At 32.8% G+C, this 72,089-nt stretch overlaps 2 protein-coding genes across 2 annotated transcripts; both read left to right on the top strand.

Annotated features, from left to right (window-relative positions):
- Nucleotides 1–8,946: 8,946 nt before the first annotated feature.
- On the top strand, nt 8,947–19,395 carry LOC132310146 (trans-resveratrol di-O-methyltransferase-like). The gene is made up of 3 exons (XM_059808367.1): nt 8,947–9,613; nt 18,136–18,239; nt 19,024–19,395. Exons 1-3 carry the CDS (start codon nt 8,947–8,949, stop codon nt 19,324–19,326), a joined length of 1,074 nt encoding a protein of 357 aa, XP_059664350.1. The 3' UTR covers nt 19,327–19,395.
- Nucleotides 19,396–62,819: 43,424 nt separating this feature from the next.
- LOC132310145 (trans-resveratrol di-O-methyltransferase-like) lies at nt 62,820–64,525 on the top strand. The gene is made up of 2 exons (XM_059808366.1): nt 62,820–63,818; nt 64,223–64,525. Exons 1-2 carry the CDS (start codon nt 62,883–62,885, stop codon nt 64,523–64,525), a joined length of 1,239 nt encoding a protein of 412 aa, XP_059664349.1. The 5' UTR covers nt 62,820–62,882.
- The last annotated feature ends 7,564 nt before the right edge of the window (nt 64,526–72,089 follow it).

Genomic DNA, 72,089 nt, shown 5'->3' with positions numbered 1-72,089 from the left:
TTATGTGATAACTTGATATCATATTTATCATAGTTATTTATGGAATGTTTGATGTATTTCCTTAATTGTTACATCAATTGTTGGATTGTGTTGTTTAATGCACCGGTATGGGACGGTGGCATTTTAGGGATGGATTAACTTATCAGTTAAGTCCTACCTATTTTATATAAGGGAATGGATTAAGTAAAATATTAAGTCATACTTATATTTAAGTCAGGTCAGCTGAACAAGTTGAATGACTTATGGAGGATTAATTTATTATATAAGGGAATGGATTAACTAAAATGTTAAGTCCTACTTATAATAAAATCAGGTCAGCTGAACAAGTTGAATAACTTATGGAGGATTAATTTATACTGGATAGGATGGTTACTAGATTTTATATATATAAGTATGGTGCCATGATATGAGCTTGAGTCTCAGGATCAATGGTTAGGACGCGTATATCGCCAGGGATGTGTAGCTAGATATAGTGTAGTTATGTACCCTGGTAGGTCTAGGTACTCATGCCCACTATATGTGCGTTTTGCATGTTGCCTACTATTCGGGTTGAGACAACCATATAGTCTAGTGAGGTTCCTTTAGTGTGTATATATATATATACGGACTACTAGTTACTGTTGGATTGACTAGGATGTATACGTGTATCGGATCTCTGCTTGGACTGTAATAGAGTAGAACTTATTTGTGGGCCTGACCCACCATTATTTTTCAGGTGTTCGTCAGGAATAGAGGTTGTTCGTGCTGAGCTGGGATCAGTCTACTTCATTCCTCCGATGCTACATAGGAGTTCCATTATGATTCAGTTTCCTGATTTAGACAGTTATTGTTGTCATTTGTTTAGTTTGGATTTTCTAGGGGTCCACACAGTATGGATTCCCGAGTTGTATTTTGGAGGATCAGTTGTATCAGAAGAGTTTATTAATTAATGGAAATATATTCTGAGGTTTATTATTAGATTATCATTTTAGTTTCTTATCAGCATTTTATTTATTCTTTTTTATTCTTTTGTACTCTGTGTTCGTTTATTATCAATTTGTTTTGATATCCTCGGGTATTCAGGCGTAGGCTTGGCCAATCCGCATTCGGAAATTCGGGGGTATCACAATTGGATCATTTGTGAGTCTGTGACAACACCTGTGATGATAAATCAACCTAATCGTTTAGAGAGACGAATGTATATGAATGGAAGTTAGCTAAATAAGGTAATTGATGAGTGGGTAGATGGGTTAAGTGCACATTTCTTTTTCTATCATCTTTGTGAATGGATTTGATCATTTGTGAGTCTGTGACAACACCTGTGATGGTAAATCAACCTAATCGTTTAGAGAGACGAATGTATATGAATGGAAGTTAGCTAAATAACCTAATTGATGAGTGGGTAGATGGATTGAGTGCACATTTCTTGTTCCATCATCTTTGTGAATGGATTGGATCATTTGTGAGTCTGTGACAACACCTGTGATAATAAATCAACCTAATCGTTTAAAGAGAGGAATGTATATGAATGGAAGTTAGCTAAATAACGTAACTGATGAATGGGTAGATGGGTTGAGTGCACATTTCTTGTTCAACCGTATTTGTGAATGGATTGGATCATTTGTGAGTATGTGACAACAAAAGCTAGTTTTGGTTGCTTCCTCATTTTGAAAGTTCTTGCTAAGAGAATAAGATGCTTTTTTTTTTTTTTTTTTTTTTTGTTAAGAAGGTGGGAGGAAAAATCTAAAAGAAGATGTTCTTTGATTTTTAATTCTTTTTTTCTATATTGAAATTCTTATTCTACACTTGATGGTCTGAGTTTATCATCAATATGTGATTGTGAATTTTTGTAATTCAAAATTAAAATTCAGGAATTATCTCACATGGTACACACGAGTTATCAAGTCAATTTGTTTCTCTTGTACTAATGTTCATTGGAATCAGTATAATTTCCTTGTTCAACGAGACAAGATAAAGTTCGGTCTTCTGAGAGAATAGGTCTTTTGTTGTATAACTAGAAAATGGACAATAGGTAGCACATATACTTCTTTTATCTATAGGTTTTAACATTTGTTATTGTAAAATTCACATAAATAACATGCACCTAACCCAGTTCAAAATATTAGAGACAGGGTCTGAGACATGATGGAGATGACTATAGATAAAAGTGGGTTTTTGGGACATCAAGAGTGATCAAAGTGACCTGTAAATGACCAAAATGGGTTTTTGACATGAAAATGGTTTTTGGTGTCGAAAACGACAAAAATGACTACTTATTTAAATTTTTTTTTTTTTTTTTTAAAAAAAAAAAAAAACCCGTAAATGACCTAAATGTCTGTTTTAACAAACCCAATAGCCCATTTGAATAGCGTGTATATCTCTCTCAAGAACTCCCCACGCTGTTGTGTCTTTTGCCCAATGGATGCACATTCCTCTAAAGCACAGCGTCCACAAATCCACACTCATACCTTGGACCTGAGAATCCCTAATATCTTGCCAAACGTTGAAAATAAACAAGAAAATTGGAGTCGGAGTTCACAGTAGGCAACAAAATGAATGCACAGCTAGTTTTGGATGCTTCCTCAATTTGGATGTTCTTGCTTAACAGAATAAGATGCTCTTCATTTGATTTTTTTTTTTTTTTTTTTTTATATTTTTTTCTAAGAACATATTCTCTTTGATTTTTAAATATATATATTTTTATATCGAAATTTCTATTAGTTTGAAGTTTTTTTTATTATGAAATAAATAAATAAATTAAAAAAATTAAATTAAGGAAGGGTGGGTTATTAGATTAAATGGACATTTTATTTTGTTGAAATTGAAAAACAATTTTTATTGTGAAAAGAAAAGTGTTCTCAAATTTCAAGTGAAGAGAATACTTCAAACGTGGGATAAAGCTTGCCAAACATTTCACATGATGACACTAAGAGTTGGCCCATCTTATGAATGACTTGTAACTAAACAAGTGAGATGACTTTAGTGGAGTTTGAAGCTTTTACTATTATTTTTTGTCTTTCTTATTTTGATGAAAATTATTATATTTTAATACAATCATTTTTTTTATTGTAACTGCAAATTACAAAATCTACAACTGCAAATTACAAAATTTACAAGGAACAGAAGTTCAAAACTTATATATTTCAGTTTATCGATCTATCTATCTACAATAATCAAAGTATTGAAGTATTTTGTAACAAAACATAATTGTTCAAGAAATATTATATACAAAATATATATAAAGGGAATTATTTGTAAATTTGTTTTGCACTTTACTTAAAATTTAATAAAAAGTGAGGTTGGTGGTGTAGTCCAAACTTGCAAGTGGACCCTTGACAGCAAACATGATAAGATTTTAACGGTGACATGAATTTAAGTAGACAAATATTAGAGTCGTGTTCAAAACAAATTAAGTCAATTTGCCAATTTATTGTCAAGTCAAGGGACCAATGGTTCAATTGACTCCACTACTTGATTCTTCTTTGTTGCTTTATCCTTTATGCCCTCTTTCTATCATAAGAACCACTGGGGCTAGCACTCGTCCTCTTTCTCTCTCAACTCTCTCCATCTCTTGTTGGAATTTGTAAAATAAATAAAAATTATTTTGTAAACTCATGTATACGAATAAGATTGTAAGAACATTTTTAACGGCTGTGCGCGCTCGCAGACACACACACACAAACACACACACACAAACACACACACATATATATATATTTATTTATTAATATTTAATGTATATATATTTATTTATTTATTTATATTTAATGTGCCATGATATATTTACACAAAATTTGAATATTTATTTTTAGCTTCCGTCATTATTTTATAACTTTTGTAAAAAAATGTATCTGTCAATAACAACCAACCACGTGTTATACCAAGATCTCACATAATTTTTACAAACTTACTTAATATAGTATTGATTCTTTAATTGGATGAGAAAGATGGAGGAGAAATGAAATATGATAATGTAGCTGTGTAAAAAAGTTATATAAAATACACCACAACTTTACACGTTGGTGATGTGATAGTGTATCTTAACATATTGCTGAAAATAAAAATAATAATAATTACACATTATATGTGGCAATGTATATTTTACACAAAAGACATTTTAACAAACTCTAATGTGATTATCAATACTTGTAGTTTCTATTATAATTCAATATATAAGGGTGTTAGGATTTGTATTTTTCACTGGGAATACAAAAAACAGAGATAAAGTGAGAGAGACAAATGATCTACTGGTCCATATTTAGAGACTTGTAATTTTTTTTTTGTCATTCTTTGTCAATCTTCACGGTGAATCGTAGACTATAAGCCAAATCATGTTAAATTTTTGTATTTGTATGACAGTGAAATTTTTTATTTTCTCCTAATTAAAGGCCATTTTGTGGTGTGAAAGACATGAATATGTATAATATAATATATGATGTGAATTGTAATGTACAATACTAAAGTCCAAATTAAATGGAAGAAATATAAAGACATAACAGTAATGTTCATGATTTTCTACCTAATTAAATAAGAATTCAATTAGAAAGACCAGTCACATTGAATTGTAATCCCAAAGTATCAAACCAAGCTTTTAAAGACCATCTTGTCACTTTCCTTGAAAAATACGTCTCTAGATAATATATAGTATCAACCCATGCTTTGTCCTTCTCTCATATCAGTACTATACGGTATAGAGAGTGAGTCATCTAGAGATCCACTAATGTATTTTTCAAGGAAAGTGTACTGATATGAGAAAAGGACAAAGTATGGGTTGATATTATATGGTATACACAGTGAGTCATCTAGAGATCCACTAATGTATTTTTCAAGGATAGTGACAAGATAGTCTTTAATTAAAGACCATCTTGTCACTTTATCAACCCATACTTTGTCCTTCTCTCATATCAGTACTATATAATATACAGAGTGAGTCATCTAGAGATCTACTAATGTATTTTTCAAGAAAAGTGACAAGATGACTCACTCTGTATACTACATAGTACTGATATGAGAGAAGGACAAAGCATGGGTTGAAGTTATCAACCCCTAAATGTTGTCTGTTAAATTTTGTATTATTTTGTAAACAAATTAACTGTCAATGGCCAAAATTTTTTGGCTAATTGAATTAATTGGTTTTGACTTTTCCCAATTAAAGATGAAGTATCACTCGAATTAAGCAACTCGTCTTACTAATTTGATGTATGTATTAAAAACAGCATTTATGAATTGCTCATATAGTACATTTTTGAATCTTTTTGCCAGCAAGTACTTTTGGCAATAAAAATAGTACATTATTGATGACATGATGTAGATTTGCAATTATTTTAAGGACATGTCACAATATTTGTTTATTAAAATCTAATTATATGACCGGACATGTATCAATCACAATTTATGTAACATGAACACGAATATGTTGAGTTGTGATATTTTTAAAAAGTAAGATATGGGTATGACTTGGATACGAGACGCCTGGAGCTTCACGTTGATCGGTTTGTGCGAACCGGTCGACACTTGTTGATTTTACGTCGACCGGTTTGCGTGAACTGGTCACGCCCAGGGAAAAATCGTCGACCGATTTAGGCCTCAGAGCAAGTTTTTGGATTGTTCGATTAGGGCACGTTTGGGGTTATTTTAGAAATTATAGTGTGTTTAAATTAGCCCATTAAAATACTGTAATGCATAATATATACTCAATAATATGCTAGGTATGGAATCTAATTAACTTGAAGGTTAATTTAAGGATGAATATTTGCATTAAACTGATTTAGTCAATTAATTGGATTTAAATAGTTTAATCATGTAAATGAGGTTTAAACAATCTATTTGAGACGCATGTTAATTTCTTATAATGCAAATTAAATGCATGCTATTTAGAGTTGTTATTGTTGCTTATATATATGATTTTTATCATGTTATTTTGGATTAATTGATGTACTGCTTTATCCGTTACATCATATGTTGGATTGTGTGAATTAATGCACCAGTATGTGATGGTGGCATTCTAAGGACGGATTAATCAAAGAAGTTAAGTTCTACCTATTTGTATTGTAAGGGAATGGATTAACTATAATGTTAAGTCCTACTTATTCATGTCAGGTCAACTGAATCAGTTAGATGACATAACAGATATTTTATTTTATGCTTTAGGATGGATTATATATATATATAAATATATATATATATATATATATATATATATATTGTTATAATTCATGATATGAGTTTGAGTCTCAAGATCTATGGTTAGGGTGCGTATATTGGTAGGGATGTGTAGCTAGATATAGTGTAATTGTGTGTCCTGGTAGGTCTAGGTACTCATGCTCACTACAATTTTACAGTTGTTATGAACGCATTTTTATTCTATTGAAAAACTTGTAGAAGTATTGGATTTGGGTTTTTTAAATCAGGTTCAATGGTTCTTTTTCTTTAATTATTTTTTAATTTATTAACTTTTGTTATTATAGATATGTGTATATATATATTTGTATATTTTGTATTTGATTTGTGGTTAATTTTATTTATATTATTAAAAAAGGGGTAAAGTGCCCTCAACTATGTCTAAATTTGCAAATAACCCCCTTGAACTTTGTTTTGTGCATAAAACCCCATAAACTATCACATTTAGTTTCCAAATGCCCTATTGTCTTACCTATTTTTCATTAAATGACCATAATACTTTTTCTTATTGAATTACACTTGATATATCTTTCTTGGTAAAATAAATTATGAAAAAAATTCATCCTAATTTGATGAAATATTCTCCATTAATTTTACATAAGCTTGCCTTTAATTTTTAAATTAATTATTTAAATAAAAATCCTAAATAGAAAATTTTGAAACAATTTAAATAATTTCTTAAATATATTGCATTAAAAAGATGATATTTTTTATTTATGTAATTTATTAATTTTTCATGAATATTGTTTAAAAAAGAAGATATTTTTTAATACTAAATTTTTTTAAAGTCAGTATAATAAGTTTTATTATAATAAGTTAATCATTTTAGAAAATGATAGCTACAAATTTTTTTTTTTTCCATTTTTATAATCAATTGATACTAATTATAAAATTAAGGTAAATGATATAATTAATATTTAAATAAGAGAAAATATAATAAAAAAATAATTTAATAAGAAATGACAAATTTAATAATAAAAGGTAAAATAGTTGTTTGTGATGGATTTGTCCTTAGTTGTAGTAAATTAATAGTTTAGGGGGACAATCTTTAGTTCAGGGAGATTAGTTACAAAAAGTTAATAATTCAGAGAAATTTTTTGCACTTTACTTTTTTAAAAGACTTTTTATTTATCGTCTAAGATTTCAAATTAGATTGAGCCCTCCGTGATCATTTTATGGTGTGTTTATATATATACACGTATGTGTGTTTGTTTGTGTGTCAAATCTGTCAATACCATTATTGGTGCATATGTTTCAAAAAATGGGGTTTGGTGAGCAAAATACAGTTCTTAGAATAGGAAGAAGCATAAGAGAAAACCTAATAATCTTTCACCGTTAGATCGGTAAGTGGACTCACTGGCGGATCTAAGGGGGCTTCCTTGGACATATTTTATATGACATGTGCCTTTAGTGCTGTTACACCACAACAACCAGTGCAGATCATGTGGTAGTCAAATTCAATATGTAGTACTTCATATCCACTTCATGTACTTCAATGTGATTTTTATTGAATTGCATAAGAGAATAAAACATGCCAGATTTAACCCAAAAGCTTCTGATATTGTTTGTCCACGTGACCAAAATTTAGTTTCCTAAACCAAATATAAAAAAAATATTTTTCTTTTTTAGATAATTTATTTATTTATTTATTTTTAATATTTGACAAAAATTTACGTCAAAATTGAGGTCGAATCTATCGAGCTTGTTAAAAATTAATGAATAAGTTATTTTTTTTAAATTTAAAAGTGTTTTTTCTTCGTAAATATTTTACGACAACCAAACACCAAAAAATAAAAAAATATTTTTTAAAAAATATTTTATATTCAAACAAATGGAGCCTTAAAGTTTAATATAAAACATGAATCTCAGATTAAAAAATATTTTATATTCAAACAAATGGGGCCTTAAAGTTTAATATAAAACATGAATCTCAGATTGCTATATCAAAGTGAGTATATGAAATCCATCAATACACAAATCAATTTATGGGTGCGTTTCTTCTATGTGGGTGTGTGTATATATAATAGTTTATTTTTTTTTTACAGCCATACAAAATATACTATCGGGAATAAGACCCGCGTGCAGATTAAATAAAAAAATTCACTTTTTACCACTGGGTTCACCTGTGGTAAAATATAATTTCTACTATGGTTTTCCATTCACCATGGCAGAAGAATAACCGTTATCTTATTCTATTACGGTTCACATGGAACTCTCATAAAAAATGCGTGGTAAAAAATTATTTTTCTTGTAGTTTGCATGTCTTAGATTGCTAAATTTTAACTGAAAAAAAAAAAAAAAAATTGTATTTGAGAAAAATATAGAATTAGAATTGCACAAAGAAATAAAAATAGTTAACGTTTTTTATCGTATTTTTAAAACAAATCCAACTACGATCTAAATGTATCAAAATATTTAAAATTGTTTCAATTGAGTTCATGGTAAAATTGAAGTATTTTTAGAACCTGAACCTCAACAAAAATATTTCCTGACAAATATAATTCGCATATCAGTGGCCAATTTCGATTTCGCAACTAGGTGGGGTAGGAATTTAAGACAATTAGTGAAATTTACATGAGCATGCATTGATTGATTCAAATGTTATAAACGTCGTGCATAAAGTCCAGGCTCGTGATCCACAACATGCAATCCCAAAATGATGCTCATATAAAAAATAAATGACTTTTGTTCTAATCATGCTTGCTGGTACTTGTGACACCTCTCTATATATATTGATCAATGTTTTAAGAGTTTCACACAAAACATTAGACAAGCTTAGTTTATAAGATGGATATGACCAATGATGAGCTTAATAAAGAGATTCTCCATTCTCAAGCTCACATATGGAACCACATGCTCAACTTCATAAACTCTATGTCTCTAAAATGTGCAATTCAACTAGGCATACCAGACATCATCCACAAGCATGGACAACCCATGACTCTCTCCGAGCTTGTTGCAGTGCTCAACATCAACCAGGCCAAAACATTCTGTGTCTATCGCCTCATGCGTATTCTAGTTCACTCCGGCTTCTTTGTCAAGCAAAAAGTATCTGAAAACGAAGAAGAAGATGGTTATTTGCTCACACCGGCTTCTCGCCTCCTCCTCAAGGAGGAGCCATTGAGTGTGAGACCATTTTTGCTAGCCGTTCTGGATCCTATTTTGACAAAGCCATGGCATCATGTGAGCCAGTGGTTCCAAAATGGTGATCCCACGCCGTTTGACACGGCTCATGGGAGGACATTTTGGGACTACGCGGGCCATGAACCAAAGCTGAACCATTTCTTCAATGATGCAATGGCTAGTGATGCAAAGTTGGTCACTAGTGTGGTTGTTAAAGATTGTAAGGGTTTTTTTGAGGGGTTGAAATCAATCGTTGATGTTGGGGGTGGCACCGGGACTGCGGCGAAAGCCATCGCGGATGGGTTCCCACACTTGCAGTGCACTGTGCTTGATCTACTGTTGGGAAACGTACAAGTTTTAAAAACTTTTCGAGGGATTTTGATTCATAGATCTTGATTCATCACATAGAGACAAGTTTTATGCAAAAATAAAAATATGATGTATCATTCAATTAATGGATTGAATACTTACATCAAAGGTCTGAGTAAACCTTTAAAACTTTCCTCTAAAGTGAATGTTCTCACTTATTGTAGATCCCTTAGCAAGATGCCTTCTCCTTGGATCTCCATCTTCTTGGTAATTATTTTGCCTTTAGAAATCACTCATAAGCCTCCATGAATTACCTTGGAAAACTAGGCTTGTGGGAGCCTCCATTAGATGAGAACATAAACCCTAATTTTCTAGAGAGAGAAAATTTATTCCTTATTCCTTCTCATAAAAATCACCCCCTAAAATATACATAGACCATGTATATTTATAGGCAACATAAAAATAAAGAAAAGGAAACAACAAATCCTTCTCCATCTCTAATTCATATGTCTCAAATCTAATATGATTCCAATATCAAGTTGGGCTATGAGTGAGAATCCATTGGGCCTATTATTTTATTGGCTACAATGAATTAATAATTGGCCCGGTCCATGGACCCAATTCAATTAATTCATAAATTAATTTCTACTCCACTAAAAGAAATTAATTGAACTCCAATTAAATAATAAATAACCTCTAAGTCAATATTGCACTTTGACCCCTCTATGCATAATTAGTTATCAGATAAATATAGCCATCAATCCGACTACTTAATTAATATATTTATTTTGGTACCTTTGATTATTTCTGGTTCGATCACAATAAAACATTTGTTTGACAAAAATAATAATTTAAATAAATAAATATATAATAAATCATTTTGTCTAAAAACACACGAAAGCCTTCGAATTTACTTTGTGATCAACCATAATCAATACAAAATAAATACAAGTAGCAATGATGCAAATATTGAAAATATAACCATCTAACTATTAATTACATAACTACCCAAAGTGTCGGTCTAAGGATCCCGAAGAATCCGCCGAACAAATCAAAGTAATTATTAATTAATAAAAGAGTCTATACTTTTCTCATGCTTAAGAGTCAAATGCCATGACGGTGATAGGGAGTAATTGTATACGACGGCTCTCGCAATATATCTCAACCTAACGCGGATCCAGTTCAAGTCTTAATTAATTATGAGTCCATCCATAATTACCGACTATGAACAATTTATAATTACTATTTATATATCATGCATTGATTGTCATCACATACATATATATAAATATTTCTTGTAATTAACTGGACACTATCAATTTCATAGTGAATTGAAATATAATACATTGAATTCACCAATTATATAAATCATAAATATTTCAGATATATCAGGAACATATGTCAATACAATCCAGATAGGAATTTGCTATGCCAGGGCATATAAATCCCAACAGCTCCCACTTGTCCTCATAGCCAATTCAAATTGCACCTAACTCCAATGTTATCCAGATGATGATCAAAATTATTGATCAATGACACCTTTGATAATGGATCAACAAAGTTGTGTTCCAATGCAATGTTTTAACTACAAGTGCATTTTCTTGCCGGACAATATCATGTCGAACATGATACTTCCTCTCAGTGTATCTTGTTCCTCTATGGAACCTTGGGTCATTGGTTTGGACTACTTCTGCACTATTGTCACAATATAGCTCGATAGGCAGGCTAGTATGCTCCACAACCTCTAAATCAGTGAGATCAAACCAATAGGCTTATATTGCCACCTTTAAGGCTGCAATATGTTCCACCTGCAGGTTTGAGTCAACAGTTGAAATCTGCTTGACAATCTACCAACTGATTTCCCTTCCATTAAGTGAACATACACTAAGTCATGAACCTCATAGTATCTACTTCTGATTGAAAATCAGAACTAGCATACCTGACTAGGACCATATCATCACATCCATAAATGAGTATGATATCATTGATTCTCCTTAGGTACTTAATGATATTTTTCACAATAGACCAGTTGTCAAGTCCAGTATTGGACTGATCTCTACTGACTATCCCTACCATGTAGCGGATGTCCTGTTTGGTATAGACTATGGCATATATGAGACTCTCATATGCCGAAACATATTGTTCCAGTCTCATTTGCTCAATCTCCTCTGCTAGTCTTGAAAAACTACTTACTAGAGAGAGCGATCCATATCAATAAAGCAAGAACTCATTCTTTGAGTTATGCATACCAAACCTGGTCAAAACTTTATCAATGTAGGATTATTAAGATAAGCCTATTTTCCTTTTAACCTGATCTTGCAAAAGCTTGATCCTAGGAATATAGCTTACATCTTGAAAATCCTTCATTTAAAAGTAATTGAACAACTACCTTATAATTGATGACAAAACTTCCACGTCATTATAAATGAGTAGGATATCATCAATATATAGAATTAAGAAAAATAATGACATTCCCTTGTACACTCATGATTTATTCACTAAGAAATCTTCTGGTATCTTTTTGTAGATTAACTTGCCTTCCATAGGAATCACCCTACTAGAAAGTTCTACAAGATCCCAGAATTTATTAGAATACATAGATTCCAACTCTGATTTCATAGTAACTCACCAAAACGATCTGTATCCACATCGGTTCACGCTTCCGTGTAGCTTACTGGGTCCAACTCATGTTTAACAGGGATGTCCATAATGGTCTCACCTAAAAACATGATTCTGTCGAATTGGATGATAATCCTCCCACTACATCAATGTACCGATGCAAGAATCTGTGTAGTAGATGATGCTAACGCATCAATAGGGAATTCATATATTATTCTCAATCTCTATAATAAGTGTGTTCACATGTGGTACATCTGGTACTCATACCAAATTCTCTAACATTATGCTACTAGGTATGTGATTCATAATATGATTCTCCTATAGATAAACAGTGAGTGAAAACAATCAACTTTTATCTATGAGATCATAAAATAATCCATCCTAGTGACATTTAGAGTAGCTATCAAATCTAGCATGCCTATGATCTGATTCCAACTTACTTGTCCATATCAAACGCACGTGTGCAAGACTACCCCATATGTGCATATGATTCAAACTAATATTTAGTCAAAAACACAGCTCAACGGTATCCTTGAGACAGACTAAGATGGAATGCAGTTCATAATGCGCATCGATGTCATTAACGCTAAACTCTTAAATGAAAGAGATAATGTGGCATTACTGATCATAGATTTAACCATGTTAAGTGGAATTCTGTTATTCCTATTTGACACCTAAATTAATTTAGCGTCAATTACGGAAAACTGGTACACAACACCCTCATTGACCATATAGTCTTTGCACTATCCCAAGAAATACTCAAACACTCGATCAGATCGAAGTGTCTTGATAAGTTTACCTAATCTGAGCTCCACATCAGTCTTGACCCTCTCGGAATATACCAAAAGTATAAGACTTGTGTCGCAACAGGTAAATTTATCCAAAACGTGAGTAATCTTGATTGGATGTTCATAAGACTACACGTGTACGTGTGTACCGACTCCAATTGTTCTTTATGTCTATTTCATTTGGCTGATTAAGCCCTTAGAGTTATCTATCCTTCAAAACAAGATTCACAAGTTTGGTTTAGGCTCCTCTGCCTCACTAGGTAATAAACCTTCTTTAACCAATCTTTAAATCTCATTTTGATTGATTACAACCCAAAAATAGACACCAAAAATACAATGAGTCAGGAATAACAAATTTTCTCTTAACATTCAATCTAGAAGATGCAACATTAGTTTTTACATCCTGCAAATCTTAAGAGCTTGTGATTATAGTATATTAACCATCTTTCAATACACCAGAAGTAATCGCATATCTATTCAATTTTATAAAACCAGTTTTACAAAATAACAACACAGTTTTTATAAACCACAAGTGAAACAAGAATAAGATAGCGTCTAACTTCTGTGCATAAAAATAGTTCTCTAATACTAATATCCTCATACTCTCTATTTTCAGATGTAATACTCCCACTGACTTAGCTACAACCTTGACATCAGGTTAAGAGATAAATATATTTCCATATCATTAAGGCTTCTGGATTCCTGAAATCCTTACAATAAATTGCAAACATGTTTAGTGGCTCCAGAATCTATCCATCAGGAATTAATAGACGCAACCACATAACATGGCTCAATGATTAAATATATATTTTCCTATGCCATGTCATTGCTTAAACAGTTCGTCCTTTAGTGTTTTAGTTAGCGACAAAAGAAACAGTTTCATTCGCCCTCAACATACACTGCCTTATTCCCTTTAACCTTTTAGATACCTATGTTTTGTGCTAGCCTAGTCCTATTATCATCCTTCTTCTTTACTTTGCCCGTCTACTTGGGCCTAGAAGAAGATGGTATAGACTAGGTTAGATTGATAGGAACGCCCAAACTTTTGATTATCCCTTCATCTGTTACCAATTCTATAAGAATATCAGCGAGTGTGAACTCAAACTGATTCCTTATTTAGTTCACTCTAACCGAACAAGTTTGGTAACAAGGCAATAATCATGTCAACTTGAAACTTAGCACCCAAGTCAGCCCTATTGATCTCTAGCTAATTTTAAATAATAAACAATCATTTTCCAAAATTCGATTTCATACTGGAGTTCCTTAGGCTATCTTGATGCTATTCAAGTCTGATATAGTACTTTAGCATACTCTCTATCTAATCTCACCAAAACATCTTATTGACATTTAACATGATACTTGAAGAAAATAAAATAATGTAAATGTTAGCTTTGGAGCGTATTCGAGGTAAACTCTAGAATATTGCACCAATTCATCTCATTTGTCTTATTTCACTTATTCAAAGCGTTAATGTTCTCTTGGGTATCTTAAAGTAAAAATATTAGGTTTTAGGAGTAGTAAATACATTTGTACCACCACGTTGTGAATAAAATATCTAAGTTCCTTTCTCAGTCAATATTAATGAGATCCAGTTACATTGAATATGTAAGCAAGCAGATAAACTGGATTAGACATAATTAATTTGAATATAAATGCATTCATACAATATGCAAGGTGAATTATTAATAATGTCATGCATATGTAAAATTAAAATGAGCTTGTTAACCACATAATACAATAAATCTCAATCGAACAAGAGATCATTATCATTATTGGTGAACAATCCCTTTTAATTAATGCGGGTCCCTCAACTCTGTAGCATAATAAATCAACCAATCAATATGTCAATAACTTATCCTGTTGGAGGAGTTCATTATTACTATTGTTGAGATTCATTTACTATTAGGCGAGCACTTCCATTAAAATAGTATGTGGGTCCCTTAACCACTGCATGAAAAATCGAATAACCAATACGCCAATAACTTATTCGGTTGGCGAAGTTCATTATTGCTATTGGCGGGCAAATCCCATTATTTCCATATCTCTTAAGACAATTCCTTGTCTATCTATATGAAATGATTCCCGATTATGTTTAGCCTTTCTAAAATCACCTAGTATAGACCACTCCGTTGGGGAACTAACACTATTGATTTTAGATTGAGTGTATAACGTTATTAATGCTCTAATGAAAAATAAAACATTAAATATGTTGTCATTATAATCTAGACTCTTTAAATCATGCGTAGGGCCTTATTTTTAAAGATCTAATTACAATGAACATTTAATATTTTTATTTTCATGAGACAACCATTCTTGTAATATTAAGACTCTTCAAATCATGCGTGGGGCCTTATTTTTAAAGATCTAATTACAATGGTTTTAATAACGAAGGCCATGGGGCAATGTATAAAAATTCCCGCTCCCACTCAATTTTTAATCATTCATAATTAGGGTTTTCATTTTATTCATTTACATGATATAATGCATGCAAAACGTTTTGATTTTAATCCAATTAAATTTAGAAAATATTTGGACTTTAAACGATTCACTAATATTTAACTTGAGGCACACTTCAAAAATAATTTATAAAAATAATTTTTTGTTTCCCAATAAGTGCCCTCTAATTAATTAGTAATCAAATCCAATTAATTTTCATAATTTAACTAATATAAATCAAGCCATTTAAATAAATATCATGGATCCAATGCATGAATAATAATTAATTAACAATTATATATTCCATGCATTTCATACATCGCATAAATAAATAAATAACAGACAAAGTAAATAAAATGGCCAATGGAATCAGCATTTAACATTTAACTACTCTCTGAGTATTGCGGGAAGATCATCCATCGGCTTGCAAACACCCACATCAGGCTGGTTCGCACCGGGAGAAGCAAAACACCGCTTGGAACGCGCCTGGAGGGCCCCACACGAGCTCACACGTGCCTGGGGCATGCTGCAGGTGAAGACACACGCCCCCACGCGCTGGCACGCGCGTGGAGCGCGTGGTCTCACCTCCACGCGCCTGCACGCGCGTGGAGGGAAGGTGGATTTGGCTGGTGCATGAGACCCACGCGCCAGCATGTCATCTACGCCTCCAGCTCCTGGCGCGTGCTTTTCACGCGCCAGGCTCACCACCATAGACCTGCACTTGATTCTAGCCTCCTCCGACGTCTCTTCTCGCCGCCGGTGATGCTCCGGCCACCGGAAAAATGCCGGAAAATCCAGAAAAATTAATAAAAATTTTCAGAAATTAAATTAGGCCTTAAAAAATTTCCGAAAAATTCGGAAAAATTTCAGAAAATTTCTGAAGCCTAATTTAACCCTCTTGGACCTTCTTGAAACTTCATAGCATCCTTTGATGAATATTACATGGCTTTAAAAATATTTACAACTTGAAATACAATGGGAAAAATAAATTACATCATTGAACTTTCAAACGGCTAAATCAAGGCCTTAACTACATTCATCCAAAAATAAAATTACATGTAATATTCCTATAAGCTTCATCCATGGCCCAACCATACATAATCATTCATTCACAATTATTCATACATCATCATGTATCAATATATATCAACATATTAAATCATACATCAACATACATCAATAAAAATATATATGAATATAATTTTGGATCCATGAATGATGATTTTCATAAAATCATGATCTCTAATAATGAATCAAACCATGTGCTCTGATACCACTGTTGGGAAACGTACAAGTTTTAAAAACTTTTCGAGGGATTTTGATTCATAGATCTTGATTCATCACATAGAGACAAGTTTTATGCAAAAATAAAAATATGATGTATCATTCAATTAATGGATTGAATACTTACATCAAAGGTCTGAGTAAACCTTTAAAACTTTCCTCTAAAGTGAATGTTCTCACTTATTGTAGATCCCTTAGCAAGATGCCTTCTCCTTGGATCTCCATCTTCTTGGTAATTATTTTGCCTTTAGAAATCACTCATAAGCCTCCATGAATTACCTTGGAAAACTAGGCTTGTGGGAGCCTCCATTAGATGAGAACATAAACCCTAATTTTCTAGAGAGAGAAAATTTATTCCTTATTCCTTCTCATAAAAATCACCCCCTAAAATATACATAGACCATGTATATTTATAGGCAACATAAAAATAAAGAAAAGGAAACAACAAATCCTTCTCCATCTCTAATTCATATGTCTCAAATCTAATATGATTCCAATATCAAGTTGGGCTATGAGTGAGAATCCATTGGGCCTATTATTTTATTGGCTACAATGAATTAATAATTGGCCCGGTCCATGGACCCAATTCAATTAATTCATAAATTAATTTCTACTCCACTAAAAGAAATTAATTGAACTCCAATTAAATAATAAATAACCTCTAAGTCAATATTGCACTTTGACCCCTTTATGCATAATTAGTTATCGGATAAATATAGCCATCAATCCGACTACTTAATTAATATATTTATTTTGGTACCTTTGATTATTTCTGGTTCGATCACAATAAAACATTTGTTTGACAAAAATAATAATTTAAATAAATAAATATATAATAAATCATTTTGTCTAAAAACACACGAAGGCCTTCGAATTTACTTTGTGATCAACCATAATCAATACAAAATAAATACAAGTAGCAATGATGCAAATATTGAAAATATAACCATCTAACTATTAATTACATAACTACCCAAAGTGTCGGTCTAAGGATCCCGAAGAATCCGCCGAACAAATCAAAGTAATTATTAATTAATAAAAGAGTCTATACTTTTCTCATGCTTAAGAGTCAAATGCCATGACGGTGATAGGGAGTAATTGTATACGACGGCTCTCGCAATATATCTCAACCTAACGCGGATCCAGTTCAAGTCTTAATTAATTATGAGTCCATCCATAATTACCGACTATGAACAATTTATAATTACTATTTATATATCATGCATTGATTGTCATCACATACATATATATAAATATTTCTTGTAATTAACTGGACACTATCAATTTCATAGTGAATTGAAACATAATACATTGAATTCACCAATTATATAAATCATAAATATTTCAGATATGTCAGGAACATATGTCAATACAATCCAGATAGGAATTTGCTATGCCAGGGCATATAAATCCCAACATCTACCTCATGTGGTTGTTGGCTTGCAAGGGACTAAGAACTTGAACTATTTTGGTGGTGACATGTTTGAGGCAATTCCTCCTGCTGATGCTGTTCTCTTAAAGGTATGTATGGAGCGAGATATTTCTGTTTTTTTTTTTTTTTTTTTTTTTTTTTTTTCATAATTGGGGTGTCTGGAGTATGTCTTGACTAATCCAGAGGACCATGCAAGGCGCCGCCCCACACAGATAAGGTAAAGATCTACCGGTGTGAGTCCTAAAAAATTGTTTGCATCTAAAAAGAATCCATCCTAAAACTCTAATAGTGGAAGGAGCACCAATTCTTTTCTAACTAACTATGCCAATCCCTTGAAATTTATATATGGAGTTTTCTTTGTGATTTACTCTAGTTTTGTGAAGGAAGAGAGAAGTAAAGAGCCACCCTTCTGGTATCTATATCTATATATATATATATATGATCTATAATATGTCTAGTGGCACTTCACTTTTAACTGTGCTTTTTCGATCATAATTTAATTGTCATAAATATAAAAATTGACATGCATTACTAATTACTGAAATATATATAGAATCATATTTGTTATTCTGAAAATCAAAACCTTTATCAAATATTAAAAATATAAAACACGTTTTTGTTTTGTTTTTTTTTTTTTTTTTTTTTTTTTTTTTTCAGCAAAAAATACGTACACATACTCAATCTCATATTTGTTGTGCTGCTTTATGGGACATAACGCTCACCTATCACTTTGGTAAAATAGCTTTACCAAGGTCACGTTATTGTGCCTAGGTAAAATAGCTTTACCAAAAGTCACATAGTTGTGCACAATTATTTAAGTCATGATTTTGAAAAGTTTATGCTACTGATAATATGAGTGCAAATGACAAGCAGTCGATATTGCATGATTGGAGCGACGAAGAGAGTGTGAAGATTCTGAAAAGATGCAAAGAAGCAATTCCGAGCAGGGACAAGGGAGGAAAGGTGATTATCATAGACATGATGGTGGAAAATGAGAAAGGAGATGATGAATCTATAGAAATTCAGCTCTTCTCCGACATGCTGATGATGGTTCTTGTCACCGGTAGAGAGAGAAACGAGAAAGAATGGCCAAAGCTATTCTTTGATGCTGGTTTCAGTGACTATAAGATCACCCCCATACTGGGATTAAGGTCTCTCATTGAGGTTTATCCTTGATGATGAAGAAATATTTTATCAGTACTGTTTGGTTTTGTATTTAACATTTGCATGGTTAAGCATGTTATATGTTTATTATATTGGACTTGTGTAAATGTCCATAATTAAGAATAAGGTATGAAATATCACACACACACACACACACACACATATATATATATAAAAGAGGAAGGTGTACGTAGTTTAACTGCTTGATTGTATTTGGTTCAAGGCCTAGCTGCTGAGGTACTCCTAACAGAAGCACGTGTCTTGATGATTTTATTTTAGGGCTAAGTGCAGACATCCACCCTATATTATAGGTTTTGTGCACACTGACCTCTTACTTTTAAAAAGTGAGCAATGTCCGTCTTTATTGTTGGTCCCAACTTGTTATTCAGGGTTTGCGCTTTCAATGTCGACAAAGGTGTACTCACAGGCCCATTTTTGCTATATACTTGAATTCTGGTCTGCGTTGGTCACTACACGTTGCTTGAAGGGCAGTGTTGTAATTTTCTACATATGTGAGGTCCTTTGAAATTCATTTGAGAAGGTACATTGTATCTTAGACTTTCAAAAGAGGCTGAAAATGTAAAATTTTCTGGTATACAAGGGCATCTATCCCCTTAAGGGCATTTCGGTAATCTTCTCTGATATTCACAAGGGTAATATGGTCGTTCAAGTATGCTGAGATCATTTGAAATTCTCTAAGAAAGGTACATTGTGTCACACGTGTGAGATCATTTTACAGTTGTTGAGGATACTACATTGCACTACAGAGCTCAAAAATTAAATTGGTTAGCATGTACATAGGATGCATCACATGTTTTTATAATATTGAGACAAGTGTCCTCTAGAAGGATATTTTGGTCATAGTGTATGTAGTGTATTTGGTTGACACATGCTCAGTGGTCCGAGAGTGAGGACGTCTATTCATTTCTTTGGCTCCAAACTTGGTGTATATATCAGATATATGTATTATTGTGAGCTGTTAATATTGATGGCGCACTAAAGGACAAAAACCTCAAACCTGGCAAGGGCATTGTGGTCTTTTCACTTAGGGAATGTCAGAATATTCCCTCACCAATGGTTGGTGGAAAGTGCCACGTTTCTTTCTTCATTAGGGTAGGATTACAATTCAGTGTACTAGTACATATACATTGTTATAACATCAGCAGTAATTTAGAGCCTCTAGTGTGTGTATTTTGAAACCCTTGTAAGCTGCAATGTGAGTTCTAAACTCGAGTGACCAAATGATTCAATGAACAATGTTTTCTGAGTTTTGATCTAAGAATTGAGCTGCAAATTCATCTCAAAATTCTGTTTGTAAGAGAGCATTTCACTAAAGTGATGATGGAGGCCTTATGAATCAATTTTATGGTGCAAAACCATAGATTAAGAGGTCCAAATTGATCTGAGCTATTTCTGGTGTGTGTGAAGGTTGAGGAAAGTTTATTTTATCATTTTATATATGCAGAAACTGTGTTCATGTTCACATTATTGCTGTAGTAGAGTTTCATGTCTCATATCTTAGCTTTGTTGAGTTTTCTGGTGCAAATCCCTCTGATCTGAGCTTGTATTGTTGTCATCATGTTGTGAATATCTTGTTTATCATCTGAGCATGTTTATATAGTTGATTTATGGCTGCGCAAAGTGATTTTTCGGTCAAAGAAATGGCCAATGCATATTTTGATAGTGTGAACCTAACCATTTCCTGAATTTAGTTGAAATTAACCTTGAATTGAGTTGAGAGTGTTATGCCTTGCTATATTCTTTTTGTTTACTATTTGAATAAGAGTATTTTGATGATATAAGTAGGGGCGACTAGAGCCTTAGGCGAGTTAGGCGGTTGCCTAAGGTCCCATCCAATAAGAAGGCCCCATAATTTTTTATTTTTTTATATATTATAACTTTCCTAAAATAATTATAGTATTTACTTTAATTATTAAACTTTAAGATATAGAAAAATTTGACAGTAAACCTAAAAGATTTACATTCTTTATATTTTTTTTAGGAGCCCCCAATTTTTTTTTCTTTATATATTATAACTTACCTAAATATTTTATTTTCTTATATTATTAAACCTCAACAAATACAAAGTGTGCCCAAAATATTTCTATCCTTGTATTATTATAATTTTTTCTTTTTTTTTTTTGCTCTCTCTCACCCTCATTACTTCAGAATATATACACACACTAAATATTAAATATATATTTAAGTGAAAATTGGTAAAACTTTCTATATTTTTCTAAGACTTCTATTAACTTTTATTTTCTCTTTTTTTCTTACTCCTTACATATTTTTTCTCCTCTCTCATTATTATTATTATTATTATTTTTATCTTCTCCACTGTTACAATTTACAACCTTACAATCTCACTCTGTAATAAGATTTTGAATACACTTATATTCTATTAAAGAATTTATTGGAGTATTATACCAAATTGTTCGAAATCAGTTTCTATTATTGTATAACTTAAATTAGTTTATAGTTTTATTAAATTTTGTTATCATAAAATTATATATTTTGTTTATAATTTTTATTTATATTGTTAAATGTGACTATTAGAAAGCACATGGCCAATTAATTAACATGGAACTAGAGTTTGGAAAAAAATTTAGTGATAGGTTTAAAAATCACAAAATAAATAATTAGCATAATACTGATATAAATATATAGGTAGATTTAATTAAAAGACCACTTTATTTTTTTTCGCCTAAGGCCTCAAATAACAATGAGCCGCCCTTGGATATAAGGCTATACAAATCAAATTCAAGTCCTGATTGAAGCTAAAATTGATTTTGACACATCAAACCTCTCTTCTAAGATACATTCATGTTGTCAAGTTCTGTGCTATGTTTTTAGTTACTGTTCTATAGTTAAATTGCTTATACCACTGAAGAATATGTTTTGAGCAAGTAAAATATGACCTATTGAGATTATGTGTCCTAAGAACTAAGCTGTGCTCAGACTGCTTCTGGGTTTGAATCCTTAAATCTAACTAATCAATGTTGGTTGAGAAAATGGCATTCTCTATGTACTGAAGCTGTTATACCTTGTTGTGTTCATTGTGTTTGTCATATGTGAAAGTGTATTTAGTTGAGTAAAGGTTGTGGAAGTCAAAGTTAGGTTTATGGTGAAACTGCATTGTGAATTGACATCTCAAACCTCAAATTCTACAGAAGATGAACTAGGGTTTTAACTGTGTTCATCTTTAAGCAGTGATCTCACTTTTATTAGTTTTAAGAGTCATTTTATAATGTTGTTATATATGTTTTCATGTATTTAAGGACTTGTGTGAGCTTAGGTGGTCCATGTAGGGGTGCTTAGGACGAGGGGAATGTTGTATACACTATGGTGAGCTAGGGTGTGTTTACTAGAGTATGAGACAACTTAGTGTATATCAACTTGATGTGAGATATATATTTTGTAATTGGCTAATTTCGATGTCAAAACAAGTCTGATCAAGTTGTATTTTCAAGTTTCAAATTCAAGATAAAGATCGGCTACGGAATTGAAGAGTTGTTCATGTTTGATAAACTGAGTTTGAATCCGTATTTATTTCTGAACACTCTGAACCGGTTCCAGAAGTGGCTACCAGTTCAGAATGCTTCTGCAGATTAGGTATTAGTTTCCTGTTTTGTCTAAACTTCCTATTTGGTATGGATTTCTTTCCAAAAGACCTATACACGATATTTAACTCTTTCTTATGCATATTTAGGTCTTTGAAAATCTATATAAACCTTGATTTACATCGAGGTTGATATGGCTTTTACATTAAACCTTCTAATTCTTTAAAAGCCTCCTTGAGAGATATTTTGTAGAAAATCAAATCTGATTTTTCTGTTTTTATTTCATTAAAGCACATATAAACACAAGAGTGATTTTAGGGTGTTGTTCAATTCCTGACTGTGTTCAAAGTTTATTAAATATTATATCTACAACGATCAGAGAATCAGATCTATTTCTTCTACAACAAATTCAGATCTTGAAGAAAAGGGTTGAAACGATCACACTTTGTAAGGGTCAAAGCATTCGAGGAGTGTTGTTTAATCTACCAGCAATTCTTCTGCAGAGATCAAGAGTAAGCCTGGAGTCAAGAGCTGTTGAACGAATGTCACAAAGCTAGATGATTGTCAACAATTGATTTTTGTTAGAACGATAGGGTGTGAGCTTGAGTCAAAGTCCATTGTACTTTGTTTCAAACATAGTGGATCGTTTTGCTCTAGACTGCGCAGTTCACAAGTTTTTTCTCACAAAAATTGGTCCATTCTATCAATTGGGGTTTCCTTACTAAAAATCCTAGTGTCATCTCTCAAAATCTATTTACTTTACTTGCTTTTATTTTGCATGTGATTGATTAATTATCTAATAAATTAAGTATAGGTAATTAAAATAGAAAGACACAGATTTGAATATTTTCTATAAAAACTTAAACTCCATAATATCTTCCGCTGCACAAACTCACACTTGCAACACAACTAGTGGATTTATATTGGGTGAGCCCAATAACCAAGGTTTTTATCCCTGTTAAGAGGGGTTTTCCTTGTAAAATCTTGTGTCTTAGTGATTGCCATTGTGGTTCCAAATACATGTAACAAACTGTGATCACAACACTTCAAGTAAACCAGAAAATTGACTAAGTGTTAAAATAAGTATTTAAAATAAGTGGAAGAACCAATTTCCCCCCTCTACCAATTTCCCCCCTCTACCTCTTGGTTCATCACTTATTTATTTATTTATTTATAAATGTGCAAATACACTCGCTATGACCATTTTTAACAAAAATTGACATAAAGTAAAGTTGATATCCTAATTTTTCCCTTTTCCCTTTCCATATTGCCCTTCTCAAATTATATATATTAAAAACATTAAGAAATAGTAGACAGCTAAAAAAAATCACTATGCAACAAATTACTACAGATTTTTTCTACGGGTCTTTAAGTTTCATGAAAGTTTTTGGTTAAAAATTCATTTTAGCCTGGTAGTGCTATTCTATTCTATTGACATGGGAAATGTAGTCAAATATTCGTGTAATACCCCATAAATAAATTATATATATATATATATTTATCGATGCATATTATTATTATTTAGGCATTATCCTTAATTAATATTTAGATAAGTGATAGCATAGTTATCATTTAGTTTATTTGAAAATTTAAAAGAGTTCTTATTGAACTCATCGACTAGATATATATATGTATATATCTAGACTTAGTCGTATTTAGTTTTTTTTTTTACCTACGTTGTTATCTCGAGGATTTTTACACATTTTGTGAAGCGAAGAAATACTCAAGCTGTGATTGCAATTGCAAGCAAGTTAATTCTTGCTTGTAATTCTGTATTTATTTATATTTTAATTGCTAGATTATTATGTATGATTTAATTGTAAACTCATGATAATTATTTTTAATTAGAGATATTGGGTTTTGATTTGTGGGATTCGTAAATCCTTATTTTAGTGGATTATTGGCCAAAATTCTTTGGGTGGCTATGCACTTGGATGATGTTGTTTGTTTGTTAAGTGAATTGGAAAGAAAGAAATAAGGGGAAATAGTAATGATGATGTGAGGTCCATTAGAAGATTATTATGTCAAAAGATTTAGCTTTATCTAATGATGTACGGGAAAGAGAGGAATTGTGCCGGTTGAGTCTTCTTTAAATAAAGGGTGTCTCGGGTCTATGTTGAGCAACCATTGAGAAAAAGAAAAATATAGAAGTACAGAGAGGGAGGAGAGTAGGTTGATGGGTAATGGGCAGTTATAGTTCATTGATATCCTTGGTATTGGGGAAGGTGAGTACAGTTAATGGCAAAAAAATTGAATAATTTTGAGGTTGAAATTTAAAGTATAAGTTTGTAACTTATTATAATTAGGACTACGAATTGGGACTGGTACATTGGTATTTATTTATTAATTAATTAATTATTAATTAAGGTGTTTGCTAAACTCATGATATTATGAGTAAGAATTATTTAAATGTATAAAGTATTTAATTGAAGTGATTAAACTAATCGGATCGGTAGTCTGGAACTTACCCAATGATGTATTTATGCATCAATTTGATTAAAATGCATTTGTTGGAAATAATTAAATTTTATATGAGCGAGAGAACTATTATGTTTAGTACTGTAATAATGGTTTTTATTTATTTATTTTTCTGCCTATAGTTATGTTGAATTATGCATTTGGAATTAATATCGGGATTCATAGTTTGTAGCATATTGTACCATAACAAAAACGGATTGGAAGACGTACGAGTATAATTTGATTATTATTATTATTATAATTTATTTTTCGGCTAAAAAAATAAAAATATAAAAATGCAAATACGAATACGTAAATGTATAATACTTTGTATGGATTAAAAATTCGGGATAAAAAATTCAACTACACACACACACACACACATATATATATATATATATATATATATATATATATATTATATTATGGATTAAAAATTACGGATAAAAAATTCGACTACACACACACACACACACATATATATATATATTATATCTTTGAATATATAGGCATTATAAGAAAATGTAACAAATAATAAATTTTATTTATTTATTTTTTTATGCAAATTGACTATCACAATAAGTATGGAAGAAATTGTGAGTTGTACGCGGCAGAATATTTAGAAAGTTTTGTATTTTTAGAAACATATCTGTGTCTTTCTAATCTTTACTTGTTTTAGCAATTAAATAATTAATCACATATAAGATAAAATAAAGTAAAGTAAGAGTTAGAGATGACACCAGGATTTTTAGCGAGGAAACCCCAGTTGATAAAATAGTTAACTGTTTGCACGGGAAAATCCTCGTGGATTGTACAGTCCAAAATAAACCGATCTACTATGTATAAAAAAAGTACACTGAACTTTGACTCTGTCTCACACCCTATCATTCTACTAAATACCAATAGCTGACAATCCTCTGGCTTTGCGAAGTCCCGTCCAACAGCAACTTAACCTCAGCTTATGCTTGATCTTTGTAGAAGAGTAACAGGTAGATCAAATAACACTCCTCGAATGCTTTGACCCTTTCAAAGTTGGATCGCTTTTCTTTCTGTTCTTCAATATCTGAATTCAATGTACAAGTAGATCTGTTTTTCTCTGATTGTTGTAGATGTAAGACTTTGATCACGATCAGGATTTGAACAACGCTCTAAACTCACTCTTGTGTTTATGTGTATGTTCTAGAAAGACTAATAGAGAAATCAACTTGGATTTTCTGCAAAAATAATTTTCCTAAGGCATTTATGAATAATGAAGTTGTAGTGCAAAAGCCATTATAAACCTAGATGACTATCAAGGTTTATATAGAATTTTCAAAGATCTATTCCTTCAAAAAATATAGGAAATTTCGTGCATAGGACTTGGTACAATTCTAAACCAACTAGGAAGGAAAATCAAAACAGGAAACAGAAGTTACCAAAACCTGTCTGAAACCTTGAACTGGTTTAAGGAAAGCTGAACCGGTCCAAGAAGGTCAGTGGATTTTCAAAGCAAGCTTTGAATGCCTTGAATCGGTTCCAAACATCTTGAACCGGTTCAAGATGACCAGTCTTGAATCTTGAAGGCTGAAACTTGGAAAACATTGTTTTGGTAAGTTCTGAAAATATACCAAGTGTTCTAACCTTCTTAGATCTCTTCCTAAAATGTTATTCTTTCCTTTCTTGATGATCTCAGTTATGACATCTTTGAACAACCTTTGAATTCCGCAGTCGATGTCGATCCTGATATGGTAACTTGTAATTAAAACTCGACTAGGACTTGTTTTGTTATCGAAAATTGTCAATTACAAAATTTATATCTCACAATCTTCTCATTTGGCAATTTTGTGACAAAATCCTAAAAACATTTAACTAATCTAACCGAGCAGTAAAGTAAATTACAATTTTGTTCAAAGGAAAAAAAAAAGAGGGAATTTTTGGAATTTCTTCTATGTTCTATTCTCTTCTTGGATAAACGAATTGACCCGATTTCCTGCACAATAGCAAGCAAAACTATCAGTGAAGTTTAATAAATAAAATTTATAAAACTCCCCCTTAAGTAAATATCTAATTATCTTAATTTTATCCCAAAGTAAGGATATAATCCCAAGCACAAATTGAAGCTTCAAACAAACCAAGAATCTCATTACTTAACCAATCCTCGAAGTGTTTCAATCCCAAACTCCAAATTCACATTCAAACCCAATTTCAAACTTTCAATCTTCAAGTTTCCAATCTTTGTTTATCAATCCCAAATGATGAACAAGATGTGAAACACACACACACACACACACACACACACACACACACATATATATATATATATATATGATGTCTATGTATATGAGCCTGTGTGAGGAGTTGAGAGTTGAGAGTTGTGAGGGAGAAGGGCAAAAAAAAAAAAAAAATTCGCACCAAGAGAGAGCAAAGTGCCAAACAAAGAAGCAACAAGCATTTTTAAAAAGCCTTATCCCGCAGCCTTGAACTAGTTCAGCCAAATTGGAACCGGTTCAAGACTAGCAGTCCACTTTGGTTGAACCAATGGACTTCTTGAACCGATTCACACTTTCTTGAACCGGTGCAAGACTCACAGTCTTGAAACCTTAGCGCCCTTTTTGAAAGAAAAAAAAACTTCTTTTCTTTTTCCATAATTTTTTTTAAACACTCAGTGATTAAAATAAATATCAAAAAAATCTAAAAAACTAAAAATCAAAAATCTTTTTGAATTTCTTCAAAATTTTTAATTTATATATTTATTTTAAATTCAACAAATCACTGATCATTAAAATCATCCCGTCAACACATGTTTCAAAACTTTTTCAGAGAGTTTTAAAAAGTATATAAGAGTACAAATTTTTGACTTCATAGATTTTTAAAATAATTTTAAATGTCAGAAAGTAATCACAACATGAAATCCAGCTTGGAAATTTTACTGAAAAATTTAGAAATTAATCTAGTAAGTTCATGTATGGGTGTGAAGTCTAATCTAATCCATTTTCACTCAAATTTTAACAGATCATTGTCTAAACCATATTGATCTAATAGCATCAGGATAAAATTACTTTTGAAATTAGCTCCTCTTCAAAGTCTAATGTGGCTTTCACTCTAAAGAGCAGACAACAATTCCTCAGTTCAACTTGTCTCCACCTTTCTTTTTACTCAATTAGCTCTTCTTTAAAGTCTAATGGGAACTTTCGATCAAATCTCAATAGGTAACCTTTTCCATAACAAATAATTTAGCAATTTTCAAAATTTTTCTTTTCTTTTTATGCTAAATATTTTTCATTTAATTTTTTTTTTTCAAACAATAAACTGTTGTCCAAAATATGGTCTAAGTATACTATATACTATAGTACTATTTATTTAAATATTATGTAAAAATATAATGTTTTTATATATATATAATTATTATAAAATAATAATTTATAATAATTTATATATATAATTACTTATAATATATAGTTTAATATAATAAAATAAAAAGACTATAAATAAATGAACTTGATTAAAAGTCGAGGCTAGAATTTGATTCTATGTCCTTAAGACAGATTCGCCCCGCTATGGTGCTAACGGACTCAGTGGCGTCTATCTCCCAAGATATAACGACTTGTCTTCCTTCGGTAGTAGCATTGCAAACCAAAGGAATAGGCGAACCGGCTCAGTGTAGTACTCTCTTACTCGAACTCGGACTCGGACTCACAGATAAGACTCGAACCCACAGACTAAGGCTCGAACCCACAGACTAAGGCTCGAACCCACAAGAAGAGAGAAGGAAGAAGAGAATTCAGAAATGAGAAGAAGTATTCTAAATTGGTGTGATAGCAAATGACCCCAAAGGGGGGTATTTATAGGAAACAAAGTGCCTTTTCGGGTATGGGTGCAACCATGGGTCATGTGGGTTCATAATAAGTTGCAACCCTTTAGAAACAGATGCAACTCTTTGGAAAATAGATGCACCCTTTTGGAAATAGATGCGACCCTTTAAAAAAAAAAATTAACTTTAATTTAAATTCAAAAACCAACCACCCATTTAAATAAGCCCAGACCAAAAATAAAAGCCCAATCCAAAATTCCATTTAGTAAAAAGAATAATCGGACTTTACAATTAGGCCTAAGCCCAAGCCCAGATCCCAAATTTGGCTTATTTAAATTTCAATTGGTTTCAACATTTTTTCCATGTAGGACAAACACTTCCCACATTTTGCATACCCATTTAGGCTTATCAAAACACCACACTTTGGAACTAATTTCTCATTCACCCAGAAACGGATTTGAGAAAGTAAATATACCACGTTTATCTCCTTGCGGAGAGAAACGCGCTCGTCTAGAGATCCGCAAAAAATTCTTCACAGAATCTATTCCAAATCTCATCCAAAGTTTATGTTTTTAATGCCCCCATTTATAACAATCCCCCACATGAATGGAAATTTGCATAAAATGCAAATGAAGAAGATACAGACACTAGAGAGAGTACTGTTGGAAAGTTACTGCATCGGGATTGGTAGCTTTTGGCCTTGAACCTTCCCCAGTGTATTACTATCAGATTTATTGGCTAACCAGTGCACATGATGTCTTGAACTGTTCAGCCGTTGATGTAAATGAAGACAATAGCAAACACATAATTCTTTCCCGCACAAAGTCAGTTCTCACGGTTGTGTTCATATGGCACTGAACAACTCCTGGTATTTCATGAGCGCTCTAGAAAACTTAGCCTTAGAAGTTCTCATAGAAGCGGCCCCACTTCACACTTATATAGGTGACTTCTTTTTAAGAGTATCCTACTATACCCCACTTGAATTTTCAAGGTATAAAAGTCATTAAAAGCATAGCTTATCCTACTCATTGCTGTAGATAGCACTGTCTCATCATAGAAATGGCTAGAAGATTAAATCTTCCAGTGCTTCTGGTGAGCCATTTAGAATTCTGTTGTCCTTTTGAACCTAGATCTTGGGATCTCCAGTCAACTAGGTTGGGTTTCTATTAAGATGACTTGTTAGCTTTCGGCTTTAATTCCATTCCCCTCGATGAACTATACACTTTCTCTCTTATCAAACCTTTTGTAAACAGATCCGCTAAATTATCTTTTGACCTTATATAATCTATTGAGATTATCCCACTTGAGAGCAATTGTCTAATGATATTATGTCGTCGACGTATATGTCGAGACTTACCGTTATACATATTATTTTGTGCCATTTCAATTGCTGATTGACTATCGCAATGTATACATATAACGGGCACTGGTTCAGACCAATTTGGAATATCTTCTAAGAAATTACGAAGCCACTCAGCTTCTTCCCCAGCTTTATTCAAAGTAATAAATTCAGATTCCATAGTGGATCTGGCAATACAAGTTTGTTTTGAAGATTTCCAAGATATGGCACCTCCTCTAATAGTAAAGACATAGCCACTTGTGGATTTAGAATCTTTCGTATCTGATATCCAATTAGCATTACTGTATCCTTCAAGTATTGATGGATATCTAGAATAATGTAATCCATAAATTGCAGTCCAATGGCTCTTTCCTGGATTTCTTTTATATCTACTCAATTTATTAACTGAGTATGCTATGTCTGGTCGTGTGCAATTCATCAAATACATTAAGCTTCCTATACTACGAGAATACTCAAGTTATGATATGCTGGGACCAATATTTTTCGGCAAATGAAGATTTACATCAATAGGAGTCTTTACATGACTACTATCTTCCTTATTAAACTTTTCTAATATTTTCTCAATATAGTGAGATTGAGATAATACTAGACCATCTAATGTTCTAGAAATCTTGATCCCTAGTATGACATCAGCTATGCCTAAATCTTTCATATCGAAATTTTTGGTCAACATATTTTTAGTAGTTTGGGTTATAACATTATTACTACCCATTATTAGCATATCATCCACATATAGGCACACAATAACATATCCATTTTGAGTGTTTTTCATATAAACACATTTCTCACACTCATTAATTTTAAAACCATTTGATAACATCACTTTGTCAAATTTTTCATGCCATTACTTAGTTGTTTGTTTCAATCCATATAAGGATTTTGCAAGTTTGCACACCTTCTTTTCTTTTCCTGGAACTATAAAACCTTTAGGTTGTTCTATATAGATTTCCTCCTCTAATTCACCATTCAAGAAAGCAATCTTAACATCCATTTGATGTATTTCTAAATTTTACAATGCTGCAATAACTAGTAACAATCTAATGGATGTTATTTTTATGACTGGTGAATGTGTATCAAAATAATCCAAGCCTTCCTTTTGTCTGTATCCCTTAGTAACAAGCCGGGATTTATATTTATCAATTGAACCATCAGGCTTCATCTTCCTCTTGAAAATCCACTTACACCCTAAAGGTTTAGTACCATGAGGAAGATCCACCAGCTCCTAAGTATGATTTTGCATGATTGATTCAATTTCACTATTTATGACTTCTTTCCATAAAGGAGCTTCAGGAGAAGACATAACTTTCTTATAGCTTTGTGGCTCATTCTCCAATATATATGTAAAAAAATTAGGACCAAATGACTTAGACATTCTAGCTCTTTTACTTTGTTTAGGTTCTTCCTTATTTTCATCATCTATAAACTTTTAGTCTATATTCTTTTGTATATTGCTATTATCAATATCATGATTTCTTTTAAGAGGATTTTTACATGGAAATATATCCTCAAAGAAATAAGCATTCCTTGACTCAATAATTGTATTGACATGGATATCAGGAATGTCTGATTTATGCACAAGGAAACGATATGCACTACTATTCTGTGCATAGCCTATGAAAATACCATTAAAGGTTTTTAGTCCTATCTTAAATTTATTAGGAATAGGAACCGCAACCTTAGCTAGACATCCCCACACTTTTAAGAATTTATAGGAAGGTTTTTGACCTTTCCATAATTTATAAGGTGTCACATTTGTTTTCTTTTGAGGTATTTTGTTGAGAACATAATTAGCAGAAAACAAAGCTTTCCCCCACAAATTCTGGATTAAACCAGAACTTATCAACATAGCATTCATCATTTCCTTTAAGGTACGGTTTTTACGTTTAGCAACACCATTCTGTTGAGGTGAATAAGGAACGGTAGTTTGGTGAATAATACCATGTTCTGAGCAAATGTTAGCGAATGGTGCTTCGTATTCACCACCTCTATCACTTTTAAACACATTTATCTTTTTGCCAAGTTGATTCTTAACCTCATTTTGTAATGTTTAAACATTTCCAAGGCTTCATCTTTGCTTTTTAACAAGTATACATAACAGTTTCTTGTGCAATCATCAATAAAAATAATAAAATACTTTTTCCCACCTCTGGTTGGCATAGATTTAAAGTCACAGATAGCACTGTGAATTAATGCTAGAGGTTTAGTACTTCGCTCTATAAAGTGAAATGAGGTTTTAGTCAATTTTACTTCTACACATGTTTGATATTTTTGATTTAAATCAATACTAAATTTAGGTATAAACTCCATGTTAATTAATCTACGAATAATATCATAATTAACATGTCCTAACCTACCATGCCACACATCAGATGATTCAATCATATAAGCAGAAGAAGCATTAGCTTTATTATTATTATTAATAGCTTTGGGAATAACAATCATTACATTTAACTTGAAAAGTCCATTACTTAGATACCCTTTGCCCATATACACCCCATTCTTAGTCAGTAAAAACTTGTCAGATACAAAGACCAGCTTGAACCCATTCTTGCTTAGGAGTGACCCAGAGACCAAGTTCTTCCTGATGTCTGGTACATGCAGTACATTATTAAGAGTGAGCTTTTTCCCTAAAGTCATTAGTAACTTAATCTTTCCTTGTCCTTTAACCTTTGCAGTAGAAGAGTTCCTCATGTAGAATTGTTCTTCATTATCTAAAGCTTCATAGGTAGTGAACATCCTCTTTTTAGAGCAAACATGACGAATAGCTCCTGTGTCTATCCACCATTCTCTATTGTTGCTCACAATGTTGATTCCAGAAACCACAGCTGAAAGATTTAGCTCTGACACATCAGTTATCAACTTATTTTCCTCAGCAATGTGCACCTCTGTGGACTTTTTCTTGGGGTTATGTTGTGCTTTGCGGCTACGACAGTCTTTAGCTCAGTGTCCTAGCTTGCCGCATATGAAGCACTTTGTAGTTTTCTTAGCTTGGACCTTCGCCAGAGTAGTTCCTCTTCTTATTCTTTTGTCCAGCTTCCATTACATTTTCCTTTGACACCATTAGAGAATTCTCAGCTTTCTTTTCAGATGTACGGTTATCTTCTTCAATTCTTAGCCTGACAATCAGATCTTCGATCCCCATTTCCTTGCGTTTATGCTTTAAGTAGTTTTTGAAATCTTTCTAAGTAAGTGGCAGCTTTTCAATGATTGAAGCTACTTGAAAGGATTCACTTAATGTAATCTTCTCAGCATGTATCTCATGTAGGATCAGCTGGAGCTCCTGCACTTGGCTCATGATTGTCTTAGAGTCTATCATTTTGAAGTCCAAAAATCATCTGACCATAAACTTCTTCAAGCCAGCATCCTTTCTTTTATACTTCTTGTCTAATGACTCCCAGAGCTCTTTAGCAGTATTCATTGGACTGTACACATTATATAAAATGTTGTCCAATCCATTGAGGATGTAGTTCTTGCATAGGAAGTCTCTATGCTTCCATACATCAACAGTTCCTAACTTTATAACTTCATTTTCACCCTCTTCTAGTACTATGGTAGTCTCAGTTAGGTACTTGCTTAGATTCAGAGTTGTAAGGTAGAACATCATTTTCTATTGCCACCTTTTAAACTCAGCCCCATTAAATTTTTCGGGCTTCTCCCCATGACTGATAGGAACATTAGGCATAGTAGTACTTATACTTGCCATTCATTTGATTATATTAAATATACAGACCACGAGTCAAATTACAGTAATTATAACAACAACAATAATAATTAAATACTTAATACTATAGTAAAGCCGATTCTGTCTTAAAATTGTTGTTCAAAATATGGTCTAAGTATATCATATACTATATTACTATTTATTTAAATATTATGTAAAAATATAATGTTTATATATATATATATATAATTATTATAAAATAATAATAATATATATAATTACTTATAATATATAGTTTAATATAATAAAATAAAATGACTATAAATAAAGGACCTGATTAAAAGTTGAGACTAGAATTTGATTCTATTTTCTTAAGACAGATTCGTCCCGCTATGGTGCTAACGGACTCACTGGCGTCTATCTCCCAGGATACAACGACTTGTCTTCATTTGGTAGTAGCACTGCAAACCAAAGGAATAGACGAACCGGCTCGGTGTAGTACTCTCTGACTCAAACTCGGACTCAGACTCACAGATAAGACTCGAACCCACAGACTAAGGCTCGAACCCACAAGAAGAGAGAAGGAAGAAGAGAATTCAGAAATGAGAAGAAGTATTCTGAATTGATGTGATAGCAAATGACCCCAAAGGGGGGGGGGGGTATTTATAGAAAGCAAAGTGCCTTTTCGGGTATGGGTGCAACCATGGGTCATGTTAGTTCATCACAAGTTGCAACCCTTTAGAAATAGATGCAACCCTTTGGAAATAGTTGCAACCCTTTAAAAAAAAAAAAAAAAAAAAAAAAAAAAAAAAAAAAAAAAAAAAAAAAAAAAAACTTTTAATTCAAATTCAAAAACCAACCACCCATTAAAATAAGCCCAGCCCAAAAATAAAGGCCCAATCTAAAATTCCATTTAGTAATAATCGGACTTTACAATTAGGCCCAAGTCCAAGCCCAAGCCCAAATCCCAAATTTGGCTTATTTAAATTTCAATTAGTTTAAACATTTTTTCCATGTGGGATAAACACTTCCCACATTTTGCATACCCATTTAGGCTTATCAAAACACCACATTTTGAAGCTAATTTCTCATTCACCCGGAAACGGATTTGAGAAAGTAAATATACCACGTTCATCTCCTTGTGAAGAGAAATGCTCTCGTCTAGAGATCCGCAAAAAATTCTTAGCATAATCTATTCCAAATCTCATCAAAAGTTTTTGTTTTTAATGCTCCCGTTTCTAACATAAACTTTATAACTTTTGTAATCAATAAACCCTAGTCAACAATTCAAAGTTTTTCAATCAAAATTTTCAGAGATGGACTAGTATGCAGAAACTATAAACTTAAGAGATTTAATATAAAAAATCTCCTAATCAATGCAAATTATCTTTCATTATATAAATTACAACCCAAGAATCTATTTTTATCAAATCACCATATGTCTTAATTTGCATTCAAAGATAGATCATAAATTCAATGAAAGAATTTTCACATATATATCATAAAGACTATGATCAAAACTCAACACCCTAACCAAACCCTAACAAGTGATCTAATGGCAACAAATTCTTCAATTAAGCACAAACCATGATCATTGATTATCCTAGGACTCAGTTTGAAGGTAAAGTCCTTTTAGAAATTAGTTCCACGGACTCAACAGGCACATAATTGATTAGATCTTTTCTTTCTTTCTTTCTTTTTTTTTTTTTTTTATTTTTATTTTATTTTATTTTTTTTATTTTTTAAATCCACATAGTTTTCACACTCACTTCCTGAAATTCTCTTTCATATTTTACTTCTTTCTTAGGCAAATTTTCAACTTTAGAAATCTTAGGTGTCACAAAATTCTTTTTCTTCTTAAAATGCACCTTTTTCTTAGCATGAACATTATGAGAATGAATTTTAGAAAAATCTTTCTTTTTCTTGTGAAAACATGAGTGATATTTATGTTCATTTTTACCACAAAAAGTGCAATGCAACAGTTTAGGCACATATGTCATATCAGAATGCAATGTATCATTCAAACTTGGATTAGGCATAGATTTATCAGTAAGTTTAACAAAAACTGTTTTACCTTGACTACTAGAAAAGCCTTTAACAAATTCTAACCCAGTTTTATAATTCACATCTTTACACATGTTGATCAATTTATTCAAGCAATCTTGACCCATTATAAACCCTTTCAATCTATCTTGTGTAGATTGCAATTCAAGTTCAAGAGATTCAATTTTCAGACCAAGATATTCCTCTAAGGAGTGAGCATTATTTACCTTATCTTTAAGAATGATTATCTTCTATTAAGCTCAGTGATGATAAAATTGCTTTCAAAAGCTTTTCTTTTTTCTTCATAAATCTGTTTTCTTAGATCTTCATTCTCCCCTTTTGCTTGGATAAACTCCTTTGGTAACTTATTGATAGCCTGTTTTACTTCAATGGTTTCTCGGACCATTTTCTTCAATCTTTTATTATCATTTTCTTCCTCTTACACCTGTTCATCATGAACTTCATTGTCTTCATTATCTGAAATATCAGAGTTAGATAAAGTAATAACATGAGGACCTTTTTTCAAGAAAAGCGACATATGAAAAATCATTTCAATCATCATGAGGAGAATCATTATCACTGGAAACAGAATTTTCATAAATTAAAACTTTTATTGCTTTTCCTTTATTCCTATCTTTTGATCTTTCCTAGGACTAGGACAAATATTGGATGCGTGACCTTTGCTACTACAATTCTAGTAAGTGAATTTAGTTTCTTTTGATTCTTCTACTTTCTTTTCATTAAACCTAAATTTCGATGCCTTGTCAAAATTTTGAGGATTGGCCATATTGCCATTCCTTCTCCTCTGTTGTCTTTACAATATCTGATTGAATTGCATTGATAGAAAATCAAAATCATCATCAGAGTTATCATCAACAGAATTCTCAACTTGCATGTGTTGATTTTAAAGCAAGATTCTTCTCCTTTTGATTTGAATCAAAATTCTGCATCTCAAAAATTTTCATTGAACTTACAACTTAATCAATTTTAGATGTAGACAAATCCTAATGTTCAGTGATAGTTTCTACCCTTATTTGAAATCTTTTGGGTAAAGACCTTAAGATTTTCTCACATATTTTCTTATCACTAACTCTTTTGCCTAAGTGACACAGTTCAGAAATAATTTCAAGAAGGCTAGAATAAATATCAAAAAACGATTCATCTTCTTTTATCACGATGTTCCCAAAGTTATGAGAAAGCATCTGAATTTTGGATAACTTCACTTTTGAAGTTTCTTTATGAGTAACCTGCAAAATATCCCAAACATCTTTAGCAGTCTTATAATCAGAAATTCTAGCATATTCAGATGGAACAACAAAATTTATAATTGCAAATAAAGCTTTTCCATTAGCATCATTACGCTCAGTTTTAATAGCATTAAAAACAAAAGCATCTTTTAAAACTTTTTCTATTTTACCATCCATCATTTTATCTTCTATAGGTGGGGTATAGCCAGATTCAACAATAGCGTAAGTTTTACTTCATGAGTTTTGCAAATAAGCTCTCATATTTGATTTCCAAAAATTATAATTGTTTCCTTCAAATAAAGGACCACGTTGATTAGAATCACATTCTTTTAATGCATAAGACATGATGAAAACAAAATTTTGAAATCAATCAAAACTTTCCACAATAATTAACTCAATGTGTAGAGATTGGTTCTGATAGCAATTTGTGAGTTGTAAGAAAGTTTCATATTTTTAGAAATAGATCTGTGTCTTTCTAATCTTTACTCATTTTAGCAATTAAATAATTAATCACATGCAAGATAAAATAAGGCAAATTAAGAGTTAGAGATGACACTAGGATTTTTTGCGAGGAAACCCTAGTTGATAAAATAGATCAACTGTTTGCGCGAAAAAATCCTTGTGGACTGTGTAGTCCAAAGTAAACTGATCCACTATGTATGAAACAAATTAAACTTAACTTTGACTCTGACTTACACCCTATCGTTCTACCAAATACCAATAGCAGATAATTCTCTGGTTTTGCGACGACCCGTCCAATAGTAACTTGACCTCAAGATTATGCTTGATCTTTGTAGAAGGATAGCAGGTAAATCAAACAACACTCCTCGAATGCTTTGAACCTTTCAAAGTGTGATCGCTTTTACTTCTGTTTTTCAATATTTGAATTCGATGTAGAAGTAGATCTGTATTTCTCTGATCGTTGTAGATGCAAGACTTTGATTATGATCATGATTTGAACAACACTCTAAACTCACTCTTGTATTCAGGCACAGACCTAATATAGGTTCAGTAGAGGCATCACCCCCAATGGATTTTTTATATTTTCATTTTATACTTCAAATTTTTTAGAATTTTTGAAGATGCCCCACCTAAAATTATAATTCACCCCCACTAGATTATTTTTTTTTTTGCATTTTATACTTCAAATTTTTGAGAATTTTTGAAGATGCCCCCACTAATATTACAATTTGCCCCCACTGATTTTTTTTTTTTTTTTTTTTTGCTTTTACTTTAAATTTTTAAAAAATTATGAAGAAAACTCTATTGAAATTACAAAAATGGACCCACTATATAAATTTATCCCTATAAATTAAAAGACTGCCCCCCTCATAAATTTTTCTGGATCCGTCACTACTTGTGTTTATGTGTATGTTCTAGAAAGAGTAATAGAGAAATCAACTTAGATTTTCTGCATAAATAATCTTCTTAAGGCTTTTATGAATAATGAAGCTGTAGTGCAAAAGCCATTATAAACCTAGATGATTATATATTAGGGTTTATATAGAATTTTCAAAGACCTAATCCTTTAGAAAATATAAGAAATTTTGTGCATAGGACTTTATACAATTCTAAACCAATTAGGTAGGAAAATCATAACAGGAAACAAAAGTTACCAAAACATGTCTGAAGCCTTGAATTGGTTCAAGGAAGGCTGAACCGTTTCAAGATGGTTAATGGAGTTTTGAAGCAAGCTTTGAATGCCTTGAACTGGTTCTAAAGATCTTGAACCGGTTCAAGATGACCAATCTTGTATCCTGAAGGCTGAAACTTGAAAAACACTGTTTTGGTAAGTTCTGAAAATATACCAAGTGTCCTAACATTCTTAGATCTCTTTCTAAAGTGTTGTTCTTTTCTTTCTTGATTATCTCAGTTATGGCATCTTTGAACAACCTTCCAATTCCGTAGTCGATGTTGATCTTGATATGGTAACTTGTAATTACAACTCAACTAGGATTTGTTTTGTTACCAAAAATTACCAATTACAAAATTTATATCTCACATAAATAAACTAATTAACTATAATTAATCAATAAGTATGACACCATACATTCATCACAATTAAAATTTATACAAAAATTCTAATTCAAATAAGCAACTTTATTAATCTAAAAATAAATAAAAATTTGCCCTTTTTTTTTTTTCCATATTTTCTTGATAACCTTAACCTATATATATATTTAAATTGTGTGTATATATATGTTCCACAGAGTGTGTTATAGCTTCAAAGGGCAACTCTGTAATGTCGCTTCATTTCAGGCTTACACTTGGTTCCCACAGCTTTGTATCATCAAAATAAACTTACTAAAATGTAGAGAACAATTTAGATAACAAGTTACAGCAATACACACACACAAATAGGCTTAACCTCAATACACCCTAGCTTTCTAGCTTCAAAGGGTAAAACTGTAAACTAGCTTTAGAACCAGCTCAAACTTCACTCCCCCAGTCTTTCAACAGCCCAAATACACTTGCTCAAATAATTGTTTTCAATAGAACAGCAAGATACAACAATAAATGCTCACCACAACCACTTTAAGGTTAAAAACCTGATATTCAGTTCTTGCCAAACACTGCCTTAAAAAGCTTCATATCCTCAACCACCAAGTTCTCCCTCAGCTTGAAAATGATAAATTAAACTTGTTCTATAGCTGGGATCATTTATACACCCAAGGACACAACATTTCAGCTCAAAAATCAGCAAGCAAATGTTTCATAGGAGATGCAATTTGCTACACCTGTTACTTTCTAGTTTGGGGGGGTAAAATAATCAAAATGTCGTTTGTCAAAGGTTCCCCTAGCTTGGCATTGATGAAATATACTTGTACTGAAGCTTACTGAAGCTTGGATATAATTTAACAACAATGAATCAACAATTTATAGCTCAAAATGGTAGCAAACAATAGCTTGTAGCAGGTGAATTTGTTGCACTTGTTATCTTTAGGTTTTAGAGGGAAAATCAGTAATTTCGTCGATGGTACTTCTTGAATCTAGCTCCTACAGCTGTATTTCATCAAATAACATGATAAGTGCTCAAATGTAACACATTTTAGCATCTAAGTTATGGTATTTTAGTCCATTCATTTATCTTAATTTCATATCTTAAGTACTTATTTATGTTATTTCCTATTTTAGGTTAATAAAGTTCAAACAAGCTAACAAGAGCTATCTAGCCCAATTTTGGAGCTAAGAAGCAAAGTTGGAAAGAAGCCAAGAAAATTGTACCAGAGGGACTTCGATCGATCGAAGGGAATCCAAATCGATCGAAATTTTGTTACAATCGATCGAAATGAGGCGGTGCCAGCTCAGTAAAGTGGATAAGGCCCAGAAGATATTTTGATGCCACGTCACTTTCGATCGATCGAAGATAAGTGTTGAATCCATCGAAAATCTTCGATCGATCGAATTATCTGTTAGCAGTGTGCTATCCAATTCCCGCGCGTCCAAACTCCACCTACCACATAGCTGTGAGATTAGATATTTTAAGGGCTTATTTTCTGACTTGTTTACTACTCCATGGACCTTTTATAAAGGAGGGATTGAACCATTTTGTAATAGATTTTTTGTCTTCAATTTTATTTCATTGTAATTTTTATTCTCTCTCTGAAAAAGTTAGAGATTAGGGTTAGAAGAAAAGAGAAGAGTGGAGGCACCATGAACACATCTCAAAATCTACACACTCTCTCTTTAGAATTCAACAAAGAAGAAAAAAAAAAAGATGGAGCCATGTTTGGGGATTGCTCTTGAGGGTTCCAAGATCACACCCACATCCTTCATGATTGGCTAGACTTCTCCTTGGGGCTTGGATGAGCCCCAAGTTTGTAATCTAAACCTTTATCTCTTTCATACTTTTTGGGGAATAATATCTTGTGATTAGTGTTTTAGCCGTGTGAATTTAATTAATTTTGGGTTCTCCTTTGATTTTTATGGATTAATTCTTTCTATTGATTTTTTTTTATTTTAATTACATGTTTTCTTATGTGTGATTATTTGGGAATTGATCTCTACACTAGTTTTTCTATATTAATTGCATGTCTATGTGTAGTTGATTGAGAATCTAGTGATGGCTGGACATGGTTTTCATTAGATGGGTTTGCCAATTAATTTGATGGATTATGCTTATGTTTGATGGGTTGTTCTATAATTTAATTCGTGCTTATAGGTAGGTAGACAATCTTTACTTGATTTGATATTCCATAGCTTATTATTGCAAATTTCACGATTCTTTAGATTGATGTGTGCTATTATTATTACTAATTTGATGAATCATGCTTAGAATTGATGGGTTGTGCTACACTTAGTTTATTTGTCGGTTAGGTAGACAATGAATTCTTTAATTTGATGTTCCATGCTTAATATTGCAATTGGTAGTTGCATTTTATTCACAAGAAGGTTTTCCCCAAATTAATTGAAAGTGTGTGGTTTGGTAAACGAGCTTGGTGGTGATTCTAATGCTCCCTAAGACCTCACTTCTCATTCTTAAATGCCTAACTCAACTTAGTTTACTTTAATTGCATTTTAATTTCCTTGCATCTTAGTTTAATCAAATAATTGGTATATTAGAGCTGAAATTAAATTCCAACACGTACAATCTCTTGGGACGATCCCTTCTCACTCATACTACATAATATAGGTGTTAAGTGATTTATAAATTTAAAGTATGATGCCCACTTGACACTAATTTCCAAACTCAAAGTGTTGTATATTATTTTGTATGCACGCTCGGGTTGCATCATAACACTTGCTCACATCATTGCTTCTCAGGTTATAGCAAGGTGTTATCAATTTGAAGTCCAAAATCAGCATATACACCAGATTTTTGCTGCAGCACTGTTATGAGGGTATTTTTGGTTTTTCAACTCTACCAACCTTTGGATTTTGGTTCTCTCAAGTGTAAATCAATTGTATGAACATGCTCAGCAAAGTAATACACCAGATACAACAATATATTGCAATGTGAACACCTAAAACAGCTTTATAAACAAGTGTAAATTCTAGTTGATAAGGTTCACAACACAAAAATCTGAACAGGTCATTTCTTAGGCTAAATTTGAACTTAGACAGCCTCAAATCAACAAACTAAAATGCTCAGATTGTGTAAACTTATTTCATAGAAGTATAACCACATTCACAATTCATATAACAGATTGTATTGCAGCAAAATAATTAAACATAGCAGGTTTGAAAAACTGAAACCAACTCTAACCAAATGTAACCCCTCAACCCTTGATTTTGCGCTAAAAAAACAACAGCAAACAACCTTTCTCTTCATCTTCAAATTGTATACACAAGTTAGTACGACTCTCAGGTTAAACTTAGCTCTCTTAACAGATTAAGCACTCAGTGGAATGGTTTCATTTTGGTTTCTCGAGTGGTACTCATTTTAGCTCATTTTTAGCTCATTTGCTTTCTGGAAGAGGTAGCCTCTGAAGAATGCTATAATAGCCTCTATATAGTGACCTCCTTGAAACCGTAGTGCGGATAACACCTTCTTACTACAGCCAATGAATAAAAAGACACCTTTCTCTCTGCAAGACCACAAGGCCACGTGGCAATATGTAGTTTATGCAACATATTTTGTGCACAAAGTCTCACAATTACCCCTTTAGCTATCACATGTTTTACACCAGAAAATACTAAGCTTTATCACATAAATGAAGACCATTTGACATAATGCACCTTCTGTGGAGTGCTTCATATTGTCACAAAAATATAGACTGACCAATATACCCTTGAGGCTATTAACCAAATTACGGAAATACCCTTTAATGACAACATAAGAGAACTTTATTGCAGCTTGTATATCAATTTGTAACTCATGAAAATAAGATAAATAAGACCTGTGATATAATGTACCATTCCCAGCAAGTGTAAGAAGGTTGCACACACATGTAGAAAGACTAGAATTGTGACGACTATGGATTTTTCAACCCAGTGTGTCCTGTGATGACCCGAAACGGATCCAAAATGCGGAAGCAAAACAAAACCAAGTCCTTAGAGATGTACATCATCCCTAAGGCACAAGAATGGCCCTTTGAGAAATTTTGAGACTCAGTGGAAGCAAAACGAAGACAATGATATCAAAACCCTACAAAAGAAGGACCAAGGGTAAAATGGTCATTTTACCCCAAAAGGAAGGAATTTGACTTTTAACAAGTCAAATGAGATAAAAAAAAATGTCCAAAAATATCCTTTGGTAACTTCAGCTGACGTCCCAAGTCCAAAGGAACTGAAATCCCAGATGAACCCTATCCCGGTTCGAACTAAATCCGACACCCTCTCACTAAAATGAGGATATCTTGAGATAGGAGAAGAATCCGAATCTGAAATTGGTACCATTAAAAAGCTTATTTCGACATGGTCAATTTAGACTCAAGAATAGACCAATTCGAAGTTAAAACGAAGAAGTTACAATAGTTTGAAGTTGGAAGGTCAACGCTGAACCTACAACAGTAACTGCAAGACTTGAACCAGTTCAGCCTCCTTGAACCGGTTCCACATGGGTAGTACACCCATACTGGACCAAGAGACACATCTTGAACTGGTTCAACCTTCTTGAACCGGTTCAACTTAACCAGAGTTGAACTTAAACAGCAGAAACAGTAGAATAATAGAAAATTGAGTTTGGAGCGCGGTTTTTAGATCAAGATGACATTTTTCAGAAAAATGTCATGAAGAAACTCCCCCCAAAATCACATTTTCTATGTGACAAAGTCAAGAATGGAATTTATTTCCCAAAGGAAATCCCTAAAAAGCCCTTAAGCAATATTTTTCAACAAAAGTGAGAAATAAATCCATAAGAGGCTCATTTCGCCAACGAAAGAGTTTTTCCCGAAAATGACCATGCACGCAGACGTAACTTACCTATTAGGACGCGCTGCAATGATCCACGGTTTAAAAATACCGCCGATGCAAAATACGACCCCCTCCCAACAGCCAAAATGACAAAAATGAAGCTTGGAATTAAAACTTGAAACTCAAAATTATTAAATGGTAACAAAACACCATTTGGCCCTTGGCCACACTTCATGCATGATTAGTAAGACCCTATGAAAGAATGACAATGGAATTCCTATACCCGATGCAAACATAGTGAAATAATAACTTGGCATTATTCAATATTCTCATACATTTCATGAAGTCATAAATTACATAGGATACAAAATACGTCAGTGGCCTCCGGTCTCATCTCATACATATCGATTACATTGAAAAGAGTGTACTCATGTACACATTACATATTTAGAATAAAAAATACACATTTTACACATAAGGCTACAAGTGGTATTTCTAGCCAACCTTTACGAGTGGAACTTTCAAATCCACAAATCATCCAAGCATAACGAGAAACTCAACCTTGATTCCTGTACCTGAAAAATGTCCCCACTACGTGGGTGACTAACATAAAGCTACTCGTAGAAAATGAGCATGCATCAACTTAGCATTTTACAATTTTATCACCTTAAGGTGAAACATGTTAAAGGGGCTCATGCCACCGAATGTCTATGTCAAGATGAGACTCAGGGAACATCCTAAACTACCCTAGATCATTTCTAGCACAAATCACATCATCCATGCAATTCAAACCACATAGGAGCATGTTATACAAAGCAACAAGGTATAGATTATCAAAGTTATCAATTTCAAATCTAAAATGCGAAAACAACCAAAGTGGGTCATGCCACCTAACGTCTATGTTCCAAATGAATCTATAGGATCATTCCTAAGCTACATTTGAGCAATATAGCACAATTCACCATATCTTTGCAATTTAACCAACATAGATGCATGCTATACAAAGCAACAAGACATAGATTCTCAAAGTTATCAACTTGAAATCTAAAATACAAAGATGACAAAAGTGGGTCATGCCACTTAACGTCTATGTTCCAAATGAATTTATAGGATCATTCCTAAGCTACATTTGAACAATACAACATAATGTGCTTAACAACATCAAAGCTTACATTGATTTATCAAAAATCATAAAAACATGAATGTACTTAACAACATTAAAAGCATGCTATGATTCATTCAAAACCATAATGCGTAAATGTACTTAGCAATATTAAATCGCCAATAACCAAAACCACAAGTCACAATTAAACATTGGTTGTCAACTTGGAATTGAATGCGAAAACAAATAGTAGAAGACTTGGATATCACGTGTCGGACTAAACCAAGAACAAAATGGTTATTTCGGGCATTAACCCGCTGGGAAGACCACCGTAGTGCGCACTATCTCAATGGGGAGAACTCATACCTCCCGCACTAGAGCCAAACTCTAGCCATATCACAGTAACAATGTCCCAAGACTCCAAAATAAATAAGTTAACAACTTATATACGAAATATATATATTAGCACGAAACTACATTCCATGCACAAGTAAGTTGAAACTACACAATACATGCCCTAAATCCACAACGACTATAGGATGACAATGTCGAATCTTCAGAGCGCGATTCGTTACGCGCTATTATAACATCACATGTAGAATTTTCAGTGTCCGATTCGTTACACATTATAACAATATAATTCAATATTGAAACATAATCGCATAAGTTCATTACAAGTCTGAAATCATGCTTCAAATATAATATCAATGTTAAACACATGATTTAATCAATAATGCAATAGAAATGGAAATTAATCAAATAACTAATTAATTTCCCTAGGTTTCAAATCTCAATCAAATGGCCCGCAATTCATACATGTTAAACAACATAGCATGGTATTCACACACATTCACTAAATTTCAAGTATGCCAATGGTACAACAAGGTAGAATTTAATTATATCATAATAATTAAACTTATAAATTTCAAAGCAACTTCAAATGGTCCCTATTTAATAGATACTAGTATACAAGTCCTAGTCACCATGATTATCAAGTTAAAAACTTAATTAGGCCAAGGGAACCATTAAATAGATTTTAATTAGTCATTTAATTTAAAATCTCTAGATTTTCATACTTGTCCAAATGCTTTCAAATTAAAGTATGTTAATAAACATGCCAAGACTTAATTTAAAAGTATGTCACAACTTAATTTCATGTAAGGTACGGCCATGTGAATTAATCTTTCACAAAGAAAAATATTAAATAAAAAGTGCGATTCTTATTCAATAAATCCCAATTTAATATATGTTAACAAATATATTAAAACTAAACTTTCTAGCATACCACAATTTAAATCTAAGTTATACATCATCATGTGAATTAAATTTTTCTACAAAGAAATAATCATTACTAACTTTCTAGATTTAATACAAGGCAAACATATAAGTTGTATAATCATGGAAAACACTCAATACAATACATAGATAGTCCTAAAACATCCCCTACCTCTATTTGAGATGAAATCTCAAATCCCCACCGAAATGAAACGGCTTCGAATCCGACGAAACTTCTAGGTTTTATCGGGGACAACACGGTGAACAAGAACCCCAAGGAAGACGCATGAAAATCACAACTTGACTTCAAACCCGAACTCAAGAAATGACCAAAATGAGATTCCAATCGGTGGAATCAAACGCCTCGCCAAGACGAACATAAAACACTAAGGCACAATGACTTTTCATTGAAGGGAAAAATCTCAAAAGAAGAGAGAGAAGATAGTAGTCATGGCTGCCATGAGATCCAACGAAGAGAGAGGAGAGAGAGAAAAATCTGATTTTTCTTTCTAAGGCCCCCTATTTATAGAAAATCTCAAAAAGTGCCCCGAACGGGCCCCACTAGGTCCGAAAAAGTGAAATTTGAGCAGACGTGCTCAAACGGTAAAACTCCATGAACAAAAAAGAACCAAAATGAAAAAAAATGAACAACAGAAGAAACGGCGTCAAAAACCAAATCCCGAGCAGAGAGATATGCCCAGAGCAAGTTCGGCGGTAACTCGGGCCAAAAACCTTAAAACTGGAGAAAAACGACCAGAACGAAATTCTAAGAGTATGCAACTCGATGAAAAGTGAAAATGAATCCCGTATGAGGATCCAGACTCAAAACGATATATTTAGCAATAACTTTCATTAATTGCACAATGGCCCCTCCAAAAAGTGAAAACTACACAACTAGCCCAAAATGAAAATATCTTCTAAAAATATTTTCTTAGAAACCCCTGAAATAAAATATCTTCAAAAGATATTTATGAAAAACACCCCAAGAAAAGAAAAAGATTCTGAAAAACTGTGCATCCATGCCCCTACGGACACCGGGAGCAATCAGAGTACTTTTCTGCAAAAGTAAAGATACGTATTTCGTGAAAATCACTTAGAATGAAGATATATGAAGTCAAAAACCAACTCCGAACACAAGAAGTGTGGTTATGCCAACAAAGTGACAAACGGGGAAAAGACGAAATAAGGAAAATGACAAAAGTGAATAGTGTCTGAAAAACGAAAATGTGGAAATTACGCGGTCCTCAAAGGAAGTTGTCAATCCAAAGAAAAGAGTTTCAGAAATCATTCCAGAGCACTCGAGATGACACTAAGTGACAAGAAACTGAACTCAAAAAAGAAAGGATCAACAAAAAAAAAATATCTGAGAAAATCTAAGAAAAAAGAAAGGAAGGAAAATGACCGGGTCATTACAACCTATCCTCCTTAAAGAGATTTCGTACCCAAAATCAGGAACAGACAAAAGAGAACCGAACAAGATCGAAGCAAGATCAACCCAAAGGACACACCATAAGGTGCTAAAGGACAACTCCAAAAGCCTGAAGATTATCCGAAGGAACGCGAAAACCAAAGACTGAGTGACACCTCCCAACGAATCGGTATATTAACCCAAATTTCAATCACCGAGAGAATCCCAAGACAACGACAAGTCGAATCAAGACTGATGGCTAAGAATGACATGGTAGTACGAACAATGACTAGAACCCACCCACACTTACTCGTTAGTAAGGTAGCATGACAGTATAAAGTACATGCCACAGAAAGAAACTTTTCAATACAAATGACATCAATGTCGGAAATGATTATTACAAAAAGCACTACGGAAGCCAGGCATCCGCGAGAGTTGGGGTAGCTAATCCCAAAACTCTAACAACAATGTTAGTGGCACTGTTACGCTTAAGGCTTTAGATCCCTAATGCTGGAGTACTAACGAACCCCACATATGAGAATGCGATAACAACAACACCAGTCCCAAATCCACAGCCTGACAAGTTTGAGCCAATGGATTGGACCCACAAAACCGAAACCCTAAGCACAAATCTGAAGTAAGCCTCCCGTAAGGCTACATACAGAAGACAAAACGCTGGGTCAAAATCCCTATACTGGATAACTAAAACCTCAAGACACAAGTCTACTACGTAGCTCACATATCTCAATCCCGACAACCAAGGTCACGAAACCCAAACATGAGTGCAGGAAAGATGAAATAGTATAAACCAAATACTCACATAGTGCATGCTCATAAAATTAAATGACATAAATTAAATAATATCATAGTAATAAATACACAGTACACATAAAGTAAACCAAATAAATCACCTATCACATAGAGGTTAAATAAATAGCGACACGCTATACACCACCAACGGCACTAACATGGTAAACAGATACTGTATAGGCAAACGTATCATATACATTCTCATACAACTACTACATACTCACATATCCTAAACATGTTTCTAAGACATGCCCGAAAATAATAGGGCTCATAAACATGTAAAAGTGATCATACAAATGGTAAGTTTGCAAAATTAAGAGAAATGAATGGCACACCTCTTACAAGATATCACGCAGAAAACGTAACACAAAACCTGGACGAATCTAATCCCCTACTATGAGGAAAGGAATCATCCCCCCAATGACCACTAAGTCCTCGAGACATAGGGTCAGCAAGTCTTTCCCAAGACCAGCTCATACTCCGATAGAATCCCAACACTACACGAAACAAGACAACAACGAAATTGATAGCTTTAATGTTAACCGTTACGAGACATCAACAAGAGAACCCGCAATCCAAAATGCCAATGAGTTCGATAGGAACTCCACAGGATTCTACCAGAACCCGAACACAACGCCCCAAGTTTCCAAAGACAAGAAAGAGTAATCAATTGCACTAGCACAATTAATTATACGAGACCGCTCACATCCCAACTATAGATCGTAAGAGCTGTTTAAGGCAACACAAGAAGGATTTTAGGTTAACACACCTATCCAAATCCTGAAACTATCATCCTAAGAAAACAAGACACGAGAACCTCGCCCTGAGGCTCACAAAGTAACTCCCGACTCCTCAAGGAAGGATTCGAGTTAGCCCTAACTCATCATCCCATGATGCTAGAAACAAATATCTCAATGACATCAATGATGTCAAGACCACCATGAAGTCCTAAAAGATGACACCGATACCTCTAACACCACCATGACTACATCATGAAAAGACAAAAGAAAATGAGACGAAATGATGTCTCCGTGGCCTACGTCTCATCTCGCCAGACGAATACTACAACACTACGCTCACCTGAGCCCTAACTAGAAAACTCTCCGTGAGTCAAGACTGTGACGCTATATGCGTAAAAAGGAAACGAGATCAATAATAACACGAGTTATTATGATCGAATGCAACTCGCTCAATGAATGCATCAAATAATTAGCACATCAATGTATGCAATGTAATACCCATAATTTTAAAAGGATAGTCTCGGTATTTATTTATTTGTTTTAATTGTATTTTTAATTATTTAATTGATTATTTGACTAATTGCTTATGTATTTAATTGAATTAGGTATTACTTGATTATTTAATTATGTGTCTATGTATTATTTGTATTTGTCTATATGTTAATTGTTTAATTAGATTATGTACTTAAATGGTGTTTTGATTAATTGTAAATTAAATATTTTCTTTTCTTTTATTATTTTATTTTATTTTTCTTTTATGGTTATGGTTAGTAGTAATGGGCCAACCAATTGGGTCCCATGGACTACTTGGATAGAAGGTGGATAGTTGTGTATGTATATATATAGATATATATTATATACATATATAAAAAGGAAAGTAATTTATTAATTACTTTTATGGTAACTTGGGTAGTAATATTTAATCTGATATATATGTTTTATATTTAAATAATAAAAATATACATAGATTTGATACGTGTTATGTTTTAAGTTACTTTATAATGTTATGATAACTAATTGCTTATGTGTTTAATTGAATTAAGTATTACTTGACTATTTGATTATGTGTCTATGTATTATTTGTATTTGTCTATGTGTTAATTGCTTAATTAGATTATGTACTTAAATGGTGTTTTGATTAATTGTAAATTAAATGTTTTCTTTTCTTTTATTATTTTATTTTATTTTTCTTTTATGGTTATGGTTAGTAGTAATGAGCTAACCAATTGGGTCCCATGGACTACTTGGATATGAGGTGGATAGTTGTGTATATATATATATAGATATATATTATATACATATATAAAAAGGAAAGTAATTTATTAATTACTTTTATAGTAACTTGGGTAGTAATATCTAATCTGATGTATATGTTTTATATTTAAATAATAAAAATATACATAGATTTGATATGTGTTATGTTTTAAGTTACTTTATAATGTTATGGTAACTTAAATATTATTGGATAATCCATTAATAAATAATGGAATGTGTATAATTTATTTATTTAATAAACATATACATAAATTATATACGTAACATATTTTACTTACCTTTTTAATATATATAAAAGGAAAAGTAATTTATTAATTACTTTTATAGTAACTTGGGTAGTAATATATAATCTGATGTATATGTTTTATATTTAAATAATAAAAATATACATAGATTTGATACGTGTTATGTTTTAAGTTACTTTATAATATTATAATAATTTAAGTATTATTGGATAATCCAATAATAAATAATGGGATGTGGATAATTTATTTATTTAATAAAGATATACATAAATTATATACGTAACATATTTTACTTACCTTTTTAATATTTTTATATACATATATATATATATATATATATATATATATATATATATATTTTAAGTTGACTTGGATTGGGAAAAGGGTTAGGATTATTTTATTTAACCTATAAATATATAGCTATAGATTGTAAAAAGGAGCTAGAAATATTCACGTGATATATTTTAGAGAGTGAGAGTTAGAGAGGGAAGGAGGAAAATGAAGGAAGGAGAAAAAAAAAAAACCTTGTAGAGAGAAGATCAAGGAAGAAGAAGTTTAACTTTCGATCCGAAAGTTTAAGGCAAGTTCTTCTTCTATCTCTTTCCCTTTGATTCGTGTTTCTATGCATGCCTAGGAAATTTCAGGATTTATTAAACACAAAAAATTAAATAATTATGCATGTTTAATTAGATTAGAATATAGGTTTTATAAAATTGGTTCATATCTGTTCTTGTGGTATGAATTGATAAATGCATGATTTTGATTTGATTTTCGGTGTGAATTTTTATATGTTTACATTATGTATTTTTCATATCTGTGGAATGATGGAATATAGAAACATACCTAGGATTCCTGAACATTAAATAGGAACTAGGTTTGGGTTTAAATAAATTTAAATAGACTCAATCATAATAATGCTTGCTATTTGAATGTTTTAAATAAACGAATGGATTTAATCTTTAATATGTTTTAGCAATTGAGATTAAATGTGTAGGATGAATTGGATATGGAGAATTCTTATTTGATAGTATAATAAAATATCATTATATGTATAAGATTCAGTTTGTGTAGGACATATGATATAGGAAGCTTAAATAAATAATAAGTCATTCCTATTTTGTGATAACTTGATATCATATGATCATAGTTATTTCTGGATTGTTTGATGTATTTCCTTAATTGTTACATCAATTGTTGGATTGTGTGATTTAATGCACCGATATAGGACGGTGGCATTTTAGGGACGGATTAACTTATCAGTTAAGTCCTACCTATTTTATATAAGGGAATGGATTAACTAAAATGTTAAATCCTACTTATATTCAAGTCAGGTCAGTTGAACAAGTTGAATGACTTACGAAGGATTAATTTATTATATAAGGGAATGAATTAACTAAAATGTTAAGTCCTACTTATATTTAAGTCAGGTCAGCTGAACAAGTTGAATGACTTATGGAGGATTAATTTATACTAGATAGGATGGTTACTAGATTATATATAGGGTTAATTACACCCACACCCCCTGAGATTTGCCTTATTGACAGCAAGATGAAAGTTGACCCCTTTTTGAACAATGACTACCCCTAAGGTTTGAAAAAGTTTACAAAGACACTCTTGCCATATCTGACACATGATAAAATGACCTAAATAACTTTTGAATTGTCAACAATCACATTTGAATCATTAAATGACTTAAATACCCTTTGTAACTATAATTTTAATCATATATTACTATATTAACATTATCACAACAATATATATATATATATATATATATATATATATATATATATATATATATATATAGTCTTCAAGGATCACGATACTCAGCAATTATAACTGATTCCATATTCAGAAAATAAATTCCATAGATCTCATGTATCCAATCACATGATTTCCATAGTCAACACCCCTCTTCTCTCCCCATCATGTTGTTGCCAGAGTCATTGCCTCTTCCACCATGCTGTCTTCTTCTAATTATATATATATATATATATATATATATATATATATATATATATATATATATATTGCCTTCTTCGATTTAATTAATGCATACACTTTTTACAAATCATATTACATATAAACACATATAAAAGTTTTTTTTTGCGAATTGAAGATCAAAGAATAAGATATACTCACACACACATGCATTTATATATATATATTATCAAATTTGAACAAAACAAAGGAAAATACATAAATCCATATAGACCCATATATAAACTATTTGAAGTTTCATTGGTTTGAATTAGAGCTTTGATTTAAAAACCCAGATGAAATTAATCGTAAAAAATTGGGAAGAATGGCTTTTAGAGGAGCAAACCCATAAACGAAGTTTTTTTTTGTGAATTGAAGATCAAAGAATAAGATATACTCACACACACGCGCATATATATATATATTATCAAATTTGAACAAAACAAAGGAAAATACATAAATCCATATATATAGACCCATATATAAACTATTTGAAGTTTCATTGGTTTGAATTAGAGCTCTGATTTAAAAACCCAGATGAAATTAATCGTGAAAAATTGGGAAGAATGGCTTTTAGAGGAGCAAACCCATAAACGGCCCGGTGAGGTGCGGAGCCGAACACGAGCTGCCAGAACCAAAAAGGAGCAAACCAAGAAAATTAACGCCGGCGAGGTGGGGATCCTAACATGAGCCATTGGAGCCGAAGAGAAGCAAATCCAGAAAACGTTGACAGAGGCTATAGGGGTCCAGTGTAGTATATTTATATGTGTTTTTTGTGTGTATACCCGTGATAGTGGTGGTGGTAGGAGGTTGAGAGGTGGGCGGTAGTGGTGGCTGTCTGTGGGGACCGGTGGCAGTAGGTGAGGATGATAGGAGCACCAAACACGTAGTTAATAATCTGAGGGGTATTTTGGTGATATAAATATTTTGATATTTTAGTTTAAGAATTATTATTTTATTGAAGGGCAATAGTGTCTTTTTTCACATTTTTAGGGGTTGTTTGGTTACCCTTTCTAACAGGGGGTGTGAGTGTTCAAAAAGAGGCTAACTATCATTTGGTTGTCAATTAGACAAATCTCAGGGGGTGTGAGTGTAATTAACCCTTATATATATATAAGTATGGTGCCATGATATGAGCTTGAGTCTCAGGATCAGTGGCTAGGGCGCGTATATCGCTAGGGATGTGTAGCTAGATATAGTGTAGTTGTGTACCCTAATAGGTCTAGGTACTCATGCCCACTATATGTGCATTTTGCATGTTGCCTACTATTCAGGTTGAGACAGCCCTACAGTCTAGTGATGTTCCTTTAGTGTGTATTTATATATATACGGACTACTAGTTATTGTTGGATTGACTAGGATGTAGACGTATATCGAATCTCTGCTTGGACTGTAGTAGAGTAGAACTTGTTTGTGAGCCTGACCCATCATTATTTTTCAGGTGTTCATCAGGAGTAGAGGTTGTTCGTGCTGAGCAGGGATTAGTCTACTTCACTCTTCCGAATTTTCTACATAGGAGTTTCTTTTACGTTTCAGTTTTTTGATATAGACAGTTATTGCTGTCACTTGTTTAGATGGGATTATCTAGGGGTCCACATGGTATGGATTCCCGAGTTGTATATTTTTTTTGAGGATCAGTTGTATCAGAAGAGTTGATTAATTAATAGAAATTTATTCTGAAGTTTTATTATTGAATTATCATTTAGTTTCTTTTCAGTATTTTATTTATTCTTCTTTATTCTTTTGTAATCCGTGTTCGTTTATTATCAATTTGTTTTTGATATCCTCGAGTATTCGGGCGTGGGCCTGGCCAACCTGCATTCGGAAATTCGGGGGTATCACATGCAACATACAGTTATGCATAAGCAGATAAGCATATACAACATGCTAAATAAAAAATGAAAACTCCTAGGTACTTAGACACATAAACATGTATCAAACTATGATGCTTTTAAACGCATAAGCATATGAATGTAGAAAATATGTCATCACACCGAGCATGTTATCAAAAGGCACGTAAAAATGTTATCAAAAAGCATGTGAACATATCAAAGTACATCAAAAAAAGCACGATATACACCCAAAGCCCGTCGTCCAAGGTATTCAAACCCGGACGCTCTGATACCACCTGTGACGATCCTGGATTTTTTAACCCAGTGTATCCTGTGATGACCCGAAACGGATCCAAAATGCAGAAGTAAAACAAAACCAAGTCCTTAGAGATGTATATCATCCCTAAGGCACAAGAATGACCCTTCGAAAAATTTTGAGACCCAGTGGAAGCAAAACGAAGACAATGATATCAAAACCCAACAAAAGAAGGACCAAGGGTAAAATGGTCATTTTACCCCAAAAGGAAGGAATTTGACTTTCAATAAGTCGAATGAGATAAAAAATGTCCAAAAACATCCTTTGGTAACTTCACTTGAAGTCCCAAGTCCAAAGGAACTGAAATCCCAGATGAACCCTATCCCGGTTCGAACTAAATCCGACACCCTCTCACTAAAACGAGGATATCTTAAGATAGGAGAAGAATCCAAATATGAAATTGGTACTATTAGAAAGCCTATTTCGACATGGCCAATTTAGACTCAAGAATGGAACAATTCGGAATTAAAACGAAGAAGTTACAATAGTTTGAAGTTGGAAGGTCAAAGTTGAACCTGCAACAGTAACTGCAAGACTTGAACCGGTTCAGCCTCCTTGAACTGGTTCAACATGGGTAGTATGCCCATGCTGGAGCAAGAAACACATCTTGAACCGGTTCAAGAAGCTTGAACCGGTTTAACTTGACCAGAGTTGAACTTAAACAGCAGAAACAGTAAAATAGCAGAAAACTGAGTTTGGAGCGCAGTTTTCGAGATCAAGATGACATTTTTCGGAAAAATGTCGTGAAGAAACTCCCCTTAAAATCACATTTTCTATGTGACAAAGTTCATAATGGAATTTATTTCCCAAAGGAAATCCCCAAAAAGCTCTTAAGCAAGATTTTTCAACAAAAGTGTGAAATGAATCCATAAGAGGCTCATTTCGCCAACGAAAGAGTTTTTCCCGAAAACGACCATGCATGCAGACGTAACTTACCTATTAGGATGTGCTACAATGATCCATGGTTTAAAAATACCGCCGATGCAAAATACGACCCCCCCAACGGCCAAAATGACAAAAATGAAGCTTGGAATGAAAACTTGAAACTCAAAATTATGAAATGGTTACAAAACACCATTTGGCCTTTGGCCACACTTCATGCATGATTAGTAAGACCCTATGAAAGAATGAAAATGGAATTCCCACACCCGATGTAAACATAGTGAAATAATAACTTGGTATTATTCAATATTCTCATATATTTCATGAAGTCATAAATTACATAGGATACAAAATACATGTCATTGGCCTCCGGCCTCATCTCATACATGTCGATTACATTGAAAAGAGTGTACTCGTGTACACATTACATATTTAGAATTAAAAATACACAATTTACACATAAGGCTACAAGTGGTATTTCTAGCCAACCTTTACGAGAATGGAACCTTCAAGTCCACAAATTATCCAAGCATAATGAGAAATTTAACCTTGATTCCTGTACCTGAAAAATGTCCCCAGTACGTGGGTGAGTAATATAAAGCTACTTATAGGAAATGAGCATGCATCGACCTAGCATTTTACAATTTTATCACCTTAAGGTGAAACATGTTAAAAAGGCTCAGGCCACCTAACGTCTATGTCAAGATGAGACTCAGGGAGCATCATAAGCTACCCTAGATCATTTCTAGCACAAATCACGTCATCCATGCAATTCAAACCACATAGAAGCATGTTATATAAAGTAACAAGGTATAGATTCTCAAAGTTATTAACTTGAAATCTAAAATGCGAAAACAACCAAAGTGGGTCATGCCACCTAACGTCTATGTTCCAAATGAATCTATAGGATCATTTCTAAGCTACATTTGAATAATAAAGCACAATTCACCATATCTTTGCAATTTAACCAACATAGATGCATGCTATACAAAGCAACAAGACATAGATTCTCAAAGTTATCAACTTGAAATCTAAAATACAAAGATGACGAAAGTGGGTCATGCCACCAAACGTCTACGTTCCAAATGAATTTATAGGATCATTCCTAAGGTACATTTGAATAATACAACATAATATGCTTAACAACATCAAGGTTTACATTGATTTATCAAAAATCATAAAAACATGAATGTACTTAACAACATTAAAAGCATACTATGATTCATTCAAAACTATAATGCGTAAATGTACTTAACAACATTAAATCACCAATAACCAAAACCACAAGTCACAATTAAACATTGGTTGTCAACTTGGAATTGAATGCGAAAACAAATAGTGGAAGACTTGGACATCACGTCTCGGACTAAACCAAGAACAAAATGGTTATTGCGAGCATTAACCCGCTAGGAAGATCACCCTAGTGCGCACTATCTCAATAGGGAGAACTCATACCTCCCGCACTAGAGCCAAACTCTAGCCATATCACAGTAACAATGTCTCAAGACTCCAAAATAAATAAGTTAACAACTTATATACGATATATATATATATCAGCACGAAACTACATTCCATGCACAAGTAGGTTGAAACTACACAATACATGCCCTATATCTACAACTACTATAGGATGACAATGTCGAATCTTTAAAGCGCGATTCGTTACGCGCTATTATAACATCACATGTCGAATCTTCAGTGTGCGATTCGTTACATTTTATAACAATATAATTCAATATTGAAACATAATCGCATAAGTCCCTTACAAGTCTAAAATCATGCTTCAAACATAATATCAATGTTAAACACATGATTTAATCAATAATGCAATAGAAACGAAAATTAATAAAATAACTAATTAATTTCCCTAGGTTTCAAATCTCAATCAAATGGCCTGCTATTCATACATGTTAAACAACATAGCATGGTATCCACACACATTCACTAAAATCTCAAGTAGGCCAATGGTATAACAAGGTAGAATTTAATTGTATCATGATAATTAAACTTCTAAATTTCAAAGCAACTTCAAATGGTCCCTATTTAATATATACTAGTACACAAGTCCTAGTCATCATGATTATCAAGTTAAAAACTTAATTAGGCTAAGGGAACCATTAAATAGATTTTAATTAGTCATTTAATTTAAAATCTCTAAATTTTCATACTTGTCCAAATGCTCTCAAATTAACGTATGTTAACAAACATGCCAAGACTTAATTTAAAAGCATGTCACAACTTAATTTCATGCAAGGTACGGACATGGGAATTAATCTTTCACAAAGAAAAATAATAAATAAAAAGTGCGATTCTTATTCAATAAATCCCAATTTAATATATGTTAACAAACATATTAAAACTAAACTTTTTAGCATGCCACAATTTAAATCTAAGTTATACATCATCATGTGAATTAAATTTTTATACAAAGAAATAATCATTACTAACTTTCTAAATTTAATACAAGGTAAACATATAAGTTGTATAATCATGAGAAACACTCAATACAACACATAGATAGTCCTAAAACATCCCCTACCTCCATTTGAGATGAAATCTCAAATCCCCACCGAAATGAAACGGCTCCGAATCCGACGAAATTTCTAGGTTTTGTCGGAGACAACACGGTGAACAAGAACCCCAAGGAAGCCCCATGAAAATCATAACTTGACTTGAAACCCGAACTCAAGAAATGACCAAAACGAGATTCCAATCGATGGAATCAAAGGCCTCGCCAAGACGAACATAAAACACTAAGGCACAATGACTTTTCATTGAAGGGAAGAAACTCAAAAGAAGAGAGAGAAGATAACAGCCATGGCTGCCATGAGATCCAGCCAAGAGAGAGGGGAGAGAGAGAAAAATCTAATTTTTCTTTCTAAGGCCCCCTATTTATAGAAAATCTCAAAAAGTGCCCCGAACGGGCCCCGTCGGGTCCGAAAAAGTGAAATTTGAGCAAACGAGCTCAAACGGAAAACTCCATAAATGAAAAAGAACCGTAATGAGAAAGAGATGAACAACGGAAGAAATGGCGTAAAAAATCGAGTCCCGAGCAGAGAGATATCCCCGAACAAGTTCGGCGGCAACTAGGGCCAGAAACCTTAAAACTGGAGAAAAATGACCAGAATGAAATTCTAAGAGTACGCGACTCGATGAAAAGTGAAAATGAATCCCGTACGAGGATCCAGGCTCAAAATGAGACATTGAGCAATAACTTTCATTAATTGTACAATGGCACCTCCAAAAAGTAAAAACTGCACAACTAGCCCAAAATGAAAATTTCTTCCTAAAATATTTTCTTAGAAACCCCTGAAATAAAATATCTTCAAAAGATATTTATGAAAAATACCCCAAGAAAAGAAAAAGATTTTGAAAAACTGTGCATCCATGCCCCTATGGACACCGGGAGCAACCAGAGTACTTTTCTGCAAAAGTAAAGATACGTATTTCGTGAAAACCACTTAGAATGAAGTTACATGAAGTCAAAAACCAACTCCGAACATAAGAAGTGTGGTTATGCCAACAAAGTGATAAACGGGGAAAAGACGAAATAGGGAAAATGACGAAAAGTGAATAGTGTCCGAAAAATGAAAATGTGGAAATGACGCGATCCTCAAAGGAAGTTGTCAATCCAAAGAAAAGAGTCTCGGAAATCATTCAAGAGCACTCGAGACGACACTAAGTGACAAGAAACTGAACTCAGAAAAGAAAAGATTAACGGAAAAAAAATATCCGTGAAAATTTGAGAAAAAGGAAAGGAAGGAAAATGACCGGGTCATTACAAGAATACCCCAGTGACTGTAAGGAACAAAACCATGAGTGATGAACCTACAATTACCCTTGGCAGCCCATTGAACCTAAAAATGTAGTATACTCTTGACATTGAAAGTGCAAAACCCTTGATTAAACATAGGATAAACACATTCATGCTACTTAATGTAAAAAACTACTCCCTCTATCCCAAAATAAATGTCTCTTTTGTGAGTCACAGTTCCCCAAAAGAGACATTCTTTTAGGACAAGGGAGTATTTAATAGTGGGTAACCTAGGGAAGGTGATCTTGGTGACGATCAATCTTACAATGTCGTTGGCAAGGGTGAAGTGCACCTTAAGCTGAATGGGTCTGTATAGAGGTTGAAGAATGTTAGGCACATTCCTGACTTGAGTAAGAATCTGGCTTTGATGGAATAATTATTAGATGAAGGTTATTAATTCACAATCTTCAACGGAGGCTCGTGGAAGATTTCCAGAGGTGCTATGATCGTTACACTTGGTAAGAAGACTGATAACTCTCTACAAGACTACTAGGGCTTGTGGGTTGATAGCAGCTGCATATAGCAAAAATGATCACAACATTTGGCAGTAAAGGCTAGGTCACATGAGTGAAATGGGGTTTTGCTCAAGGGGAAACTACCAAGCCTAAAGCCAATTGGTATTGACTTCTATGAGAGTTGCATGTTTGACAAAAAAAATAAATAAATAAATAAAATAAAATAAAATAAAAAATTTGTGAGTTTCAAGAAGAGTGACAAAATTCTCAACAAGGAGAAGCAATAGCTAGTTCAAATTGATGTATTGTTGATAGCCCCAGTATCATTGATGATCATACAAGGAAGGTATGAGTCCATTTCTTGAAGCAAAAATCTGAGGTGTATGAGGCGTTCAACAGGTGGAAAGCCATCGTGGAGAATGAGACGAGCTTTAAGATTAAGTGGTTGAAATCAGACAACGGTGGCAAGTATGAAGACCCCAAGTTCAAGAAGTTCTATTATGGGAATGTGATTAGATTGGAGAGGACTATGCAAATTAACCCCACACCAGAACGAGGTGACAGAATGGATGAACCAACTTTGATAGAAAGAGCCAGAAGTATATGCATACATTTGGATCTATCCAAACAATCATGTGAACTTCCAAACATAATCATGTGGGCTTCACACATTGAGAGAGAGAGAGAGAGAGGAGCGGGGGAGGTGAGTTTCCCTCTTTTAGAAAAAAATTCCTTGATTATTCTTTGAAGTTACAAAATCAGTGTGTTGAATTTCACACATTGAATGGATGAACCAACTTTGATAGAAAGAGCTAGAAGTATATGCATACATTTACGAGGTGACAGAATGGATGAACCAACTTTGATAGAAAGAGCCAGAAGTATATGCATACATTTGGATCTATCCAAACAATCATGTGAACTTCCAAACATAATCATGTGGGCTTCACACATTGAGAGAGAGAGAGAGAGGAGCGGGGGAGGTGAGTTTCCCTCTTTTAGAAAAAAATTCCTTGATTATTCTTTGAAGTTACAAAATCAGTGTGTTGAATTTCACACATCGAATGGATGAACCAACTTTGATAGAAAGAGCTAGAAGTATATGCATACATTTAGATCTACCCAAACAATTATGTGAGCTTCCAAACCTAATCATGTGGGCTACCCAAACAATCATGTGAGCTTCCAAACCTTATCATGTGGGCTTCACATATTGAGAGAGAGAGAGAGAGAGAGGAGCGGGGGAGGTGAGTTTCCCTCTTTTAGAAAAAAATTCCTTGATTATTCTTTGAAGTTACAAAATCAGTGTGTTGTATTTCACACATCGAATCTATCTAGGATTTAAATTTTCAATTCATGTTACTAATTTTTCTTTCAATTTCAGTTTAAAATTTTAAATTTGAGGTGTGAATTTTATGCAACTGAAATACACTTTTGACGTCTGTGACATGTTCGGCAGAGTGCATCAAAAAGGGCTTAAATAAGTATTACTCCTACTATGTGCAGGGGGGTTTAAAATTAATTTACTAGATAGACCACGTGCATGCCAACTGACCCAGTTAGTTAAACTTAACCAGTGTTTTTGTTAATGTTAAGTTCCCCACTAACAATTTGTATAAACATTTTTAATTAAGAAATAACAGTCTCATTTTAAATGTGCTTAATTAGTCATATATATATATATATGAATCTATCTAGGATTTAAATTTTCAATTCATGTTACTAATTTTTCTTTCAATTTCAGTTTAAAATTTTAAATTTGAGGTGTGAATTTTATGCAACTGAAATACACTTTTGAAGTCTGTGACATGTTGGGCAGAGTGCATCAAAAAGGGCTTAAATAAGTATTACTCCTACTATGTGCAGGGGGGTTTAAAATTAATTTACTAGATAGACCACGTGCATGCATTGAACTGACCCAGTTAGTTAAACTTAACCAGTGCTTTTGTTAATGTTAAGTTCCCCACTAACAATTTGTATAAACATTTTTAATTAAGAAATAACAGTCTCATTTTAAATGTGCTTAATTAGTCATATATATATATATATAGTGATTCACTTTATCTTTCAAATTAACTATCACTTCGAAATTGGAATTATTTTTTTTTTAATTTTTATTTATTTTTTTTTTTTGGGGCAAGTTGGATATTGGAAATTTTTTTTTTTCGCTAATTAAAATTGGAATATTGCTTCTGTTTAAAATGATTTATACTCTTAAGCTATATATATGTATGTTCTTTTTAGTTAATAATCATCTAAACTATTATTTAGCGTATCTCTTTCCTTATAAGTAATTATTAATTAATGTAGAGTTGAAACATATGAAAATATATAATTTCAAATATTAATGTGTAATGATCAGATTTAGCATATCTCTTTGACTAATGAAAACCCCATGTAAAACGAAAGGAAAATGACACTTATACAGAAAATAATTGGCCATTGTGGTATTAAAACATATAGAAAAAGGGACAATTATTTTATGGATATGAATCATGTGAACATTAAAAATTGAAAGAGTATGCTATCATTTTTTTTTTTTTTTTTTATTATTATTATTTTATATTTTTTTTATTTCTGCTCGTGCCTTGCTAGTTGCACTTGTGTGACACTTCCTATATATAGATCAATTTTTTTAGAGTTCTACGCAAAAGCATTTGAGAGCATAATTAAGATGGATATGATGACCAATGTCGAGCTTGACAAAGAGCTGCTTCACTCTCAAGCTCACATATGGAACCACATATTCAACTTCATAAACTCTATGTCACTAAAATGTGCAGTTCAACTTGGCATACCAGACATCATCCACAAGCATGGTCAGCCCATGACTCTCTCCGAGCTTGTTGCAGTGCTCAACATCAACCAAGCCAAAGGCAGGTGTGTCTATCGCCTTATGCGCATTCTAGTTCATTCCGGCTTCTTTGTGAATCAAAAGCTATCGGAAAATGACAATGGAGGAGAAGAAGAAGGTTATTTGCTCACACCTGCGTCTCAGCTCCTCCTCAAGGACGAGCCATTGAGTGTGAGACCATTTTTGCTAGCCATGCTTGATCCTATTCTGACAAAGCCATGGCATTATGTGAGCCAGTGGTTCCAGAATGGCGATCCCACGCCATTTGACACGGCTCATGGGAGGACATTTTGGGACTACGCAGGCCATGAACAAAAGCTGAACCATTTCTTTAATGATGCCATGGCTAGTGATGCAAGGTTGGTTACTAGTGTGGTTGTTAAAGATTGTAAGGTGGTTTTTGAGGGGTTGAATTCATTGGTTGATGTTGGGGGTGGCACCGGGACTGTCGCGAAAGCCATCGCCAATAGGTTCCCACATTTGCAGTGCACTGTGTTTGATCTACCACATGTGGTTGATGGCTTGGAAGGGACTAAGAAGTTGAACTATGTTGGTGGGGACATGTTTGAGGCAATTCCTACTGCTGATGCTGTTCTCTTAAAGGTATATACAGATAGAATTTTCTTTGTGTTTTACATAGTTCATTTCATTATTTCAATTTAAATCCATATAAAAATTGACATACATGTATTAAAACTGGCATGCCAATGGAACTGCCCTTTTTTCAAAACTACATTTACCTTCATGCTGAATTGTCAAACCTTTTTTCTAGTTATGTATGCTATTCTTATTTAAATATATGTATCTATGACAGTGCCAACCTAGCTATAAATAGATAGCAATATTAAATACTCCTTAGTACTAACTGTTTTATTCACATGAAATTTATGCTATATCCAATCCATGTTGAAAAAAATATATATATACTAATTTGAAATTTTCACATTTTTCAGTAATGATTTTGGAAATTTTATTCTACTTATAATTTGAGTGCAAATGACAAGCAGTGGATATTACATGATTGGAGCGACGAAGAGAGTGTGAAGATACTAAAGAAATGCAAAGAAGCAATTCCAAGCAAGGACAAGGGAGGAAAGGTGATTATCATAGACATGATGGTGGAAAATGAGAAAGGAGATGATGAATCTTTAGAAACTCAGTTCTTCTTTGATATGCTGATGATGGTTTTGGTCACTGGTAGAGAGAGAAACGAGAAAGAATGGGGAAAGCTTTTCTTTGATGCTGGTTTCAGTGACTACAAGGTAACCCCCATACTGGGTTTGAGGTCTCTCATCGAGGTTTATCCTTGATCATGAAGTACTGCTCTATCTGTTGTACGTGTTTTGAACAGATTGGACTTTGTGAATGTCCATAATTAAGAATAAGCTATGAAATATCGGGTGTTTAATGGAAATGGAAGGTGTAGTTTAACTTCTTGATTGCATCACTTTTAAGTCTTGAATGATTTGCAAACTTCGATACATGCAATGTTTTACAAATTATATGCATAATTTAAGTTCAAATGTTACCTTACCAGTTGAAAAAAACACGATTTGTGTTGTTTTCATTAATTAAATATCAAGGCAATTTCAATGAACCTTCAAGATGTGCATGTGAATGGAAACTAAATTAACTAATGAATAGGATATAAAATGGAAAATTAACTACATGTCCCTCAAGTGATGACGATTTCTCAAAAATAGTTTGAGTTTTGTAACTACATCAAACGAAGAAATAGATTATGGAAACAAATTTATATATAAAGTGTTTTTTTCTTTATTTTCATTTTTGGGACTAGTATTGAATTTTAATGTGTCTCGCAGCAGAAAAGAAATCGGGAGAGGGATCATTTCGTTTTTAAAACTGGGATGAATGGCTTCAAGAGAGGGCAGAATTAAGGATACCACTAAAAACACTAATCCATGGAATATATATTTTTTTTCGGAAGGTAATCCATGGAATATTGATATGAAGAAGTGAAGAACCTGATTCCGTGATTGACTTTGTAAACGTGATCTTATTATTAAATGTTATGATAAACCTAGCAAACCAAATAATAATTACGAAACACGAAAATAAACACATCACATAAAGAATATAAAAATTTATACGTGGTTTGGCAAAATTTGCATTCAGAGTGGTGAAACGACAAAAGTTTCACTATGTAAAATTGGAGATTACAAGTTTCAGCCCCTCAACCGTCTTTATATGATTTTTAGTGTCTCTTGATCATCACACTTCAAACCTTAAGCACCTATATATATCGGATGACGAGGCCGCTTGTATACGCCAGAATAATGTAGAGAATGTGCGATTCAAGAAAAGCCTTTTAGGTCAAGTTTAAATTTATAAAAATCACTACACCACTACTACTAACGTAGCAAGAGTGAGTAGGGATCGTCCCAAGGGATTATACGTGTTGGAATTTAATTTCAACTCTAAAGTATCAATTGATTGCAAAAGAGAGAGATTGGTTAATTAAACTAAGATGTAAGAAAATTAAAATGAAATTAAAATAAACTAAGTTGAGATAGGGATTTAAGAGATAAGAAGTGAGGTCTTGAGGTGTATTGGAATCGCCACCAAACTTGTTCACTAAACGACACACTTTCAACTAATTTGGGGAAAACATTCTTGTAAATAAAATGCGAATACCAATTGCAATATAAAGCATGAACCATCAAATTCATGTATGAATCGTCTACCTAACTAACAAATAAACCAAGTGTACAACAACCCATCAATTCTAAGCATGACCCATCAAACTAGTCACAATTGTAGCACACATCAATCTAGAGAATCATGGAATTTGCAGTAATAAGCCATGGAATATCAAATCAAGTAAAGATTGTTTACCTACCTACAAGCATGAATTAAATTATAGAACAACCCATCAAGTATATGAATAATCCATCAAATTAATTAACAAACCCATTGAATGAATACCATGCATAGCCATCACTAGATATTTAATTAATCACACATAGATATGCAACCAACATAGAGAAACTAGTGTAGAGATCAATTCTCAAATAATCATACATAAGATAACATGTAATCACAAAGAGAATCAATAGGAAGAATTAAATCATACGAATCATGTAAGATATAATTCCCAATTTAATCACACATAAACATGTAAATAAACAGAGAATTAATAAAAAGAATTAAACTATAGAAATCATAGAAATATACCAAAATTCATTTTATTCACAAGGTTATAACACTAATCACAAGATAAATTCCCCAAAAAGTCAAGAGAAGGGGTTTAATTTACAAGTTTGGGGTTCATCCAAACCCTAAGGAAAAGCCTAGCCAATCATGGAGGAGGTGGGTGTGATCTTGGAACCCTCAAGGGCAATTCCTAAACATGGCTTCATCTTCTTCCTCTTCTTCTTCGTTGAATTCTAGAGAGAGTGTGTGTGTAGATCTAGAGATGTATTCTTGGTGCATCCACTCTTCTCTTTTCTTCTAACCCTAATCTATAACTTTTCTAGAGAGAGAAAAATAAAATTACAATAAACTAAAATTGAAGACTAAAGATATATTACAAAATGGTTCAATTCTCCCTTTATAAAAGGTCCTTGGAGTAGTGAACAAGTCAGAAAATAAGCCCTCAAAATATCTAATCCTGCAACTATGTGGTAGGTGGAGTTCAGGTACGCGGGAATAAAACAGCTCGCTGCCAGCACATTTTCGATCGATTTCAATCGATCCAAAATATCTTTGATCGATTGAAAAAATCTTCGATCCATCCAAATTTTTAGCATTTTTGACCTTTTTCCGAATTAATCTGAAATCTTTTAGGAACTTTTATTTGACTCCAAAAAGGTTGTAATAGACCATTTTTAGCCCGTTCGAACCTTATTGACCTGAAATAGACAGAAACACAGATAAGTACTCAAACGGGAAAATAAAGATAAATGAATGGACTAAAATACTCTCGCTTAGGTGCTAAAATGCATCACATTTGAGCACTCATCGCACCCCCAAATTTATATATTACTAGTCCCTAACAATGAACTACATGGAGAAGAAAGAAATAAACAACTAAGTAACTATGAACTAGAAAGCAATAAAATGATAACGCTACTTTCGTAGGTAACACGATTGCATTTAGCATATGTAACAAGCCTTTTAAACCCCTAGGTTATCCCTAGTGAACGAGTGAAGTCTCGTGAGGGTTTCCAGAAATGATACCCACAAACATTGAGCTCTTTCTCACTAAAGAGGTACTAATATACAAAACAAGCATTAGAAAAAAACTACATTAAGTACGCAATTTTTTAACCCTTTTCAAGCAATCTCCCAAAATCTCAACGTCAAGTAAACAAGTATGGTCTTCCATACATCAAGAAAATGATCATACAAATCAAAACAACTCTAGAATTCTTTTAAGTGGACCGGCATCAAATATGTTGCTATCTAAGCCAACTAAAAAAATGATCACATCCTTACCCTCAAATTAGCACACAAATCTAGTCCCGATCATCAAAACAAAGACTGAACCTTTTATTAAAGCTTTATTCATTTAGGTGTACTTATTCTTTTCACTCGGTTTTTTTTTTTTTTTAACTAACCTAGAAGATCAAAGATGGAAGCATGGTGCAATGTAGTAATCTATTAAACTTTCTAGCGATCCATGAAGTCGAGCGTTAAGTCAATGACTCTTAAATCAGACGGCTTTAAGGCATTAGGCGTTTAAACACCTCTAAGGACTTATAAATTCAAATCGACTAGGCTACAAATCAAAATTGCCTTCATCTAATCATTTCCTACTTCTCATCTTTTGGGAGAAGTTCTCACTTTTTTATTTGCTTTTGCAACAATTTTTTTTTTTTTTTTTTTTTTTTAACCTAGAGTTTGGGCTCTCTATCTTTCGACGCGAGAAATTCAGTGCTTGATGAGGTTAGAATCCCGACTACGCAATGAAAAGGGATTGTTATCCACTTTTATCAAGATGAAAGCTTTCAATGCATTACTAACTCAATTGAGATATAACCAAATCAATAATCAACAAAGCATGTACCCCACAAATGAATACTAGTGTGCATATGTGCTAGTGTAGAATCTTAGAGTGAATCTCAAAACAATCACAAGATCAGGATGATGTGGACCACAAATGTAAGTAAGATATCAATCTTTCAAAAAATATACTCCTAAATGGCATCCACAAAGCATATAAGGAGTATTGGACTCTCAAGTCAAGCAATTTTTAAATTCTAAGTATCATGGTCCTCGAAAGTTCAACTTAAATAGAATGCAACAAATTCACCTTACCCCCAAACTTAAACTGCACATTGTTCTCAATGTGCAATGAGAATAATGGAAAAGATGAAAAGAATATACCGTGGTGGAAAAGACATGAAGTTCGGTAATGAACCATTGGGAAATAGTGCACCCCTAAACTTAGAATCAATAACCTACTTGAATAAGCACACTAGCAAACTCACATTAACTATCAAATGGGATAAGATAAGTAATTCAAGCATTCTAAGGCAATATAGCACAATATGAAAGAAAGATATGAGATTAAGCCCAAAAGAAAATATGAAAGTAGCATAACTACACATAAGGGCACAATGGTGAATTTTTATATATTTTTCATTTAATGAAAGCAAGTATATACAAAATGTAAGAAAATTAAAGAATAAAATGTATGAACAAAATACAAAAAGAAAAATAAAGAAGGTAAAATGCAATTAAAGAATATGTACAATGCAAGAAATGAAAAACAAAAAGTAAGAAAGGATGTAAGAATAAAATAATGAAACATAAAAATAAACACTCTTTTTTTTAATTTTTTTTAATTTTTTAGACGTAACAAGTATGTACACACATACAACAATAAAACAAATAAACATGCAAGAAAATAAGGAATAATTTTTTTTTTTTTTTTGGCTCGATCTTTCGAAATCTCCTTTAATCGATCGAAGTCGTTAAAAAAATTGAGACCTGGGAGCAAAAATTTCTGACGCAATTCCGATTGAGACCATGTTCGATCGATCGAAATAAGTGTTGATCGATCGAAAAAGTCTTCGATCGATCGAATTGCCTGGACACAAATTGCTAAAAATGCATGAATATGGTCTAAAAACCTGATTTTTGACAATGAAGTGCAATAGAACATATCTATACGACGCAAGAAGTAAAAAATAAAAAGAAATGGGAGAGGAATAGAGTTGAAAACTCTACAAATATTAGTGTTTAACGTCTCTAGCAAGACATTGGTTCAACTTACTAGTCGAACGTATCAAAAACCGAATATGAAACATCCTTATTAACCCTCTTTTTCATTTTCTCATTTAATGTTTCACTTACAACAATATATACATCCTCCAAAAGAATGACTTGAAAAGAAATTATGAAATATGCAATTTGTTTCCTTTCATCCATGATCTTGAAAATAAAATCAATGATGAGCGGCCTTACACTTGGTAAGGTAAAGTCTTTCAAAGACTCAATTGGATTAATAGGAAACACCCTCTCTTCATCCCTCTTCTCTTCCTAAAAAATCACCATCTCCTCACCTTCAAAGTTAGCTAAGGAGTCCATTAGAGAGTTCACTTCATTTTTGGAGTTTTCAAGGTCAAAACCACAATTTTTATACATTTCAAAAGAGCATGTCTCAAGAGGGTCTTTGGAGATAATAGAAGGAAAGCCTATTCAACAAGTTCCTCCTCCTCCTCTCCTACCTCTATAGTAGTTAACATCTCCTCACTCTCGAAAGTATCAAAGGCCGAAATAAAATCATGATCAAAACAAGTCCTCATTAATCATGTTATGCTTTATTGGGCTAGCCATTGGTGGACTCATTAATTCCTAAAATTGCTCACTTGCTACTTCTTCCTCTTCACTCTCGTCATCCTCATCTATTTAAATTTAATTTCTTGCCATTTTTTCATTTGCCTCTTCCTCCTCGTCAAGAAAGAGTACTTGCAATTTGCTTAACTTGAGCTTCAAGCTTGGCTAAAATTTGAGAATGTGAAAGGATAAGTTAAGTTTGTGAATTAAGCCCATCAAGTAGAACTAACACTTTTTCTTAAAACTCGGGTGAATAAGGTGATGGAGGTGGTTCTTCATAAAATGGTGGGGGAGGGCAGTAGTCATAAGGAGGATTATGAGAATAGTCAAGTCTATAATAAGATGATGCATGTTGAAATGAATTCGACTCAACCTCATAAGGATCAAAATATGATAGAGGGACATGAGGTGAGGGGAAGTAATTCTCCCCAAACTTGGACCAAACAATGGCTCCATCCACATTCAAAATCCAAATGTAACAAATAATGGCCTCCACACGGGCTGATGCTTGGACAAAGATTTAAGCAATATAATAAGCCTCAATAAGGGTTATCACAAGCATGCAAAGAAGTGAAACAATTAAACTACGAGATTTTCAAGAAATGCTCACAAAGGTCCTTAAGCAACTTCAAATTCTAATGCTAGCTTTAACCTCCAATGATTGCTTTAAGATCCAATGTTTACCTTCCTTGTAGTCAAGTACCTAATTGAACAAATAATACCAAGAGTGAGAAATGAATATACAATGAAAAATAAAATAAAAATAGAAGCAATCAAATGAACACTATTGTCTAGTCTAATTCCAACAAAACAATTAATACCCGGCAACAGTGCCAAAATTTGACGAGGCCGCTTGTATACGCCAAAATAATGTAGTGAATGTGCGGTTCAAGAAAAGTCTTTTAGGTCAAGTTTAATTTTATAAAAACCACTACCACCACTACTACTAACGCAGTAAGAGTAAGTGGGGATCATCCCAAGGGATTATACATGTTGGAATTTAATTTCGACTCTAATGTATCAATTGATTGCAAAAGAGAGAGATTGGTTGATTAAACTAAGATGCAAGGAAATTAAAATGAAATTAAAATAAACTAAGTTGAGATAGAGATTTAAGAAATGAGAAGTGAGGTCTTGGGGTGTATTAGAATCGTCACCAAGCTCGTTCACCAAATCACATACTTTCAACTAATTTGAAGAAAACATTCTTGTGAATAAAATGCGACTACCAATTGCAATATTAAGTATGAACCATCAAATTCATGTGTGAATCATCTACCTAACCAACAAATAAATTAAGTGTAGAACAACCCATCAATTTTAAGAATGACCCATCAAACTAGTCACAATTGTAGCACACATCAATCTAGAGAATCATGGAATTTGTAATAATAAGCCATGGAATATCAAATTAAGTAAAGATTGTTTACCTACCTAAAAACATTAATTAAATTGTAGAACAACCCATCAAGTATAAGAATAATCCATCAAATTAATTGACAAACTCATTCAATGAATACTATGCATAACCATCACTAGATCCTTAATTAATCACACATAGACATGCAACCAACATAGAGAACTTAGTGTAGAGATCAATTCCTAAATAATCACACATAAAATAACATGTAATCACAAAAAGAATCAATACGAAGAATTAAATCATATGAATCATGTAAGACATAATTCATAATTTAATCATATATAGATATGTAAATAAACTAGAAAATTAATAGGAAGAATTAAACCATAGAAATCATAGAATTATACCAAGATTCATTTTACTCACAAGGTTATAGCACTAATTACAAGATAAATTCCCCAAAAAGTCAAGAGAAAGGGTTTAATTTACAAGTTTGGAGTTCATCCGAACCCAAGGAGAAGCCTAGCCAATCATGGAGGAGGTGGGTGTGATCTTGGAACCCTCAAAGGCAGTCCCCAAACATGCCTCTATCTTCTTCCTCTTCTTCTTCGTTGAATTCTAGAAAGTGAGAATGTGTAGATCTAGAGATGTATTCTTGGTGCCTCCATTCTTCTCTTTCTTCTAACCCTAATCTCTAACTTTTCTAG

This window comes from Cornus florida, unplaced genomic scaffold (assembly GCF_030987335.1).
Source record: "Cornus florida cultivar Cherokee Brave unplaced genomic scaffold, ASM3098733v1 CherokeeBrave_3.0.0_Hap2_Chr05, whole genome shotgun sequence".
NCBI classification, from domain to species: domain Eukaryota; kingdom Viridiplantae; phylum Streptophyta; class Magnoliopsida; order Cornales; family Cornaceae; genus Cornus; species Cornus florida.
Note: the sequence above shows the minus strand (reverse complement) of the source record. Positions and strands in the feature narration are given on the sequence as shown.

Excerpts from the sequence above, each read along its gene's own strand:
- LOC132310145 (XM_059808366.1), top strand. The coding sequence starts at position 62,883 with ATGCTATCATTTTTTTTTTTTTTTTTTATTATTATTATTTTATATTTT. Across the intron at positions 63,819-64,222 it reads CTGATGCTGTTCTCTTAAAG|TGGATATTACATGATTGGAG; the intron begins GTATATACAGAT and ends AATGACAAGCAG.
- LOC132310146 (XM_059808367.1), top strand. The coding sequence starts at position 8,947 with ATGGATATGACCAATGATGAGCTTAATAAAGAGATTCTCCATTCTCAA. Across the intron at positions 9,614-18,135 it reads CTTGCAGTGCACTGTGCTTG|ATCTACCTCATGTGGTTGTT; the intron begins ATCTACTGTTGG and ends ATAAATCCCAAC. Across the intron at positions 18,240-19,023 it reads CTGATGCTGTTCTCTTAAAG|TCGATATTGCATGATTGGAG; the intron begins GTATGTATGGAG and ends AATGACAAGCAG.